Source organism: Myripristis murdjan, chromosome 5 (genome assembly GCF_902150065.1).
Source record: "Myripristis murdjan chromosome 5, fMyrMur1.1, whole genome shotgun sequence".
NCBI classification, from domain to species: domain Eukaryota; kingdom Metazoa; phylum Chordata; class Actinopteri; order Holocentriformes; family Holocentridae; genus Myripristis; species Myripristis murdjan.
This window is the reverse complement of record NC_043984.1, coordinates 23,346,729-23,418,817: the sequence shown is the minus strand read 5'-3', so window position 1 is coordinate 23,418,817 and position 72,089 is coordinate 23,346,729. Positions and strand designations below refer to the sequence as shown.

At 41.9% G+C, this 72,089-nt stretch overlaps 2 protein-coding genes across 5 annotated transcripts; one reads left to right on the top strand and one right to left on the bottom strand.

The window, feature by feature from the left end:
* The first annotated feature begins 14,103 nt into the window (after window positions 1–14,103).
* Window positions 14,104–54,663, top strand: LOC115359111 (histone deacetylase 7-like). Of its 4 annotated transcripts, none has more exons than XM_030051438.1 (25): window positions 14,104–14,416; window positions 31,685–31,869; window positions 33,905–33,992; window positions 34,503–34,620; window positions 34,985–35,064; window positions 36,097–36,213; window positions 37,320–37,426; window positions 38,692–38,790; window positions 39,049–39,217; window positions 39,991–40,238; window positions 40,641–40,886; window positions 41,807–42,014; window positions 42,244–42,377; window positions 42,574–42,694; window positions 42,897–42,946; window positions 44,474–44,581; window positions 44,823–44,878; window positions 45,949–46,036; window positions 46,660–46,779; window positions 48,953–49,050; window positions 51,837–51,955; window positions 52,270–52,403; window positions 52,486–52,570; window positions 54,095–54,242; window positions 54,385–54,663. In XM_030051438.1, the coding sequence occupies exons 1-25, from the start codon at window positions 14,398–14,400 to the stop codon at window positions 54,425–54,427; spliced, it is 2,988 nt and encodes a 995-aa protein (XP_029907298.1). In that variant the 5' UTR covers window positions 14,104–14,397; the 3' UTR covers window positions 54,428–54,663. The 4 variants fall into 4 exon arrangements, with proteins under 4 accessions (XP_029907298.1, XP_029907297.1, XP_029907300.1 ...); XM_030051437.1 differs by lacking the exon at window positions 14,104–14,416 and adding an exon at window positions 20,864–21,240; XM_030051439.1 differs by lacking the exon at window positions 14,104–14,416 and adding an exon at window positions 29,112–29,183.
* An 8,921-nt stretch (window positions 54,664–63,584) lies between these two features.
* Window positions 63,585–64,341, bottom strand: LOC115359133 (twist-related protein 2-like). Its single transcript, XM_030051478.1, has one exon. The coding sequence runs from the start codon at window positions 64,339–64,341 to the stop codon at window positions 63,769–63,771; it is 573 nt and encodes a 190-aa protein (XP_029907338.1). The 3' UTR covers window positions 63,585–63,768.
* Window positions 64,342–72,089: the final 7,748 nt, after the last annotated feature.

Below are 72,089 nucleotides of genomic sequence, written 5' to 3'. Positions count from 1 at the left end.
TCCTGTCCCTGTGTCACTGCTGCCTCTCGGTGGCCAGGGTCGCACTGGGACAGCTCCTTGGAGCGGCGCCATGTGTCTTCGTTAGGTTTTTGGGTGAGGCAGAGACTGTTAATGGGTCCCAGATAAAGAAAGGGAGCAGACGGGCTTCAGAGTGACCCGAGTGCACCAGCAGACAAGGGTGGTCCCCAGAGGCATTTATTTCTGTCCAGAGGGTATTAATACTGACGGGTGGTGCCCTCTTACTATCAGTCGCAGAGCCTGATACTGCTGCCCCAAACAGCTTGTGGGCATGCTGATAGACTGATACACAGGGGCCGTCCTGTGTGAAATGTAACTGTATGTTTTACCAAGAATTTCCCCTGGCATAATAAGAACTGTTGTATTTTTGCACCGCAGCTTGGGGTATGACTGTTCACTTGGCATGGAGCCTCCTGGAGCCGGGTGACGGTTGTGACTTTCCATAATAACAAGGGCGTGTTGTTTTCTGTGCGCATATATGTATGCGTGTATGTGTGTGAGAGACAGAGTGTGTGTGTGTGTGTGTGTGTGTGTGTGTTTTCTTTCAAGCTGAGCAGCCAACTCTAGTCATCATGCACTCACGGTAACACGACAAAGCAAAAAATGATGCAATTGGGTCACTAATATGAAGCTCATGCTATGCATTGCCTGTGTGTGTGTGTGTGTGTGTGTGTGTGTGTGTGAGACAGAGCCTATAGGGCAAAAGAGAGAGGATCCTTTTTTCCCTCCTTTTTTCTACATATTCTATGCCCACTTATCTAGATTGGATGTTGGATGCCCTTTATGCGAGTCATCCAAATATCATTAGGGCTAAACCCGCCATGTGGTTTTAGTTCAGAATGTGAGGAACGCATGCATAGCCCGTGGATGTTTCTCTACTCTCAGGCCCTCCATGGGGCAAAATAACATTCTCTCGACTCACAGAGCTGAAGGTGGAGGCAGAGGCAAAGTACAAAAAAAAAGAAAAATGAAAAAATCAATAAGCCTTGCACAGAGTGGTTACAAGCAAGTAACAAGTCTTACACAGAGTTTCATTCACATGTTGACTATTAATCTGACTGATTTGGTTGAAGTTAAACATTAAGTATGGAAACCATTTCAAACATACATTTATAAACAATTAGATTAAGAAAAAAATATTAAAATTATACTCTGAATCCTTTTTTTTCTCCATGCCTGCCTGTTTCATTCCTCTCTCCATGAGCTGGACATTGTTCCAATGAGAGGAAAGAAAAACATCTTGGGATTTTTTTTTTTTCTGTTGTTCTCGTGCCCTCCTTACTTTCCAGGCAAGAGGAAGAGGGCAGAGCTGGAAGAAGAGGTGTGTGTGTGTGTGTGTGTGTGTGTGTGTGTGTGTGTGCGTGTGTGTGTGTATGTGCGTGCATGTGCGCATAAGGAAGTGTTCTCCTTTGGAAAATAATGGCTGCGAAATCACATTAACGGCCAAACATTCAAGCATTTCCTCCATGTTTCCCAGGTCCCTATATTTATATTCTCTGTATGGCACAAAGCATGTCACTGACTGTGTTTATTCAATTTTTAGCTGCCTGAGTCATGTGGTTTTTATGCTGCCCCTGATTTCATTACAGGCCTACATGGGTTTTCGGTGGAAAGTCAGAAGAAGTGCTGATTTATTTCTAAGGTATGTCTGAGAAAACATTTCTCCTCTACTTACTCAATAAACAACTTTGATTTAAATTGCAGTTTCCTCTTATGGAGACATTTATGAACTCATAAATTAGTATTCCTCACATGTTCCCGCCACCCAAAACACACACAAACACACACTTTCTGCACTAGTTATTTCTCTTTGCTTTATTATTGATTTATGATTGCCGTTATTTCTTATTGCTATTACTTTAACATCTGTGTTTGCCTTTATATTGTTCTCGTCTGTGTAAAATGATACTCTTTGTAAGCTACAACTTAAATAGTAATTTATTATTCTTTTTTGTGCCACTGATACCGTTTTCCAGGAGCCTGTCAAGCTCAAGCTCTCATACGGCCAGCTGAGAGGCAAAGATCTGGTAATGAGGATTTTACTCTCTCTGGTGAATCGATCACATGCTTATTTATTTGCTGGCCTTCAAAATCAAATAACAAATGTGTTTGCCTCAGCAGTCGGTGTCTCACAACTGTCCAGTTCAGCTCTGCTGTGTGATTAGATGGTCACCGGTGTCTCGGAAACTCTGGCAAGGAAAAGTGTCACTCTCTCCTCCCTCAGCTGCCACTGTTGATGTGCCCTTGAGCAATGCACTTAAGTGCAGTGGCCAATATCATACGACTTGCACTGGGCTTGGGGAATTTGTAGAAATGACAAAGGTGCGCTCTTAAAAACTGCATATTCCTGGGATAATGGTGAGGAAAAAAGTCTACTGATAAATGTAGGATACTCTAAATTTGTTTTCAAATTCAGTATTTTTTTTTCAAAGTGGTTTTTTGCACATGATCAATGATTCTAGGTTTGAGAAAACATAATTTTACATCAAGGGCCAGTGCCAGTTCACCCCTTACCCCATCACTTAACCCTAACCCTCTGTTTTGCGTGTTCACACGTAGGGGTAGGGCATCCTGATCCCTGTGAGACAGAGGGAAAGGGCAATGTGCTAGGCCTATATGGCCCTAACACATGTTTTTTAGAGGCATACTGTAGGATAAATACAAAGAAGTGCCAGGAAAGAAGTATAAAACCATATCTTAGTTTACTGTAGATGCACTGCAAATAATGAAACAAGATTCCCTAATTTCTAGTGACGCACTGACACACAGGAGGTTGTTTTCTTTTCTTTGTGTTTTAATTTGAGGATAAGGGTGGAAATGGAAAAGCAAAACACACTTATCTGATGGAGATGCTCTCTGTGCTGTTGTTCCACCAGGTTGAGGGCAAAACTGGTGACTGGTGGCTAAAGATTAGTTGTTGGTCACTGTGTCGGTCAGAAGACAGAAGACATGTAAATCACTTAGTCAGGCTTGGAGAAACCAAAAGTAAGGCCTGCTTTGTGTTAAAATGTTCAATTTGGCATCACTGATTTGAGTTCCTTATCTAAACATGTTTTAAGAGTCTTTTGAGATTGTATGGTGTAGAAAACATCATGAAATTTCCAGAGTTGGTTCATTTCCCCTGAGATAAACTGGTCATTTTGCTGATAATTAAAAGTAACCTTGACATGTGAGAGTGGTGCAATCCAATCAGAACATGACTTCATTTTTTTATTTCCTCCGCCCCCAAATGACTAACTTTCAGCTGCACCTGTTATCCCTCTGTAGAGGTAACAAATGCTGAAGAGGAACAGTAACTATTATCTCACCGACCCAGTGCACTGATTTTGCTTTTCACGGACATAAATCCATCATTTTACCAATCTAATGTCACATCTGAAGAAGAAGGAGCAACGGCAACACAGGCGAGGGAGTTTGTCACATCTACCGTATGACTACAAGCATCGAAGCTGTAAGTTTTTAGCAGATAAGCTCTACAGCAGCGTTAGCTATTAAAATATTTGCCACCATATTTCAAGCTACAAGCGGAATATTTTCATTTTAGTTGCACAGCTCGTTGGTTTTACCAGAGTCAAGACAAGATTGTTAGCCTAAAAGAGAGACTGAAGCCCAAGTCACTGACTTTAAAGAAGTCTCAGATCTTGTTGGAAGATGATGATGAAGATAGTATACCGAAGAACAAGGAGCATAAACGCATAAAACATGAAATACAGATTTTAAAAAATAGTCTCACAGCAATAACAAGACAGTCAAGGATGTTTTTTGGGGGAGGAGAACCTGATAATATGCCACAAACACACTGAACACTTGTATTAGTGATACATTATACACTTTCCTATAAGAATGTGTAAATAAATTAGTTGAAACAATGTTGAAAATACAACAGCAGAAATTAAAGCTGCTGAGCATGGTCTTCAAATGTGTGTGTTTGTATAAGGTGAGTTCAAAAGTCAGTGTCTGATGCTTGCACAAGTACCTCTGTGGTTTCCTGAGCATCTAGGCTGAGATCACACATACACACTCACACACTCACATGCACACACATGCACACACACACACACACACACACACACATTGCTGTGAGCCGTACCACAGTGTTGAGGTAAAAGGCTTGGGGAATAGCCCCCAGTACAAAGTTAATAGTCATGTGTTTGTGTGTGTGTCAGCATGTGCATGCAAGTTATTTTCCTGTGCTGACCAAACCAGGTGGATTTGAGTGTGTGTGTGTGTGTGTGTGTGTGTGTGTGTGTGTGTGTGTGTGTGTGTGTGTGTGTGTGTGTGTGTGTGTGTGCATGTGTTTGTGTGTAATTGTGTAGGGTTGGTGTCAGATTGTGTGTTTATATAGATGTTCATGTATATTATGATGCATGTCAGGCACACTATTAAACATGTTGTTTCATATCATGCAGATGTGTGTATATGGACATGTACCACGTGTGTGTGTGTGTGTGTGTGTGTGTGTGTGTGTGTGTGTGTGTGTGTGTGTGTGTTGCATGAGGCGCTCTGTGGCTAGGCGCTGTGTGTTCAGACTTATGCAGCGGGGCATTTTCTAGGTAAAAACCACCGAACCTGTTTCTGATGACAGCTGGAGACTGGTGGGGGACACCTGTGGCCCTGCTCACCCACCCTCACCCTGTGGTCACCCTGACCTACATACAGCTGAGAAACAGACAGAACAAAATGCAAAATCTCAAGAGCATGAACAGAGAGGGGGACAGGCTGAAAGAAAATGTCAGAGGATCAGAAAGAATGATAAACTAGAATGTGAGAGGATAAGGGAGATGAAAATGAAAAGAGGTTTGCTGCAGAAAAGTCAGCCTCATGGATAAAACATCATCTTATGGGCCGATTTGTATTTTTAGAGATGTTTTAAAATTGTAGAGATACGCAGCACAGATGGAGCAAGCAGCACTCTGTGAATATTTTGACCTAATCTCTAATTTATTAATCATTTCAGTTGCATTTCAACCATGTCGCCCAAATCAACCCTATCAGTGGGTTCATCAAGCGATCACTGCCGCATGGCTATGCTTTTGCTGAATGATATTTAAGGGGAAAGTGAAGGGAAAAACAGAGTTTAAGGGGTTACCTAGAAATACAAAAAAGGCTGGACCAGTTTTTGTTTGCGGAACTCAAACCATCAAACATTTACATGTGAAAAACTGAACAACAGCAACAGCCTTTTTCCAAAAGAAATGGCACAGATACCTGACATAATCCACAGCCCTCTTGGGAGAGACGTTTTGTTGGGAACTATTTCCTGCAAAGGAACACTGGCAAACTGTATCTATCCATCTCTGTGAAATAATTCCCAACAAAACTCTTCGCCCCAAAGGCTGTGGATTTATGTCTGGTATCTGCATCACTGTCCTTAGAAAAAGCTGTTGCTGTTTTGAATTTTTACATGTAAATATGTAATGGTTTGAACTCCACAAACAAATACCCATCCAGCCTCACTGTACTGAGAATGTAAACCTCCCCAAATCACCTAGAACCTATCTGAATGGACTGCTGTTGGGCTAAGCGGGAAAATATATAGTTTTTGTATTTTGGGTGAAGTGTTCCTTTAACGAAACAAGGACTAAACATGTTGGATATTCCTGCCTGTGCATAAAACCACACTGGCCCCAAAACTACAGGGCAAAAACCACTTCTCCTTCTCCTTTTTCATCCGTTCTCATCCTCTTCCCAGCTGCATCCTCCTCTGTCTTCTAAGCTTAGGATCCCACACACAGTCAATCACAGTGTGGCTGCTGAAACAAGGAGTTCATGTATGCACACACATACACTCACACTGACTTACTACACAAGCACACACACACACACACACACACAAGTTGGTTTCCATCACTTCAGAGGACATTACATTGACTTACATTCATTTCCTGGAGACTTAACCTAACCACTACCTGCCTAACCCTAACCCTAACTTAACCCTAACCCTAACCTTAACCTAACCCTAAAGTTATCTTAGCTTTAAATCAAGTCTTCACCCTAAAATTAATGATTTATGGGGACTTATGGGGACTTGCTTTTTGTCCCCATAAGGGAGGCGAGTCCCCACAACGTGACTGTGGCCCCACAACATTAGCAATACCAGGTACACACACACACACACACACACATATTACATAGAAAGCATGACAAGTTATATTTGAGTTTGATGGTTTTATCTGTGAGTTTTGTTTATTGTAAGACAAGATCAGATTGAAGAAGACTCACTTGTATGTGTGTGTGTGTGTGTGTGTGTATGTGTGTGTGTGTGTGTGTGTGTGCCTATGTAGTAGTAGCTAGCTGGGTCATGTGGGGCGCCACCACGTGAGCATCATGTTTTAAATATTATGCGGACACTGAATTCACAGTGTCCTTCTGCTATGTTAAATTTCATAACATGTGAAAGTTATGCGAAGATCATTTAATTTAGTGGATTCAAATGAGAATCTTAAGTGTGCATTCTTGCTCTCCTGCATCCCTAAAGAGGAGCTAACTCTTCTTTGAGCTGGCTCAAAGGAGTGTGTATTTGAGCAGATAGGGATATAAGAGAGTGAAGTTGTCAATCTACAATCACCTGAGTGGACATTTTCCACAAATACACACATATATAATATACACATTCCTAAACCCGATTGGGAGACAGCCCTCATAAAGCTCTCTTATAGTCTTTGTTAAAGTTGAAAGCATGCGTGGTTACACACTGAACGTTTTATCTAGAATTTGTTTGCTTGCTGTCTTCATTATTGTGCTTCTCTAATTTCTTTTGCATTGAAATGACATGCAGTGACATGCTCTGGTCATAAAATCCACCATGATACTGTGACTGTTTGACAGAGCGTCTCAGAGGTGTAGTATTAGGGCAACAAATGTACAGACAGGACGCCGCGCTAACACAGGTGGCCAACAGTGTGGCAGTGTGTATGTGTGTGTGTCTGTGTGTGCATGTGGATTTTGTGGTGACAGGGTGCGCTGCATCTCCGTCGGTGCACAGGTGCGTCGCGCCATGTAGCCCCTTCACAACCTTGATCTCATCCACACACACACACACACACACACACCGACAAACACACTTAAAGATGCTGAGATAAGGTCCCACCTCCAACCTTACGCGACGGTGGTGTTTCAGCAGATACGGGGAGGAGGGGATTTCACAAGAATGAGGCTTCTGAGGCAAAAAGCTCTCTGAAGAAAGCGCACCATACACTCGTATTGTATGGAAAGCGAAGCATGTATCAAGAACTGTATTTATAACATTTAAATGAATTAGCAATTTAGCCTGCTTTTCCTGATTTTATTATGCTATCGCCTATTATCATGTGACTGCTTTTTGGCTGCTTCCATGTATTCACTCAGACTGCATGTCTATGCACTTGGTACCTTAGTGTTTTTGCTTATTTTTATTGTTTTGTTGCTGGTTTTGTAATTATGTCTGCTGCATTTTAAAGCTGGCTTCTGCTGCGGTTTAAGGCTTCTTTTTTAAACTGCCTGTCACTCACCTGACTACTCACATGTTTGCTGGCTGCTGGAACGTTTTGTGTTTGTTATTGTCTGCATATAAAGTTTTATTTGTTTTGTGTCTGTGTGTCTAGTGTGATTGTTCATGGTTATATCTCCAGTAAATGCAGCATTGATGCATTACATGAGTGACAGCATGGTTACCCTTTCTTGTGATTTTATCTCATGGTTGTTCTTTTTTTTTTCTTCCCCCTGTTATTTTTCTCTCCCTGCTGCGTGTAAAATGCAGCTTGTCTTTGAGTCGTCTCAGAGGTGAGGGTGGCACATCAAACCAGCTGCTGATGCTTTCTAGCACGAAAATACACTGACTGAGACAGACACACATGCAGAAACATTGAAACAAAGCAAGGCAATGCAAATGTGCATGGAGCTGTTTTTTTTTGTTTGTTTGTTTGTTTGTTTGTTTTTTAACAGTGCAGTACCTAAAATGCTCTACCCCTTACCAGACATTACAAGTTGTGAGGTGTAAAATTATACGCATAAGTCAGTGTATGTGGAGCAGAAATGTGTCAGAATACAAGTAATTTCCATGTCAGCAATGTCAAGTAATGTTTCAGAGCTTCCAGCATTAGCACATGATGATTTACTGACGTATAAAGTCACCTCCAAATATCCAGGACCCACCTAACCAGGGTGACTTCACGTTATTTCCATTACCTCCCATCCCCTCCCACATACACACACACACACACACACACACACACACACACACACACACACACAGAGAGAGAGAGTGACCTGTCGTCTGTCGTTCTTGCATTAGGCTTATTCATTCTCCCTCTCAGTCGTTCCCAAGCCTGTTTCTTAAAAAGAGGGCCCAGTTAATTGGAGGCACATCCACCCACCCAACAGTGAATCGGTTCTGCAACAGCTGAGCAAAACATCTGCTGGGCTTTCACTTCCAGCCAGGGAGTCCTGGGCTTGATTTAGACAAACATTTGACATAAACAGATAAATTTGTTGATTCAACTTCCAGAGCACGTCCACCCCTCCCTCGTGCCGTTACTCTTAACAGACACCGAGTTTGCCTTTCTGCATCATTTGTACTGTACGTCTTCAAGCCCGCCCGCCTTCTGCATGTGAATCCATGTCCGTAAACTCGTCCAAAAGTTTTAACGGACCCCCACCCTCCTATTTTCTCCCTCCCTCTTTTTCTCTATACAGCTGTTCCTTTGCCTCATGTTGCACATTCTTTCAATCTTTAGGGCTCTGGCTGTCAGGGACCCATTACTCTCCTTCCTGCTGTTTGTGTGTGTGTGTGTGTGTGTAGGTGTGTGTGTGTGTGTGTGTGTGTGTGTGTGTGTGTGTGTGTGTGGGTGGGTGGGTGTGTGAGGGAGAGAGAGGGAAAGCGAGAGAGGCAATGTAACAATTTGAGAGGGATCTAGAGCCTGAAAGACAGACTACAGCTGCATGCAGAGCCCTCTCTTTCTCTCCCTCTCTATCTATCACACACACACACAGACACACACACACACACACACACACACACACACACACACACATGCACAGTCCCCCAGCTGTTTGTCTCTTGCCAATTACTGCAGTCCCTGCTCCTCCTGTCCCCTGTTCCTCCCCCTGGTCCCATGAGCACCTTCCTGCTCATGCTATTTTTAGCTTTGACTCTGTGTTTGTGTGTAAGAGAGAGTGAGAGAGACAGGGAGAGAGAGAGAGAGAGAGAGAGAGAGAGGCCCTATCACGGCCCAATCACAGTAACCACTGTGTGACCGCTGCCCTCATATTTTCAGCCTTCTCCCTCACTCCCCTCTTCGCCCACTCCCTCCCCAAACTTCCCTTGTCCTCCTCCCCCTCTCTGTCTCTGGCCACAGGCTCAGGTAATATACTTGGGAATGCTAAACAAAAGAAAAGTGCAACACAAAAACAGGCATGGAAAGCGACCCGACAAACAACAATGCAATTAGCCAGTGTTTGGTCTGGCTGGAGCAGCCATGACCTCTCAGGAAACTCCCCCTTCCCGTGAGAGAGGGGTCGGCTCGTCGCTCGACTGATTGAAGGCTGAGAAGCACAACAGCCAACATTCTTGGCATGAGTGAGAACGTGTGTGACACAGCTCGAGGGTGTATTCCTACAAAAAAGGTCATCAGGGCCTGCATGTCATTCTGCGCGGTCATGACAGCATCTGTGCAGTTTAGGGTTTAGGAGGATACTGGGAACAAGATTTTTGGAGGCAAATCTGATGCTGATAAGATTGTGATGGTCTGTTTTCTCAGCAGAAATGACAAATCAGCCAATGGAGCCGTGAAATGCTGTTTACCTAGCAGGAGTTGTCTTGCAAATGCTGTGTGGTAATCATTAAGTAGAAAGGTCAGAATGGATAATGGGGGGATGGGGGTTACACCCAACACCCGATAAAAGACTCATCTCTCACATGCTGATAAAACATTTCCAGTGTTTTCCTCCTCTTGTGATCTACCTTGATGGCTCTGGCAGATAGACCCCCCCACCCCTCATACTGTGTCTGATCCTGAGGGTCTTTAAACACTCTGCCTCATGTTTCCAGATGATGCAGATCTCATTGTACTCCTCAAGGACGCCTTGCCTGCTTCCTATCAGTCTTGATTGCTTTTTGTTTTCCCCCATTTTCCCTTTGTGCTCCAAAAGGAACAGGTCAGCCATTTGTAATAGCGCGACCACAGTGCCCGACAACTATTGACACACTGCAGAATTTGTGTCCAGAAAACTACACAAGTGGCATCATTTACTGCAGATTGTTTCTTTTATGCATATCAAACCCCACATGCTCTCACAGTAGCTAATTTGAAATTCTTGGAAGTTGCATCTGAGAAGGTTGCATCAAAATGATGAAACATGGAGAAAGCTTTTCTCTCAATTCATGGTGTATTTTTGAGATGTTTCTGTTGATGCAATACATTCATCTAAACGAGTTTCTTTCAAGAAAATATCAAATCTCAACAGCCATCATTCTGTTGCTTGTTTTGTAACTTAGTAGGCTATATTTGAAGTTTGTACATCACAATCTTCTTCCCTCCAAACAGTTTGGCCCTCGAGTCATGATAACATGTTTATTTGAGGAGAAATTGAGACCAGGGAAAGCCTAACCATCAATCCTTCTTATTTGCCATGAGGACAAAGGGTTACAACCCACAAACATGGGTTGTCTTTGGTCAGTGTGTTTTCTCAAAGGATGGAGTTACATTCAAATCAACTAGCTGAACTGCAGCGGCTCGCGCAGCAGCACAGGAGCCAGACCACACAGCACTTAAGGTCAGGAGGGTTGCTGACCTTTATTGCTGCTCTTCTCATTCCTAAAATTGGAGTACTTGCTGTTTCGGTTGACAGAGGAAATCTCAGGGAATTCGCTTTATAGAAAACAAACAAATTCAAGAGAACAAGGCTAACATTAGTATTAGTGATGCTGGCTTCAGAGCAGCTGATTTGTTATGTCTGACCGTGACATTGTTATGTCGGCTGAAAGTTTAATGATAGGTCCACTCAAAGGTATATTGACATTTCAAGCTGATCTTTAGCCTGATTCCTGTATGTAAAGGTTTGAACATCGTCTGGGAGAGATGGAAAGGACACAATTGTGAAGTGGGCGGAGTTATTTTGGGTGGCCGGGGTTCTGGAAATAAAAATCCCATCAATTTTTCCCATTGAAGTGTTACGTGATGGTCCACTTGAGCATGTCCAACACTTGGACAGCCAATCCGTGAAGTTGAGTTTTGTAGCTTTGAGTCAACTTTACGCACAGTTTCTTCAATCATTTCAACAACTATTGTGCATTCTTTTGTTCCCGATTGCAACCACCGATCTGGAATGCAGTATAATATTAGATTAAATATATTTGAACATATTTCGTGGCTTTAGCTGACTTCTTCACCATCGTAACAATCAATGAAGCTCCAGGTTACTACTCAAGGGTACCGAACTGACAGAAAAAAAAACATTATTTCTTAAATGAAATTGAAACATTTAGAAGCAATGTCCATTATCATTTATTTATCCAGGAAAGTCGGTGTTCTGTGTTGAGGTTATAGTAAAAAGTAAAATTCTAAATGGGGGAAAAACAATTGGGGAAATACTTCCTGAACTTGCGGCTCTACCCACTTCACAACTCAGTGACCCTGGAGAAATTTCTGTTTCTGTGTACGTCATCTATCAGCGTTCCATTATAACTAACATTATACTAACATTATAACTTCAGGTCTCAGTCATTGATTTGAACATTACTTCAAAGAGAATGGCTTTGCAAATGGAACTGACTGTACTTTTTTAAATCAACCAGCGTGCTTGGCCTTGACTCCTTTCAGTTCCTGTCCAAGCTGACACGACTGCAAACACAAAACGAGCTTGTTCGCTGATCTCGCCAAAGAAAAGAGAGTATCTAAGGAGGGAAAACTGAATCTAATGTTGGCAATGAGCACAGTGCTGGCATGGCCGCTCTTCTAAGGCTTAATTATCCGCAGTGACAACAAACACACCAGTTCTCAGACGTCCTTGTTCGTTCATTCATTGTTATCATGACGTGACATTCATTCATTGTTATCATCATGCGGCACCCAAACTGTAAACTACCTCATGGTACAAGTGCTATACTGTTTTATTGACTCAGTGATTTTGCAGCAGTTCTGTCACTAGTGCACGGGTTGTAGGTCAGCTGCCGTATCAAATGCCGTTTCAAACTGAGTAAACCATTCAGATGTATGGGCAGTGCCAACTTTTGGTCAAAGAACAGGGTACAACTGTGAGTAATTCATTCTTTCAGTGTGTGCTTGCAGTTCTCTTAAGAAACCACTCCTTGCTTGGGGCGGTCACCCAAAGTGCCGCTGACTCCAAAACTGCTGTTTTTGTGAATGAAATCAACTGGAAGTGTCAGACAGCCAAAAAGATTTAAGTTGGGAATCGGTCTTCCCATCATTGTTACTTTCAAGTTGCCCTAAATCATCAAGAACAAACTTAAGATCTGACAATTTGGTACCTTGATGCTACAACTTCTGTCCCTAATTCTTATCACGGCACAGACAGTTAAGGAGAGACACTCCTCTACAGCTGGGTCCCATCAAACTGCATCACAAGCTAATGTCATTTTCAACAATTTAAGTCTGCTCTTAATTGTGCAGTATCTAATTTATAAAACGAGGCAACTGTAGAGTTCATTTAAACCATGAATCGTCACACCTCATTTCCACATTTTCACAAAACTCCAACAATCCTCTTATTTGATGTAAATGAATTCACATAGCACATAGCATGTCATGATTAGACAACATGTATTGCTCAGACAAAGAAGTGGATGGTGATACATATTCTCTGTCAACATATTTTTATGACTTTAAGACTCTAATTGTATTGCCAAAGCAAATCTGGCAAAAGTTTATATTTTCCAAGACTGTGAGAGAACCTCAAGGTACTGCGTTTTCTACACACATTAACCAAGAATTTTACCAAATTTACCTTGGAAAATACGGTATGTGCATTTACAACCTCACTAATGGCATGCACATTTATACAGAAATACATTGAAATTTGTCATTCTCCCACAATGATAGCATTCATGTACATAGATATCCATAGATCCTATTCAAATAATCTACTAATTACTATATTCTATACAGCACTGTGGAACTGTGCAGAATCTGTGCCATCCTGAATCACCAACCTCCTGGCTATTTTCTCCCTTGTTAATTTCACTTGGGCTGAAATCAAATTACCTGGTTGAAATATGTCGCCTTGTGTTAGTAATCACACTGAATGCTCCATTTGTGTGTTTACACACAAGTAAGTGGCTGACTGGGTCACGGAGTTCAAAAAAGCTCTGTGCTACATACTACTGCTATCTGTCTTTTGATAAGCACCACAAGTCAACTGCTGTCTGCGAACAACTGGTGGAAAAAGGGTTGCATACTGTAAGCCGACGGCATATCATGTTTGTTTGGTGTCTGTATGCCTTTACAACAAGGATATGTTGAGACAGAGGTTTATCTTGCAAGTACAGAGGAGAAAATGCACATGGGTATGCAACAGCTTTTCTGCTACTGAATGGACTGATGCCACCTCACGCCTCTACCTAAAATAATTTGAGTCCTACTGACTTCAACCACAAGTGTTCATGTCATTCGGTCTAAATGCTGCCCTTGCATCCTACAAACAGCAGCATGTGACAAAAACATGGTGTGAACATGGTGTGTAATGCCAAATCTGGTACACACCAAGTAAAAAACATAGAAAGCACAAATATTATCAAGTTGTATCTGTTTTTTTTTTTTTTTTTTTTTTTTTTTTTTCAGTTTCATGAGCGAGGAAAAGGTTTTGATATAAAGTGTCTTTTATGTTTGGTGCGCTGTTCTTATTTTGGTGCTATGTACTGTGTGCATCCTGATGTAACATTTCCTGCTATTGTCTGTCAGACACAAGCAGCTACACAATCTCTTGTGCTCTCTTTCTCTCGCTCTCTATGACACACACACACACACACACACAAACATGCACAGAATTCCCCCCCCCCTCTTCCTCTCCCCTTCTGGTGCAGGGGCAGCACTGACAAAGTTACAGGGGACTGATAGGGCAGAGCAACTGTGTCCTCTCTGAAAAAGAGAAAAAGAGGGAGTGAGCAAGAGACAGAGTGAAGAGAAAGGGGAAACAGGGGCAGAGAGTAAAGTGAGCGTGTTTAGTTCATGAGAGGAAGAAGGAGACATTAAAAAGTCAGAGGGAGCCCTTGTGTCAAGCAGTTGACTCTGTCTCCCTCCGTCAGTGCACACCCTAGCTCTAGCGCTGCAGCACCACTCCCCTGTCAAAGCAGGATCTATCTTCTGCCCAGCCTCTTAGCCTGCCCCATTCCTGTCTCTGTGACTGACCTGACTGCTGTGGGATCACGGACGGACCTCATACTGGATGTCAACACCCAAAACCGGTAGGGAACAGCAGGCTTACAACCTAATATCTCTATCTGCAGAAGACTTTGTTACTGTCTTTTCAATGACTCTATTACAGGAGAATATGTCACGTCCCTTACTCACTTTCTGCTAAGAGGGTATACTCTGATGAGAGGAGACTGGCTCTTGTGACAGTTGTGCAGATGTGGATGAATAGTTTCCTCAGTGCTGCCTTGAGTTCAGATGTTGGTTCAGTCGTTGGTTTGGTTCGTCTTAACCCTCAATATGTGCTGTTACTACCAGCAGATGTTCCACTTAGGTTGGCTTCAACTGTGGGAAGCTTTGGTTTCCTCTGGCTTCAGTGTAGCAGCTGCCCTTTACGTTGTTGTCAGTGCAAACACTTTAAAATAGACCAATAAAGTCAACAAGCATGCTTGGTAGAGCATTGTTGTCAGCAAAGGGAGAAAAAAAGTGAAATGATTGTACTTCACTTTTTCGGGTTTTATTTGGTTTTGGAGGTGTCGTTTTCTCAGGACGGGGAAGGGGAGAAAATTGGAAACAGACCCACCCACCCCGGAGATTTAGCCTGTCCACGAAAAGTATCAGTGTGCAAAGAATGAGGAGGCACAAAACAACAGTCCCTCATCGCCAGTTCTGGGGGAGACGAGCACAGAGAGTGAACTTAAAGAGGCAAGGTGGGTGATTTTCCTAAAAGTCAGATTAGCAGCCTTGTGCCACTCTTCCCACAGAGGTTGTTTAGAAAGGCTGGGAAGAGGATTGGCTGATACAATGAGAGAAAACCGGGCTGCTGTCATAACATGGCAACATTTCAAATGAGGAAAATACAAGCAAGGAGCATAATTTAACATAAAGCAAAAAAAACAAACAAACAAAAAAAAAAACACTTGACTTTTTAGATATATTTTTCTTTTGTCCTCTTTCACTCAGATACAGTTTTTGACACTGGTTGCATGTTTATCAATTTTTTGGTGACCCAATCACCTTTGCTATATGTTTCTGAATCACTTTTTATTTTCTATGTTGTACAACATTACCACCCTGGCACTGCATCATTTGCCAGCTGAGTGTAAAAACTAGGTTATAAGAAAGTAAACATAAAGTTAGAAGCATAAAGAGGACATTTAGTTCCTTCCGTCCTTGTTTAACTCGACTTTGATCACCATACATAAATCCAGCTGCATAAGATAAAATGCCGGCCTCAGCCTTTGCTTGCTCTCTCGCCCAAAACACTACACTTTCCCTCTATTTTTACTCTCCCAAGGGTGTTCCATTTTTAGAGACTTGTCTACGTGGTTAGTTGGGCTGTAAATCAGACTTTTACTCTTCTGTGTCCCCTGTGACAATAATGGTGCATAATGATGACATTCATGGTCTATTTTCCCCTGCCTCTGAGGTGACAAACACAAATTACAGTTTTAGGGAGTTCCACATTTGGTTTGAACTCAGAGAACTAGAGCTGAAAATATAAAATAAGAGCCTTGGAGAGATGTCACCCCATCTAAACTGAACAGTGCTGCTGAGCAGATGCAAATGCTCCGACAAAATCTCTCATGTAAAGAAAGCCTTGAACTACCAAATAATCCAATAAACATCATTTTTAATGTTCAATATAGTATCAGCTGGAAAGTAAAATAAATCATCTGAAAGAATTTGGCAACTGATTTTTGGAGCTAAAGCCTCTACTGGACAAAAAAAAATTGGCTAGAAGGAAGAGCTGGACCTTGACTGTTTTTTCCCCACACATTTATAGTGAGAGCATATTGAAAACTGGCTCAATATGTAATTCAAATTTGGAAGAAACAAAGAAACGCCCTGTGTAAAAATGAGAAATCAGTCTGGGCAGTCAGACCGTTTTAATGACTTAATGAACTTGACAATCTGTATTTCTGTCGCTGTGATGAATCATCAGACTCTGGGCCTGTTTAGTTTGTGAAGGTCAAGGGTCATGAGGTTAAGAGGCCACAGCCAGCTGGAAGTGGCCCAAAGGGACATGACTCTCTCCCTCTCTCCAGGTCACGGTCCGATACTTCATCTCTGTGAGGCGGTCACGTCACGGGGGTGTAAATCTTGCTGAGTGGGTGCCGACTGCGCATAGGGGATCGGTAGCAGTGTTGCATGTTTGAATTTCAAAGCCGTAATGCTTGTCTTGCAAACAACGTTTAAGCTTACAGTCCAACACTTAAACATTAAGCCTGAAGATACATCAATTACTTGTCATATCAGTCAATCCATCAAACCAGTGAAACTAGTGCTGTTTGAGGAGGTGAATCCAAATCCAAAGTGAATCCAAACAAACTAGTATGTGCATATGATTCTCAACCACCACATGGCCTTGGATTTGAAATGTTTCGATATAATTTTTCGAAAAAAGAAATTATTCAATGGCAGCACTGTAACTTTGGATATCATTTTACAGTGGGCTAAAAGTACGGCAACACAGAATGGATCACCTTTCCTTCAAACAGTGGACTGTTATTCAAGACAGCACAGGAAGCTTCCTGAAATCAAGTGGGCACTGTGAACGGATGAGGAAGGAACTCGAGGTTAAGCGGTTGATATTCAGTAGATCATGCTAACGACTGGCCTACATGAGGTTCAGCTCCATGCTCTTCACTAAAACAAGCAGTTGTTTGTGTTTAGATGCTTACAAAAGGTACAGTGATTCATTTGGCTACCACCCCCTTGTGGAAGAGCAAACCCACTGCAAGATTGTAATCCTAGAGTTCATGTAACAGTAGCAGCTTCTTTTAATTTTACTGCCATCGGGAAGCCTGACTGGATAGGGACAGACGAGAGAGAGATTTAGGATTTAAATAATTTTGGGTGTCTGGCACAGAGGTGGAACCAATTATTTGCAGGAATTTGTTGGGGCACATTTTTTGTCCTCTCCTTTCTCCATGAAAAAGTCATGAAAAAGTCACACTGGTTATTTTTCCTCTCATTTTTTTCTGGCCTCTCTATAGTTTGATTAATGTTATTGCATGGCTTTTGACCATGAATGTCAGCTTTCAACGGCTCCTCACAGCTCCATAACAGAATCGTTTGGTTTGTCGCCTTGTGCATTTTAAAAAGGCATGTTGCTAACCTTTTCAAAGGGGTACACACTGTACTGAACACCATGTTGTGACCTTTTCCCACACACGCACACACAAGAGAGTGAGGGCGTCGTAAAGCTACACTTTCCAGCATCTCTGTCAGTTTCCAGAGAAACTAGGCGAGCGTCTAGCGCTATCTCTCCTCTCTGTGGGCTGACTTATAGCCTCAGCTGGGAATGGAAAGGCTTTAGAGGCTACCCACAGTCACAAACAACTGCTAACAACTTCTCAGTTCAAAGATGCCACACAGTTGCTCGTGAGGCTTAGCAGGGCCTACTTTCAGAGATGTAGTGGTCTTGATTGTACAGAGCTCAGGGAGTGAGAATTGAAAAAAAAAAAAAAAAAAACCTAAACATTTCCACAACCACTTTTTCACATTAGGAATGGAACTATTTATTTATTTATTTATTTTATTTGGAGGCAACAAGGCAATTCATGTGGTGTGGTGGTCTGTTCCTTTAGATTCAAAGTCCAGTTGAATTTCTTTTCACCGTCATACATTCTAGCCAGATCAGATTTCAATATGTCATCTCTGACTTTACCACATGAACATCCTAACATGTTACCATTTTACCTGACTGCAGACACAGAAACTCTGTGTGTGTGTCTGTGTGTGTGTGTGTGTGTGTGTGTGTGTCTGTGTGTGTGTGCAGGAAACCCTAACTTCCACCCTTACTAAGAAATCAGTCACAGAGATAATGAAAGATATTCCAGAAATCACAAGAATGTAGTGTAGCTGTTCCTTCATTCTCTTCCAACATCACTCACGGTATCTTCATCAAATTGTCAATATTGTCAAATTGTCAAAATAATTTGTTCACATCTGGATCATTAAAACATCACATGCCATGAGGATTACAACTGTATTGGACACAGCTATGATGAACCACTGGGCACTTATCAGTGTCTGTGTTTGTGTGTGTAAGTGTGTCCATGTGGCATGGACGCACGCCCGTGTTTTGGGGTTTTGGTTTATAGTGCATCTTCATCATTCACGCTCTTTCCTTTTCCACTCTCTTATCACTTTCTCATTCTCCCTATATCCTTTTCCCTGCCTCTCTCCTTTTTTCTTTCATTCTTTTTGGCAATCTGCCCTGTGAAACTGCTGCTCGCTCCATCACTGTATTGCCTGACTGCATTCCTCTCATTCCTATTGGCTTCCTGTGACTAGAAGAGAAGTGAGCACAAAACTCTACCTTGGAGTCAAGATACTGTATGCATGCCATATCCTATATATGTCTTCTGTGTAGCAACCTACTGTGCCTCTTTTGCTCTGTGCCTGGTGACAAGAAATCAGGGATGTGTTTTCTAGTCACCCAACCATTCACACACTGTAAGGAGGCCACGTTTGATAAGGGACCCGACAACTCTCCCTCTGTCACTGATCCAGTCACAAACATACACACACACACACACACACACACACGTGTACCGTGGTCCACAGCTTTGGCACTGCCCTTATGGCAGAGCATCCAGTGGTGCAGAGATAGTGTGAGGGGGCAAGATAAGAGGGGAGGGCTCTGATGAGATGAGCAGCAGACAAACAAACACCGGTGCCAACTTCATCCAATCCCTCAAACAAAAACAGAGACTGACATCTAATGATAATTTAGTAATGCATTCAGTCGTTGCTCTGGGTTTGATTTTAGATTGGGTGTAGAATTAATGTCTTTGGTATTTGCTGCTGTCATAACATGATTGTGAAAAACTACTCCCAGCTTGGTATTTAAAAAAAGCACAGGATGTACTATTTCCCACTTACATTTCACTCTAAGCCATTTAGCTCTTTGAATGTGTTTATACAAACAATAATATAGAGTGAAAAATGTACTAAGGCATTAAACGATCAACTTTCTATTTAACAGCGGCATCCAAGTACAACATTGCTCAGGAATCTGAAGAATTTAATCGTTTAATGGATTTACCCAAAGTAAAACATAAAGCCAAACATGGAAAGGGACAAGTTATGACAACTCCAATTATTGCTCTTGAGTGGATTTTTGAGTGCTTTGAAAGAATGTATGTTTAGCTGAGAATCAGTTTCTGCTTTATTTTTACATATACAAGTAATTTCAAAATCATCTGTCATTGCATTACTTAAAGCACAGTATGTGGAGCTAGAAAGAAACATTGATAGAATCAAAAAGGGACAAAGCCCAAACCCTTGGTTGACAGTGGGTGATAGAATTCTTTGCAAAGGCCATACTAAGTAAGAAAATAAATTAATTATGGGAGATATGCTTTTGTAAGATGGGGGAACTCTTTGTGATCTACACTAAAATAATCTGAGAGAGCCAGTCTAACAGTCCTATGTGAGTGAAATACTCAGCACTTCAGTTGCAAATAGAAGAACCTCTGTCTCAGGCATGCATTGTTTATAACGGAAGATCTGCCATGAAACTCAATTTGCTTGCACGTATCTCAAATTATAATTCAGCCCACAGTCAATCCCGTGACTGGGGGATGGACTCTCAACTCCTGCCAAGAGCACTAGGGGAAAAGAAATACTGTTGTTGAAATTAGGCTGAGTGTTGCTGATAGCAGTTTCTTTTAAACTTAGCTATATTTTCCCCCTTGGATACACAATTTAACTCAGCAATGGCAGACCTATTGACTCACACGCAGGACCAGCCTGGGTCTGATCAAATAAAACTCAGGCTCAGCTCCTAAGCCTCTGTTAAAATTCAGTTTGTACTAAACTGATATAATTTTATCCTTAAGGGCCCGGTGATACAGTCACTTGCAGACAGACGGTGGATTTGGCTTTGTGCAGGATAAGGAAAAATCCGGTCATGTGCAACTTCTTGCAGACAGTGAGAGAGTCAGTGAGAATGACCAGCACTTTGCAGTGTGTGTGTGTGTGTATGTGTGTCTGTGAATGTGCATATATGGAAGTGTATACATCTAGATGTATCCTAATGAAAAATGACTACAATAAACTTTAGTATGTGCTATTCAGTACTGAGTTTACAGTGATCTTATCACAGTTGAGGCTTTTAGGAACTTTTGCAGTGACATTCATCTTTTATCATATTCGTTTTAGATCATTGTTGCTCTTTCTCATAAAGATAAAGTAGGCTGTTGTAATATATCGTTGGAGTTTAAAGATCACTGTTTACATTTTTATCCTCAATGGACATAATTCATAAAGCAGGGACAACCCCGCCCACCTTAACTCCCTACACACGCGCACACACACACACACACACACACACACACACACACACACACACACACACACACACACACACACACAGAGAGAGAGCATCGTTACCCATCCGAGTTCAGCAGATGGAGCCCTCACACAGATGGCACATCAGCGTGAGGGATGAAAGTGAGACTGCTCGGAGGTTTTATGTGCAGTTTCACCAGAGAATGTGAGCAGAGAGTCAAGATGGTCAGATAGAGGCGGCCGTGATGATACGGTCGGTGACTTTTTTGCTTAAGGTTACGTTTTAAAGTTTCAGGTGCGCGCTTGCGGTCTCACCTGTGCCAGTGGCGCGCGCTGACCGATGGATTCGCTCGGTTGTTTCGGTTGCTTTTTGAAACCAAGTGCGTCAACTTACCCGACTGACGCAAAAACAACTGTGGTAGTGAAAAAAGCAGCCAAGATGTCGAGGATAGACTGTGTCACCACGGAGTTACCCCGCTGCCGATAAGTCCGCCACAGCCTCAACTTCGCCTGTCGATGAGAAAGTCAACTCTGAAACAAGACTGCCTGGATTTTAAAACTGCTCGTTTTAAAGGTAGGCGATGTTTACTGTGTGAGCCATGCTGGGAAGTAAGCTGTCAGTTGTTAAAAACTTCTTAGTTCCCTTAATTGCATCAGATTGATTTTAGAAAGGGGATATCATTTTCTGCATTGTCTAGCCTACTTTCGTTTCTTGCCTTTCGTCTATTTCTACCTGGAAAACAAGTGCATGTCGGTGAACGAGGTTAATGCTTCAAGCGGCTCAAATGTTTTGGCTTCACTTCGAAGAATAAAGTTACTGGTCCTTATTTTTCTTATCTCCCTACGCATGGATATGTATTTATCTAAACAGACTGCAGTTTCTGTGCATTTGGCATCAATGTAAACTCAAATCAATCAATCAATCGTATACACATACTTACATACACTCACCTGTACAGGTATATAGCTATATACACCTGTACAATCTAATGTAATTCAGTGCAACAGCTCTGCCATAGAATCTATCTTTGAAGAAAATGTATAATGTTCAGTTTTTGTTGACATTGTGGAGCATGTGTGCATTTAATTATGTGTTTATTTTTATTATTAAGGTTGTTGTTTGCAGAGGTCTTGTACTGGACTACATTATATTGAGACGTGTTTCTATTTTTTTTTTTTTTTTTTTTTTTTTGGTCCTCCCTATTTATATGCATGCGTGGGGCAGAATAGGAGAAACACCTCTCAATAAAATGCAGTCAGTACAACAGCAGTACTAACTATGTACTCAATCCCAAACATAGAACTTAAATAACACCTCTATTACTGTGACAAGAAGAAAACTTGAGCTGTATAGGCGTCATAAAAGGAAACTTTGTGGTGAAAAAGTTGCATTGGATTGTATTAGATTGTGCAGGTCAACACGCGCACACATATGTACAGAGAGAGAGAGAGATGGATATGTATGTGTATTGGTATACTGTAAGTAAAACCATTGCATAAATTGGGCTAAATCATTCCCGTAGAGTGACAGTCTATAGGTCTTGGCCTGAGGTAGTGTCAGGTGCTGCAGTTTTGTAGTCCAACTCATTCAGGCCTCTTGACCTAATACTCTGGTAATTATTGTAATTGGACATGAAATGCTATTTAGAGGTAGACAGCTATAGCAAATAATTGTGTAATTATGGTATTAAGGCCCATTGTGGCCATGAGTGCCAGTGTAGAATTTCCCGCTGGCTGCATTAGTGCCCATAACGTCACTGAAAAGTTTGAGTCATTCACTGGGCAACAAATGTTTTGGTTGTTTGATGTGCGATTGGGTGGGCAGCTGTGTGTGTACTCTATTAGTACAGGAGTCGTAAAGTTGTTACATCCCACCCATGCTCCATCCTCTGGAAAATGAAAACACGTACACTCAACAAACACATGCACACACATACACTTAAACACACACACACACACACACACACACACACACACACACGCACACACACACGGCAGCCATACGTGGAATAATGTTCTCATGTGTCCAGGTTCCCTCTCTAGACGGGATGAGGTCATAGCCTTAGTGCTGTTTTGAGGATACAGTTACATTAGTTTCATGTGGGCCATGCCAAAGGAATCGACACCACTTCTAGTCTCTCCCCCCTTTGTGTTGCCTTTTAGATCTCTCCCTCACTCCTTCATTCCCTGCTCTTTCCTTTCGTCATCTCGGATAACCAGCTCACTTCATTTACTGCTTTGACTTTGTTAATGTGCTCCTGCGTGTGCACGTGTTTGTGTACGTAGCACAGAGATGCTGCACATAGGCCTACATGCATTGTATATGTTTACAAAAGTGCATCAGTGAATAAAGACAATAATAACCCGCTCTGCAAGCCTGCGTGAGCGGTATCACCTTTCCCGAACTGTTGATCACAAAAGGCCTCATCACAGGCTGACTCCACATGTTGTGACAGCCTATCTGATCAGCTTTGTCACAGTTATAAACACTGAACAGGCCTCATGACCGGGTGAAACTGTACCTCCTCCACTGTCTGTATCACTGCATTAGTCACTATGCCACAGTATTACCCACTTACACTGGAGGTACATGGTGTGGAGTCATATCCATCTAGTATGAAACTCACAGCTGTCCAACACAGAGCTCTGAAAACATAAAAAGCAATCCAAAATGGATGCAGAGTAATCCAATAACTAGCACACTCTCCACTGGTTGTGGTCAGTGGAAGACCATTATGAGTGACAAGGGCTTACAGTCTGCAATCTTTGGTTGATGTTGACCACAGTCGCCTGGTTCCTCCTACAGCTGCTATCAGTAGCCGGTCGTTTCCAAGCACAGCTGTATTTCCTCGCTAAAGGAATAAATAAATGGTTTGACTACGACTTGCAAATGATCTAATTCGCGTGAGGCATCAGATAGGTTTGATGCTGTGTAGTTAATAGGAGTTTGAACAGGGTTGTTTGGTTTGTTAGCTCAAAGAAAAAAAGCAAAATCTTAAGCACCTACCTGCACTAGACTGATGTCTTTTTTATTTTGTTTTTGCCTGTTTTATATCTTGTTGAGTAGCACTAATAGAGTGGCCAGTCCAATCAGCAGTGACCCCTAAACAGACTGACAAGTATACACTTGAAGTAATGAGCAACAAAAACAAAGTCGTATAATTACTTATCAGGCCATCATCAAGTATCCATTTTGGGATATACTTTCACGCTACAAGCTAGTTGTGAAAGTGAATATCAACCTCTTCCCAGGCTAGATAACCTTTAAAAGTCCCCAGTGTTTTCCCAGTGTGAGCCACAGCAGTGTGCTGACAATAGGGACAGTGTTCTGGACAGGCCAGAGCCCGAGATCACATTTCCTGTTCCTGATTTGAGATCAACTCAGCTGACTACTGATACACTCTCCTCAAAACACAGCAACGGGACCATCACTCAGCTAGTGTATCATGGGAGTGTGTCTCTGTGTGAGAGAGACAGAGAGAGAGAGAGAGAGAGTGCAAGAGAGAGAGAGAGAGAGAGAGTATACGGGGAGATAAAGAAAATTCTAAGACAGACTGTAACTTTATCAAAACCAACACTAAAAGCCCGCTAATATCAGAAGACAGTAACCTTATTCTTACTGACTTCAGGGTGTATTTGAAACAAAGACGCCCTTCTGTGTACTTAGCCTTCTAACCCTGTGTGCAATAACAGACTGTGATACCCAGCACAGGATTGTAGACACAGGGGCGACTTATGGAAGTGAGTATAACTTGTTCTCTCAGTCAACCCATTTTCAACCTTGCATCTTTCTGTATTTCATGTCGTGATTGAGTAAGATATCATGTATCGTGTGTGTGTGTGTACTGATGTCCATAATATGTGAAGCAACATCTGGTAATGTCAGGGTCACAAAATAGAAGTGGATGTGTGTGGGTGGAGATGAGGTGCACAGGCCATAGGGCTGGTTTGCTTAGAGGATCCGTCATTGTTTCTTTTGAAGTACATAAAGGAAGTAGGCTAAGTTTCTTTTGAACTACATTAAGGAAGTAAAAAATGATGTTCCTGTTAGGTCAAATGGTGGCTCATCTCTCGAAGTTTGCATAATTGAGTGAAGCATTTAAGTGCTAATTTGGGTGTGTACATGCATATGCGCACAACATTGTACTGGCCTTTTGTTTTACGTATTGCATTTTATCTCTCTTTCATACCTATTAATTTATGTATCTGCATGAATTACTTTAACACAAACGATATACATTAATCAACCTGAGGGTAAATTTGCCAGTGTTAGGTTCTAATAGTCAATAACAGTTTGTGATGAGCCCCTGCCAGGTCATCGTGGCTTCAGCCTTCATTCCTCCAGAAGTGACAAACTGCATCTGTCTTTGGGCGAGACGACATCGCAGTCTTATGCCGAGCTCATGACAGCACACCAGGCCAAATTTAGCTCTGTTTTCAAAGCTACTATTTTCCACTACTTTTTTCATCCATTTAAAAAAAATGACCTTTGTAAACCCACAGGAGAAAAAAAAACCCATTCCAACAATTGTCGGTCTGTTTTGGCCGTGAGAAATCAAGCTCAGTTATCACGCTGAAGAGCACGCTAGCTTGTGACTCGTTCTCACACGTCCCTACAGTGAGCTGGCAACCCCTCACCTTTTTCCTGTGCCGCCCCAGGGAGGCAAAGTCAAGAGAGATCTAAGACGTCTCTGGCCCCTGACCTTTTGGTGGAAAGGCCAGAAAAGTCACACTCTTATGCAGTGGCAAGAACAGTACAATATCCTTAATAATAGGATTTAACCCCTTGTAGACTATTGTCGCAAATTCACCTCAAACCACTTCCAGTCTTAATGCAGCCGAGGTGGTGTGTGTATCCCACTGATGCTGTTGATGCATATTTCACACACACCAAGAATTGTATTGGAAGCACTCTACCACGAATAATTTAGCATCTGCTTGAAGGCAAAAACACAAACAAATTATTTTTGCAGATAATTGTAAATAAATTCAGGCAATAAGGTGTAAAGAAGAAAGAAAGAAAGAAAGAAAGAAAGAAAGAAAGAAAGAAAGAAAGAAAGAAAGAAAAGACAGACAGACAGAAAAAGAGAGAGAGACCAATGAGCCGAATCGTATAACATGTCTGTTTCTGTTTCTTTTCTGTTGGTACTTTTGTGCTGGAGATAGTGACAGCGAGCTCACTCTCACACTCAAAGCCACAAGTGTGGGCAATTGGCAATGCTATTAATACTCTTACAAGCACATAGACACGCCACACGTTCATCAAAACACAAGTGGCTGGATGCTATTAATACGCCAGGAAACACAGGCACACATACAGTGCAAACACAAACTCAGTGTTCTCAAACATATGTGCACTTGCCCGAATATGCACAATAACACAAGTGTTTACCAACAGGTGACACTAAAAATAAACTGGCCTGCCTCCACATACTGAAACTTGCACAAAGAACCGCTGTGTTCCCGTAAAGAGACAAATGGGCACTATTAATACACTGGCACCAACGCGCCGTGCATAGATACACTTGCACATGCATGGTCAACCGTCACACATGCAGATTCTACTTATGCAAAAACAAAGACCTGCTGTGTACACTCAAAAGAAACAACTGCAAACTATTAATATCCTGGCTCACATAGGATGGACACACGCACGTGTACGCACACACACACGCATATATACATACACATATGGATGCACACACAAGGAGATTGATACTCCAGCTGCTCGGAAGCAGAGGGACAGAATGTCCCCGACAGCTGTGGATTCCTCTAGACGTAAGGACCGAGGAGGCCTGGATGGGGAGAGGGGCAGAGGGAGAGAAGGGGGGACAGATAAAGGGCAGGGGAGCCGGTGGAGGTGGTTGGCATGGTGGTGCCACTGAAACTGAAGTTGTCAATGTGTCAGTAAGTGAGCTGAGTCTGTTGTGAGTTTATTTTCACGCAACAGCGCTTTTACACTCAGACCAAGCAGCTTCTTATTGACCATAGACAGTAAGCAGAAGTGTGAGGCCTCATGACTTGGAACTGGGCATGTCACAGGGTTTCTTATGCTGCCTGGAAAATTTTGTAAAAAGACAGAATTTGATTTGATCATTTCCAGGCCTGGAAGAAGTATGGAAATTTGAAGAGGAATTCATTTCCAGGCTGTTAGTTCAATGTAAACTTTTCTAAAATATGTCATTTATGAAATCGCAACAAGTAAGTCTTAATGCATTGTTCGTTTTGAAGAAGCCGTGTTTTACGTTGGGCGAGTGGGTGAGATAACATGTCAGATGCTTCCTTTCGACTGCCTCGGGCTGAAGCAATTTTCGATGATTCGATGACGATTTTACAACGTAATAACAAAATGTAATAGTTGAAGTTTTAGGCGCCTGGAAAATTTACAGGCCTGGTAAACATTTAATTGAAAAAAATATATATATAGTGAAAAGTCTGGAAATATAAATCTGGAAAAGTATGGAAAAGGTATGGAACTTTGAAATAGAAAATGTGTAGAAACCCTGATATCAGAGGAATTGACATTTTGGTCCTGAGCCAATTCAGAAAAAAAAAATCCACATTTTCAAAATATGCTTTTAGTATCTGTATCAATTCAACTTGATCCCTCACTGTGTAAACTGTGTGTGACACTGTGTGTTTTTTATTCTAATGTAGCCTCACAGCCTGTAATGTTGAAATGCTTAAAAGTTGGACTCATACTTACGGAGGACTGCAAATCAAAGTGAGAGCACATTATCGTCAGAACATTTCATACAGTTCCTCTAATTTGAAATTCAAATTTTGTTGGAGTGCTTTGTTTTCTACTTGAAAGCTACAGCGCAGTGTTGCACCTGTAACTCAGTGCGACCTATATGTTTAAATGCTTGTAAGGCAGAGCTTCTTTTTACTTGTTTGTTATACAAAGTTTTTAAATAAAATAGTGTGTGCTGAATAGGATTTCTGTTTTAGCCGTGGTATTGTATGGCATTGTACCCTGTCCATCTCTCTCCCCCCGTCTGCTTTGTCACACATCTAGCCACACATGAACTTCCAGCCTGCCAGCAGTGTTTTTGTATACAAATAGTAACCAGCACTTAACCTAATGTGTGACTTCCAGACTTACTCCAGCTGCTGGAGAGTTCACTGCAGCCCAACAATAAACAAAATACGAAGTGGATATAAATACGGCTAAAGACATCTGCAACTCTCAGGCTACAAAAATGAGCCAGTGAAGCCATTCAACCAAAATAGCTGCTTCTGCTTGCCTAAATGAACCAAGAGGATGTTATGGTGCAGACTAACTTTAGAAACAGGAAGTCACTGTTTCTGTGTGTGTATGTGTGTGTGTGTGTGTGTCAGCGGATTGGGCTAGCAGTGCTTTGGTGTGCACAGCAGCCCCACAAAAAGAGGATGATGGTTGTGAAATGAGTATGCTATTACAGAAACCAGAAGTTTGTCTCCTGACTATTTTTAGCACCACAGCGCTCGAATGAGAGACAGAGAAAAGCGCACATGTACAGATCTTATCAAGATGCATTTCTCTCTATTTTTGAAATGTGCTAGATTTTATCTTATCAAGTACATTCAAATTCAGTCTACACAAATACATTTAGGAACATCTACGGCAAAAAGAAAGGCTTACAGAACACCAAAAACAAAGTCTGGGTAACACCTGTGCTGTCGTTGCAGTGATTATTCGTTGTGCCATGTTAAAACAAGTGTGTATATGACCTGTGTTAGTAACCTCGGGGTAAGATGATAGGAAGCAATCAGAGCAGCCTGAGGATCCCTGTGAGGTCAGGGTGCAAGAAACCCTAACTGTCTTGCTGGCTCTCTGAATGCATAATGCAGTGAGTGAGCTGGCTTTGTGTGTGTGTGTGTGATTTAGTTATCCTCTTAGTCCGTGATCCTTTAAGAAAAAAACAACTGGGCTGGAGGAGTGCTGATAGGCAAAACATATTTGATCTGAAGTGCGGCTGCACAGACTTCAGATACAACGTGTTCTACGCTATGTTTGTCAGGGTAAAAATACATCGCAGGTGGTTCTTTTCTGTTTAGAGGAGAAATAAGACTGACTTCCTGATCATTTCCTTTCTCTCAGGGGAGCTGACTTGTTTGGTAATCGTCTGTGCTTGTGTGTGTGTGTATGTGTGTGTGTGCGTGTGTGAGGGTGTGAGAGAGAGAGAGAGTGTACATGAATTGGGCCACACCACCACCACCACCCTCCCCAACCACCATCCTACTCCTCTGATGATTGTCTGATTTCCTTTGAAAACACACAGACATTCTTCTGGTAATACACACCGTTCTGCTGCAACTGGTACTTCCTGTTGCTGTCGAATGTGAAGCTTATACAAATACACACGGTCAAGCACCAACAGCTTTGACACTGTCCCTTACTGACACACAAACACGAACAAGCTGGAGGCACAGACGACTGAAATACCTCTGAGTCTTGGTGTCTGGGAGGTTGAGTGTTGCTCGACATGTACTTGCTTCCTTGAGTTACAGCCTGCAGGAGTCTTACCTGGCAAGGTAGGACTGCTGTGACAGCAGGAGATGAGAGAAAGACAAATGTTTAGAAAGAAAGAATGAGGGCTATAAATTGGTGACTGTTGGCTCTCATCCCTTGTGTCTGTCTCTCTTTGTCTTTGCCTAATTTTATGTTAAAACTGTTAAAAAACAGTTGTGTGTCAAAATTTTAATGGTTGTAGAGTATACTGTATGCATTTTGAATTCTGAAGTACTTCATTTCAGAGTGCCAAATTAAATAATCAGGATACAGATACTGTATAGGATGGAAAATGCACCCTATATTATTTATTTTCCTTATTTCATCAGGACTAACAATCATGGTTGGTGATCAGCATTTTCAGTTTAGTGATAGTTTTGAAAGAATACAGTATGTGTCTGTGTCACTCTTTTAATCACTCAGTCTCAATCACATACACACACACACACACACACACAGGTACTCTCCATGAACAAAGCGTGCTGTTATGTAATGCTTATTAGGTTATCAGGCAGGGTGACGGACCTGAAAAAACAAATCACAACAGCCAGCTTACACAATATGATAATATCCCTAATAAAAATAGTTCTTTCATTAAGTTCCTGCCTGTTGTGTCATGTTTTCGCTGCTCTTAGTCTGGCTTGACCTACAGTAACTAGAGGGTGGGAGTGTTTTCCTTCTTCATAGGAATTTTGTGAACCAAAAAACACCTTCTCACATATCTCTCTCTCTTTCTGAGTCAGTCTTGCTGCTGAGGATGCGAGCCAAATAATGCCATCTGGCTCTGTACGACTTATGGCTCTGGCATGGAGTTCAGTCAGACTCGATCCGTGCAGCCTACATTTAAAGCGGAGATTTGCCTCAGGCTGTTTTATTGCAGTACTTGCATGTTTCTGAAACTTTTGGAAGTGTTTAGGTGTGAATGTCTTGTGAAATAGTTGTGGGCTTGATTCAAACCATAATTGCAGTTGCTGTTAATTTGACTTGGGACCGGTAGCCATTAAATAATAAGTTGTCTAGATAAATATCAGGTATCTACTTGACTTGTCTGGTTTGATTATGTAATCTCTTACTCATTATTTCCAAGATAAGTCCAATGAGAACAATGGCAGCTCAAATGTGTGTTTGTCTTAGTGACATAATGTGAGAATAACTTTGTTGTCACTGCAGAAGGGATTGCAGTGTTATACAATGCTGTCCACACAGTCGGTAATGTAGTTAAACAGGGTATACCAGTAAAGACATGGCCGCTTGCCGGAATCATGTGAGTAATGTTGAGTAATATTTTTGGTGGCAATCATTCAGCCATACCGGTTCAGTAAATTTCCATAACCTCCCCTCCATCCCTCTTCCCCAGAGGGAGCAGGGTGTCTCCTTCCATACAGTATCTGTCTATTCTTTTCCTCACAAGACTATTTGAACCCATGTTTATTGGTTTCAGGTGTCTGTCACGTCGACACGTGAGATGGTATCAAGTTATCTGTGAGCTTGCTTGTGTTTTTGTCTTGTTGATATAAGTCATCAGCTGTCACCTAAATAACTTCAGGTTATGTTTCTCTATCCGTGGGCATGTGTGGTATCAGCGACAAGGAAGGATATTAGTGTGCCATGTGTGACACACTTGAATTTGAAAGCTAAAGTTCCACCAGCACACCTACAGTGGTTCAAAATAGATCAAAACCTTTTCTCATTCCACTGCACCTATAAAAAGACATCTGTCTTTGGTTATGACTCTGAAGTTTGGTTCAACTGTCTCACTGTTTGGTGCTAAATTTAGAGTTATCATCATCATCATCATCATCATCATCATTATCATCATCATCATCATTATTATTATTATTATTATTATTATTCTTTCACAAACAGATGTCAGATTCCTGTATCTGACCCAAATGCCTGGACCTCACAGTGTTCAAATCCACCTCCCTCCCCTTTGATTCCTTCATTCTTTCATTCTTTCATTCTTTCGTGGCTGCCCCTTCCCCCCGTTGCTTTTTTGAATGCAGTTTTGGACGGTGCCCAGCACACTTGAGGCAGGAAGACTTGAATGAAATGAAATATGACTGGTGAAAACACAGAGTTCAAGTACAGGTATACATGTGGGCATAAACTTATGCCAAACAAACTTAATGCACTCTTTATCATGTTGGCATTACCACAAATAGTGAGTGACGTTTCAATTGTTCAAGGACTTATTCAGCGAGTATCTGTTTAAAACATACTTCCTTGGGTAATCCACTGCGGTATGAACTGGACATGCTGTCCTAAGTCATGTATACTATTTCACAATGTACGGTATTCTCCAAGTCCTGTGGAATTTATGCTAGTTAGACTGAAGATCACGGGGTTTCCTATTTAGGGTGATTTCTCATCTCATATCAGAAATAATCCATCCCTGACAAGTTCAGCGGTGTGCCAAATCCACAACCTAAACACTCTACACACTACATGAAACAAGCTGCATTCCAGAAAAAATTACCATCCAACAAAATGATTTGTCTCTGTTCTCTCTGTCTGTCTGTAGTGGATGTGATAGTCTCCGATCAGGTTTTGTCACTGATCAGTCGAAATCAGCCCATGGACCTGAGGGTCAGCCAGAGGTTGGAGCGTCCAGTCCTCGACTCGGCCATGCTGCCACCCCATCCTCCTCTCTTTGTGGGGCCCTTCTCTTCTCAAACTTGCTCCCAGTTTTCCCAGCAGCACTTACCGGTGAGGACAAACTTAATAGTGTTTCAGTATGAAGCACGCATAATAAATAAAAAACCAGTGCAGGAGGGGGTAGCTTCAGTAAAACCATGCATATTCAGCAATGGTGTGGATGTGCAGCAGGAAGAGGCAGGGGTGTTAAGCTGTTCAGAGTAAACAAACCCCCTATTGTCAGTTCCTGTTTGTGCTCAGTGTGCACAACAATAGCACTAACAGCAGCATCTTATTCTTGTGTGCCCAAGAATTGCACAATTTCCAGATGGCTACTGCTTTACATGAATGCAATAATGCAGCTATTGCCAGTTTTTCAATTTAGACAATAGTGTGATTAAGCCATTTACATGATTGCATAAGTTGACAGCTCCCCATAATAATCATTTAGTGTTTAGTTTGATTATCCACAATTTTCCAAACATTAGATTTTTTTTTCTAAAACAAACAAACAAAAAATTCTACCACATCATGTAGTTGTCACAGCCTCTGGCACCCCTCATAAATGTCAATACAGACTCAGGGGTTGCTAATGTAATAATAAATTACCTTCCTTCAGGTGTTACTTTTGGGAGACCTGTTGTTGCACTTAAACAAGGAGTTATGTGAACATCTGGGCCCAGAGTGCCGCCAGCATGTCACCATCATATACTCCTCATTATTTGTACTGTCACTTGAAAGCTTTGTAGAATGGTCAATCGAGCCATTTGTCACAAACGTATAGATGTTTGTATACATATAGTCTAATGGCTCTAGGTGCCTGGAAAATGTGCATTGCATCCTTCAAAAGGTTGCAAATAGAGCGCTCAAGCCTGTCCTGCTGCTTTCAGATACTATTAAGATCTAATCGGCTGTATGTAGACATCCTATAAGCAGTTGTCAATGACCGATATTGGTAAGAATCACCTGTTATAGCAGACTTCAGCCTCCTCAAACATGTTGAGCTAGACATGCATAACTTGGGCACAGCTTAAAAATATGACTACTACCTACACTGTGGAACCTGTGCCAGCAAATTTGCATCAGCCAGTTGTAGGCTGCAGTGCCCTGTGTAGACACCATTCACATCAGACAATTTTTTTTCTGTGCTGTGAAAGGGGGGTTGAGGTGTATACATGTCCTAACAATTCTTAGAATTGAATGGGATCGCTGGGTCCTCCATTTTATGCCATCTGTGATATGATGGAAAAGTTCAGCACTGATTGAGCACTAAGTCAGGATCTCTCAATAATGACAGCCTCTTGAACAGGAAGAAAAGAAAAATTTCTGATTGAGAATTCCCTAATCTGCTTGTGACAATGTTCAGTGTTTGCATGTAGCATAATTAACAGCCACCATAGTGAAAATCAGTGTGACCCAAATAGAAACCTGTTTAACAGTATGATCCCCATTATGCAATGAAAGCAACCCTGTCAAAGGTTTTGTCTTCACTAGATTTCCTGCAGTGATGCATACTGCAAAGTGTTTTGTGAACTGATTGCAAAAACTAAGTTCTATGATCAAACCGACAAATCATTAATATTTTCACGATAATTTTATAGAATATATCTATCTGTGTATTAACTGGTCAGCTTGGCTTTAATGTGCTGTATGCACGGGTTCATGAACAGTAAAGGCTCCTTTTCTTTCATTGTGAGGGTTTGCATGCTCTCTAACAATTAGTGAATCAGAAAATTCTCTTGCACCGGTCAGACGCTTTAGCTTACCAAAGCTTAAGCAGCATCCATTAAAATGTTCAGCAGTCAGGTCAGGTAAATCAGGTCATCTAAAACAGACCACCTTTATTTTATTTTGACTGGTGCTCACCATAGATCTACGAGGTGGTGGCATCTTTTAGCCTGAAGATGAACCCCTATTAAATCAAAGTTGCCAATGCATGGTCTCATGCAAAGCTTGTGACCATATTCAATTATATAAGGATGTTTGTTTCTTTGTTAGAGTCTGTGGTGATAAGCTTTGCTTCCTTTTTGTTTGTGTGCCTCACATATGCACAACCCATGTAGACTGGAGTATTCAATGTCTGTATCTCTTCTTTTCCCCTTTTCAGTATAACATTGACAAAAGGCAAATAGAGATGGAGCAGGAGAACAGAGAAGAGCTGCGACAGCTGATGCACAAGAGTAGGAATGAACAAAGTGAGTATTTTGTGCATTCTGCCATTATGTAACGTGGGGGTTTTGTAGGTTCCCTGAAAGACCAAATTTTATGATATGTTCATGTAAGACATAGTGCACCGTATGTTTGAATGACAATTGAGGGGATTTCCAGCTGTACTGTGGTGTACACTCAGATTCCAAGCAAATCTTTATTCATATCAGACCTTCATCAAACAAAGAGGCTTGTTTCAGAAAATGCTGTTTTTGTTTTCACCATGTATAGGAAATGAAGACCACATACCGTAGAAGCAAGTGATAAATATTTTGGATTGTGCGTCAGACGTTTGTCTTGTCATCTTCCTAATACCTAAAATACCTGCTTCTCTTTTGAGGAGGAAGTTGTAGTAATGAAATTTCGCTTGTAAAAAAATAAATAAATAATTTAAAAAAGGCATCACAAGCAATGTGAATTATTTTGACATCATCAATCCACTATTGACTGAAATGTGCAAGATCCATGTCACTTGATTGGACTTGATTTACTGACAGGTGCTGTAGCCAGTCCCATCGTAAGGCAGAAACTGCGGCAACGGTTGATTGAGAAGAGGCAGGCTGCCCTTGAAAGGAGCACTACCGGCCACAGCAGTGTAACTCACAGAGGCCCCAGGTGAGAGAGTGAGACATTCAGAGCACAACAGAAAAAGTGGAACATGGACTGTAACACAGTCAGATTTCTGCAAAAGGTGTATGACTCTCCTGATGTTTTATTGTGGCAATACTGCAGAGCTCCACAAGGCAAAAACTTGAATAATACCAGGTCCCATTTTGCTATTTTATTGAGTCAATGTTGACCATCACAAAGAATGGATCAAGCAAGTGAAACTGTCTCCATTCCCTTTGAGCCAAAAAGTGACCATTGTGTATCCATTTACTGCTTTTAATATTTAATGTCAAAGAATAGGTTTATGGAATACATTAACAGAGCTAGTCTCCCTCTGTCCTCTATTAATCATGTTATATTCATTGCCAAGGGAACCGGATCCCGATATGCCCCCAAAGTCTCAGCCAACACCCTGTGACCAGCGCAAGGACCTCGCCCTCCGTAGGACAGGTAAGATACTTTTACTGTGATGGAGTTCCCCTTGTGAGGTAGAGGCATATATGTGCAGGTTTCTGGTGATTTTCCATTTCAGTTGTACTGTGGGATACTCAGTGTAATTTTAGTTACATAGACTCATCCGACTGCATAACTCACTGGGTTGTCCTGTTTAGCATGATTCTCTCCTATATATAAGCAAACCTTCATTAAGTTACTTACCCTGGACTAGAAAGAGAGACAGAATGAATGTACTGTGGAGTGTTCTTTCAGGCATGACAGAGGAAAGTCATCAAGTACCAGGGCTGCAGGGCAAGAAAGAGACCCAAGAGTCATAAAAACAGTGAGAGTGAGATACAAAGGCCAGAGCAGTTACATAACATTAACTAAGGTATGTGTAAAATGAACTGCGTGAGAGTCCACAGTAGATAGAGTAGGGGTGGTTTCTGTCTACTGTACATTTCACCACGTACACTACCCATTCAGAAATGTTGACTGTAAAAATGTTTCCCTAGCAGCCCTAAGTACCAACACACACACACACACACACACACACCCTTTGGTGCATTTTTTTTTTTTTTTTTGGCTTGGTGACAACAGCACACTGTCTTTTATCTGCTCTGAGCCAGCTGCTGATTGGTTGTTTTGTTTGGTGTCATTGTAACCTGACCAAAGTAAACATGGCACTTTTTCATGCTGTTGAGTAGGGCTGCGAATTTGTTGGGTTTGGCTGTGCCACAGATTGTTTTAACAGGGTTTTGTTATGCAAAATAAACTGAGTTTATCATTGTAGCTCATTCATAACTAAGTCTTGCTGATAGATGTGATGTATGTGACGTCAGCCAGATTTTCTTAAATCAAAGTTTTTATCATGTTATTATCATGTTCTGCATGCTTTTGAACTATGGAAGCATCTCCAGACAGGCAGGAATATTATTGCGTCTGTGTGTGTGTTTGCCTGCTTGCATTGTTGCATCTATGTGTGTGTACAAGCACAGCTGTGCATGTTCATGCATTCACTCATGTGTATTTTGGTTGTGTGTGTAGTCTCTGAGCCCACTCTGAAGTGGAAGTTAAAGAAGCACATCAGTACTAGGCAAAGTCCTCTGCAGCGCAAGACCAGTGCCCCTGCTACCATCAAGCACAGGACAAAAGAAACTCTGGGTAGAGTACCCATATTAGCAGGACAGTGAGCCAGTGGCGTCGCCAGACCTATTTTAGGGGGCTTAAGCCTCCTCAAAATTTTACTTTAGAACCATTTAATGATTTTTATGTTTGTTTGTTTTCTTTTCTTTTCTTTGTGACTTGAAACAAAATGCACTATTGAGATTCCAAAATTTTAACACACATGTCCACCCTTCACCCGTAATTTTCCTTTAAGTTCTAAAAATTAAGAGCTTAGTCTAATTTTATAATAATAATAATAATAATAATAATAATAATAAAAAGGAAGCAGCAAAGGGAGTGTGGTTAGAGGGTTGAAAGAGCAGGTTTGATCAAGCTGAGTGATGTGATATGACATAATAGTAACATGTATTATTCCTGGAAATTTTTAGTTGCAAAGGTGCACAACATAGTATTTTATGGTAATTCCTCTTTGAATCATAGAAATGCAGATAGGAAGCCAGGGACCAGATGGGTGGAGAGGGAAAAGGATCCAAAACTTTAAACAATTTAAAGTTTGTGACAGTATAGCCGAATAATTTGTTGATTTTAGGCCTATCGCTACTCTCAAAAATGATGGGAAACCATCTTCTTTCGGTGCATTTTTCCTGCAGGGTCATGCCCTTCGACCCCCCCGAATAGAGGCTTAGCCCCCCTGAACATAGACCTTTGGTGACGCCCCTGCATTTCGCTGCTGTCCTTTTTACACTGCTGTCTCACCTGTTTTATGTTTATGTTGCTTGGATGTGTCCAGTACTCGAGTTGAGGGGGGACGAGGGTGGATGGCATCCCCCCTGAAATAAAAACGGTCAAAATCACTCCCCCTGTAAAACTGCCACCCTTACTTTTCATCAAGTGAAAAAAATTGACCATCCCCCCTAAATTTTTTTTACAACTCGACTACTGGATGTGTCTTTTTTATTTGTGCTTTACCATGCAAAATGTGTTAAAGATATGTGAAGATTTTATGTCATTTTAACACATCTACAGTAGTAATTTACCAGTATTATTTGTGGGATGTCACATCCTGTGTTGCATGAATACGTCTCCTCTGGGAGTTTTGTGTGTCATGAGCTGATTCGGTGTCTTTCTATCCTGTCACCCAGACTCTTCTCCCAGCAGCAGTAGCACCCCGGCATCAGGGTGCAGCTCACCCAACGACATTCAGTCAGACAACGGGCCCCCCTCACTGACTGCTGGACTGGCCCACGAGGTGAGTCGTTCTGTTGCATGTGCATTTGAGAAATTGCTGCTGTCATCCAGAGTGACATATGAGCAAGTAGGGGTTCAGTGTCTTGCTCGTTCTAGTACACACAGAGATATGATGTATTCCACAACGATAACAAGAAAACAAGAGCCCTCATTGGTCTCATCTCTTCCATTATGAATTTATACATAAAATGCTTACTATGAAGTTTGAATTCAAGTTTATTTATAACCCTGAGTCACAAAGGGCCTTACAGGGTGATAGTTTATCTAAAACAAAACACTAACCATGACAACCAAACCTTCTGCTTGCATGCTTTGCAAAAGCAAGTGTGAATTCAGTTCACAGAATGCAGAAGGTTTATTTTAGGTTCATTTTGGGTTTTTTTCCTGTGGTTGTTGAAGTGTATCGTTTTTTGTCTTGGTTGTATTGTTAGAGATGTTGGTAAAAGATTGGTATTGTGAGTGAAGTCTGAGATAGAAACAGATAGTTGTGGCACTGTTATCCACTGGACTACAGATACTTCAGACCTAAGAATAGGAGCTCCTCATTCTTATTCTCATGACCTTATAAGCATTTACCTAACTCTGTAGTATTTATAATTAATTATCAACAGCTAATGTGTACACAAGGCCTCAACACCAGCATCAAAATTTCAATTAGGCTCCTCAAATCCTCAGGAGTAGCACCTAGCCCTCTGCAGGACTGTGACCTTCAGTAAGACTAAATTAGTCCTACCTATACTAAATGTGCTTATTGATAAATACATGATCAAACATAAAAACCTATATTACCATGATTATTTCAACTTCAGTGTTGTTTTATTGATTTTATTTAGGTCTTTAAAGGACACGGAGAAGGAGAGACAGCTGAAGGTTAACTGGTTGTTTTATGCATCACAGTGCTGTGGTGTTGCCCAGTGTTTTAAAGAGGGAGATTCAGGGAGGCCAGATGGGTGCCAAAGGCCATGTTACTTGATCAGTAAAACATCAGTCCATTTTCCATTACATGACTGTCCTCAGTTGTTTCAAAAGGACTGTGGGTAGATGTGTTTTTTGCTTGTTTTGTTTGCTTCCAATACATAAGTGTAACCTGTGTGAATGTTGATAAAACCACATGACATTCATACTCATTGTATAATATTATAAAAAGATTGAAATGGTCTCTGTTATATCACAAATCACATGTTTTTATGTTTTGTGCTCAAAAAGAATAATTCATTAAAGCATTATGCATATTGCGCATATTTCCTGCATATCTCACTAACTCAGGCACAAAGACTGCTGCTGCAGCATGATCGCAGTTTGGCCTTCACCTTGCCTCCCAGCTCCACTGCCATGCCCAGCATCACTGTTGGCCTTCCTGCACAGGTTGGCAATGATACCTAACCATGCACCCACTGAAAATCCAAGACGTTGCAGTAATATGTTCTAACAAATTACTCACAAAGTATAAATAAATTGTCATGTACCCTTTTCCAACATAAACAAGCATGTGTAGGTCTTTCTTATGATCATTTTCATTCACCTGCTGTCATCTCTTCCTTGCTTTCTGATGTGTCTATCACATGATCTCCTCTCCTCTCTCTTTTTCTTCTCCTCTTCTCTTGCTCACCCCTGTCTCCTCAGACTGACAGACCTCCAGTTAGCCAGCGAGTACCCAGGACTCTGCCAGTATCTGCGCTGCCTCAGGTCTACCTGCCTCTGGACGGTAGCAGCCAAGCCCTGACCCAGCACTTGCAGCCCATCCTTATAGTGGAACCGCACACTGGACTGGTGCACACACAACTCCTCAGTGGTGAGAAGTGTATCTAGTGGTGTACACAAGGATCAGGCAGAGCTCCATGCATGCACATGTGCATATATGCATACAGATATGTGGAATCCCGCACATTAACAAGACATGGTTATTTTAACACAGGAAACAACAGGCATATTGCAAGCACTCCTCTGCACTTCACTATAGCAATCCTTTTGCCTGATTATAAACATCACAATAGTGCCCTCTACTGCCACTTGTCAAGATGTTGGACTATGACAATACAGGAACATACTGTAAATGCATGCAACAGTAGTCATGAGAGTGGAATGTGATAACATCTTGGTATACTACATTAGAAATAAAGTATTTTCTACAAAAGTCTCATTTTCTAATTTAGCAATTTGAAAGTGGAGTGCAGCTATGATATATTTATTTCTTGTGTGATTCATTATCCCCTCTCTTCCCTTTCTATTTCTGTCTCAGATATGAATGAATGATTTAGATTGTTATAATACCACTATTATCTTTACTGTCCTCCCTTGGCTTCCACTGATCCCTTTTGCCCATTCCTCATCCTCTGCCTCACTCCCCTCTCTGCTTCTGCTCATCGCTCTTTCTCTTCCCATCTTACTCTCCGCTCTTCTGCTCCTATTTTTATCTCTCCTTCATACTTTTCTCATTCCTTATGAAGCCCATTTCATTTTTCTCTCACCCCTTTCACACACATTGTATCCCTCTTCTTCCTCACCTTTTCTCTTTTCATTTTTTTCCTGTCTTACCCAGTTTTTTTTTTCTCCTCTTACCTCCAGTTCACGGCTTGAGTCCTGTTCACCTGCAGCAGCAGCAACAACCACGTCTCTCTTCCGCTGCCAGAGGGGAAAGCCCGGTCATCCCATCCTCACACAAACCCCTCAGACAAACCCATTCAGAGCCTCTGCCCTACAGCCACTCATCTCTGGCCTCCCGTGTTGGACAGTACCCAACTACCCAGCACCACCTACTCCAGCAATACCATAACAACCTGGAGAGGCTCAAGCTGAGCACACACATGGACAAGGTGAGAAAAGCCAGGGGTGGGTACACAAAACAACAGACACTATATGTTTGCAATGCTCTGCTAATACTCAGCAGTGTGTTGATTTGTCAGGCTCTGTTCATTTAATTTGTTTTCCAGTGTATACAGAAACCTAAAGTAGAGAGCACTATAAATACAAAAAGACACCAGAAAACATGTCAAAAGATGTCATGGCAACTCAGTAGCACATACATGATACCGTGTAGCCATGATGTCCTGGGCTACAATACACCCCTTGACCTTTATCAAATCTAATCAAATGTCATCTCTCTCCCTCCAAGTCATTCCTGTCCATCTCTACTGTCAACTGAGAAATAAAGGCAAAAATGCACCAAAATGTTGTAAAAAGTAGATATTTGTAATCATCTGTTTGTCCTGTGTCAGCTGATGAACAAGTCCATCGAGAAGCCCCGACTGACTGAGATCCCAACTGAGGAAATGGACCTGGAGGAGATTGGTTCAGGGTCGGGGTCTGGGCCGGGGTCCATGTGTGGCTCAGAGCCGGGCTCATTGTCTGAGGAGAGTTACCACCGGAGACAAAGCGGCGCCAGCACAGACTCAGTTTATGACACAGAGTCCACTACCTCCTCACGGGAGAGCTTGGTCGAACATTCACACTCACTCAGTCAGGTACTAGTATAAAAACACACTCACACACACACACACACACACACACACACACACACACACAGCTCTCCAAGGATGTGATCCAGTTAGGTCTAAAGAAGGTCTAGAGTTTAACTTAGTTCAAGAAAGACAGTGAAATGTTACATGTTCTTTGCAGATTTTCAGCATCACTTGTTGTGTCCCACCACCCTGGTGCATGGCATCCGGGAGAAACGTCATCATGGCGGCTTTTTGTATCTGTCTTTCTTTGTGTTTACACATTCTTGTGGGAAACAAACAAAAAAATAATAACAAACAATGCATCTTCATACTTAGAATGCATGTTCCCCATATAGAATACATGATCTCATTTTATTTCATTTTCACATTAGTTACTAATGTAACTTCTAATGTAATCAGCCATGTAATGTTACTAATGTAACTTCCTAACACTTATGCAAAGAGTTGGTAGTTAGTATTCACTGATATATGCTAATAAATGTATTACATATCATAATGCATGTTCATATTAGCATCACTGATTAGTTTCACATATCACTGTGATAATGGCAGGACATAACCACCATGCTAAAGCCTGCTCCGAGCCTCTCTCTCATGTTGACAGTGATACCTGCTAGTGAAGTGCAACTGTGTGTGAACTGTGTGTTTAAACTGTGTGTTCTTGCCATCAGGGGGCATCATAGCTCTATTTACACAAGCTGATAAGTCTGCAGTGGGAGTTATCATAGTAGCATGTTTGGGAATGTTGATCAGTTGCTTGTTTTAGACAAGCAGTATCAAATTGACCACATAATGACCGGTTACAAGATCCATACAGGGGTAGTGGAGATAAGAATGTTTGCAAATTTAATCCATTTTGTCCCACCCATATATTACTGCTAATACTACTTTCATGGTTCTTCACTCCCTGTTCTCTCCCTCAGACACACTGGGAACCACAAAGGCAGGCGCTCCACAGACCAGGCATCCAGCTGGACTTCCTGGGTGTGCCCGGCGCCCACCGCCCTCTGTCCCGGGCCCGGTCCTCTCCTGCCTCCACCTCCCTGCCCCCTCCACCTCTACCCACCACGGGTTCCCTGCCACTGCCCAGCCCTGCTGCAGAGACACCCGTCAAGCTACGCTTTACCACCGGTAAGAGACACAGGAAGTCATTTGAGTAGTAAATGTGAAAAGCAGCACTTTAGATTGCAGAATGTAGAATCAGTACACTATTTTGTAAACTAATTGGTGTGTGGTGTAGTTTAAAAAAACAATACATTTTAGTAACAACTCATATGAGACTTCATCATGAATTAATGACTGATATTCTGTATTGTGCGTGTGTGTGTGTGTGTGTGTGTGTGTGTGTGTGTGTGTGTAGGTCTGGTCCACGATGCTCAGATGCAGAAGCACCAGTGTACCTGTGGGGACAACAGCCGTCACCCTGAGCATGCTGGGAGGATCCAGAGCATCTGGTCCAGACTCCAAGAACGAGGCCTCAAGACCCAGTGTGAGGTATGACACACACACTTACACACCCACACACACACACACACACACACATGCACACTCAAATTATCATGCAGACACATGAACAATGACAGTGCATACCCCTCGAATCAATATTTTTTGTATGCATGTTTGTGTGTGTGTGTGTGTCTCTGTGTGTGTGTGTGTGTGTGTGTGTGTGTGTGTGTGTGTGTGTGTGTAGCGTATTCGTAGTAGGAAGGCCACTCTTGAGGAGCTGCAGTCAGTCCACTCAGAGAAACATGTACTTTTTTACGGCACCAACACACTCAACCGCCTCAAACTGGACAACCAGAAACTGACTGGTGAGACACACACACACACACACACACACACGTACACATAAACACACACACACACGTGAACACACAGCTACCTGCACAAGACCACCAACCACCAACACAACCATCTCTTGCTCTCTTGTACACACAGTCTGTATACACACAAAAATGCTATATATGATCATTACAACGTATAATAATGAAGATACTATATTTTTTCTCGCAGCAATCTTATCTCAACAAATGTTTGTGATGCTGCCATGTGGAGGACTTGGGGTGAGCGTTAAAGGCACACACACACACACACACACACACACACACACACACGTGCACACACATCCACGCACACATCACACACCCCAATAAAACACAAGAAAAAGTCATGTGGGAATCTTTCCACTTATCTAATCACATTACCGAACAGCAAACATTACATGGCTGATTATGCGTCATTACACAATTAAGCTAATAGGGCGATAAATTGCTGATGCTGTTGTTTTTGGCTGAGATTAGCTTGAAAGCCAATCAGAAATCAAAGGCTATTCAAGGGTGAAAGATCGGAGTAAAAAAAAAAAAAAAAAAAAAAAAAAAAGAGGAACAAGGCAAGGCAGCCGGCAAGGCATCTGTATTTATATAGCACATTTCATACACAGAGGCATTTCAAAGTACAAGGGGAGAGAGTGAGTTGGCAGCATGAAGGGGTGCCTCGGGAAATGTGGTTGACTGAGAAGGAATTTACCTAGAGGGAATGGGTGCAGGGAGAACAGGGGGAACGTACAGTAGACACAGAAGAAGAAGGAGAGAAAGAAAGGTTGGAGAGCAGAATGGAGGAAATGAAACGAAGGAAGAAGGAAATAGTGACACTGCAGAGGACAGCCAGAAAAGGAGTAAGTGGAGAGGATAATGAGAGGACATAAACCTTTGTATGACTTTGATAAGGAGAAGGACAGATAATGAGACCCCTGAGAGCAGGTTGAGGGAAGAAAAGACGAGAGATGAGAGGAGGAGAAGGAAAAGAAGAGATTGGGAAAGGAAGGGGAGAGTGGGTAGACAAAAAAGGGGGCAGGGTGTCTGTTGATAAGACGACTGATCTTCCTGGATTTCCGGCCCTTGGCTGCTCTGGTGAAGTGGGCTGATTGGAACAAGATGGCAGAGTCGGTGATAAAAGAAATTCCTGTGATTTCATTGTTCCGCTTAGCCAAACCACCAGAAATGTGAGTTTTGAAACATGGAATAACATAGAAATGCAGGGCGGGGTTTTTTTTATTCCCGGAATGGATGGGATGAAGAGATAGAGGATGTGAAAAAAGAGAGTTTCTCAACATTTGTCATTGTCTACAGGAGTCACAGGTGGACAAATCTATGGGCATGGATTCATAATCCAAATCTGACTGCATGCATTCGTAATTCATGGGCATGGATTTGTAATATGGCGACATGGATTATGAATTTGAGAGCACTGTTTTTAAATCATGTGCACAGATTTCTAAACCGAGAGCACAGATATGCACATGGCTCTTTTTTCTTTTTCCAGCTGATCCCGGGGGGCTCCATAGATTCCCTACCTTAACAGAAGAATTGAATTCCTAATCTATAGGACCTTTAAAATAATCACCACAATGATAATTATTGGACATTTTCACATTTAAACTACTTGTTAAACCGCTCCATATGAACCCTGCCACGTCTTCCTCTGACTTGTATAACTTTGATATAAAAACCAGCAATTTCAAGTTTCAGCTTGTGACTTTATGATGCCGTAATCACTGCCTGATTGTTGTTTGGTGATTGTGTTTCTGATAGGTAGACACAGATACTATCTGGAACGAGATGCACACATCGACAGCATCCCGAATGGCTGCAGGCTGCGTCACAGACCTGGCGCTTAAAGTGGCACAAGGAGAGTTGAAGGTGTGTCTTTGTTGTCAGTTACCTTATCATCTGTGCTATGTAGTCTCTCAGGAATGTGTGAGCGCAACAGGTGCTGAGGTAAACACCATTATATATTCTTTGGCATATACTCCACTGGGTATTTCAGCTGGCAGTTTATATGGATAAACTATGCATAAGCAATTTCAAGATGTTTTTTTTTTTTTTTTTTTTTTTTTTCTGAAAGTAGCAAGGTGTTAAATTTTTGTTCCTCTCCCCCCAGAACGGCTTTGCAGTGGTGAGGCCCCCTGGACACCATGCAACTCGCTCCTCCCCTCTGTAAGTACAGCAGCATGTACACACACATGCACACATGAGCACACATACCAAGAGCCAGGAGGTCTCTCCAAAAAAAAGTTTCAGAGGTTTTTTTACAGATCAAATACATCTCCAGAGAAAGAGAGCGAGTCTGTCTCTCCGTCTTAATGCATTTATGTCTGCGTTTGTGTGATGTGTTCTACCTGCCTATTGCCCGAGGCAGACTACCTCCTCTGCTCTGTTTCTTTAAAGCTTTCAAGACACAAGACAAAGAACCTTAAAAGAGTTTTGATGTGTGTGCGTGTGTGTGTGCGTTTCTGTGTGTGCACAGCGCGCACGTGTGTCAGTCTTTGATAGGAGGCATTAGCCAGCTAACCACATTCAGCTGGGACTGTGTGTGTGCTCAGCAGTGCTTGTCACTGGTTATTTATGGAATGATAATGACTTTTCTTGATGAGGGGAGTTTGGACAGCATATATGATATACCATCCACACACACTCACAATTTTACGACCCGTGCTGACACTGACACTTTCAACATTGCTCAATTGTTTTTCATACATCAACGCTCCCCCCCACTCGCACACCTTCACCATAGACAGCGAGTCTTGGGTGAAGCGCTGCGCCAAGTTGTGAGTTCATTTTCTCTGAAATCATCTCAATTATCCTGCCAGCAATTCACACTATGCTGTTGTCTGGAATGTAGAGTGTATTTTTATGATAAGATCGGCTAGTTTCTTTGTCTGTCACAAAAAATGTGTGGGTGCTGCATTTCTCAGGAGTGCAGGGTTTTTGACTCAGCATAAATTTTTGTTTGTCAGCAGTGGAGGATGAAATACACAACAACTTGAGATGCAATCAATTTATCTTATTTACTTAAATATTCATAGTACTTCAGTGGGGCAGGAGCTTCCCCAGTCGTATCCATTATAGTCAGTGCTGTGATTGTCTGGACTGTACAGCCACCATATAACTCAGTATTAGGGAAATGCCTTTGAGGTTCATAAGGTCCATATGGTGATTCTGTGATATCACTAAGATGTCCTGATAAACAGATGTGTTGGCCCATGTTTCTGCCTGTTTGTCCACAGGGGCTTCTGCTTCTTCAACTCTGTAGCCATCGCTGCCAAGCAGCTCCAACAGAAACTCAACGTCAGCAAGATCCTCATCGTGGATTGGGTAAGAAGCCACCGCATGACCATCATTAGTGGTCCCCATATGGATAGGAATAAACGTATACACACACACAAATGTATTTCACGTACCGGGCACAAACATGGCTCCAGAAGCAGGCCAGCCCTACACAGTAGCACTCCTATTTATCATTTAGAGACACTGCTGTCCTGGGTTGCCATGTGTGATTTAAACAGGCACGTATGAGTACACACTCAGCACACACAGACACACATGCAAATGTGATGCATGTGAATGGGTTTGCGTCATGTCTGTGTCTTAACAAACACCTTGCTCTCTGACGTATTACTGCATCAAACACTACTTGGTACCTACTCTGCCAAAAAGATTTAAGGTAAAAATGTGTTTGCCATTGACAGGCAGAAGACTTGACAGGCTCAGCTGTCTGCACTTTGGGCCACACAAATATATGACTTGTAATAAGAGCTTGAGCAGCCCATTGAAATAGATTACATGTTTCTTTTCTGTGCACACATAACCCCAACTAAAATGTTAGGGTTATTAAAATGCATCCCAAATAATGTTTGAATCCTTCAAGCTGTAGTTATAGGCAACTTCCTGCTCCAGTATCTTGCAACCACCTAACTTGTCATCCAATCAATGTCCAGGATGTTCACCATGGTAACGGCACCCAGGAGGCTTTCTACAAAGACCCCAGTGTTCTGTACATCTCTCTACATCGCTATGATAATGGCAACTTCTTCCCTGGTAGTGGAGATCCCACTGAGGTAGGTAGAATGCACCTGAACTTACGATAATCGCATGTCCATCACATGAACACACCCTGCCTCCAGCGCACAGCAATGCTGTGTTTGCATGCTTTTGTTTGTGTTGTCATGGTGTCCGTCTGTCTGTGCGTAAACACATTCTTGTGAACCCAGTAACTCACGAACACCTTTTAGAGCATTTTGCTGTATAATGTCACATATTATGGAGGAAATCTCCAACACTATTATGAGTCGTTAATGCTTTAAAATATTTTTAAAACATTTTATTAATGCCACCTATGTGCTTTATGAAGACAAGTATTAAATTTTTGCTTATTAATATAACTAATTGTATTTAATATATGATGGTGATTATGCTTGCACATTACACAGCTGACTGCCTCTTCTTTAGCATTTATTTGTGGGAGTTAGAAGACAATTTGTAACAATAATTCAAATTATAATGAATTATAATATAATAGTAGGGTTTTCTTCATTTTCTCTGGTCTTGCTTGTATGTAGAACTAGACCTTATTGGTCGGGCATGGCATCGAAACCAAAGTATCAACAATTTATCCAACTTTCTGTTTTGTTCAACATTCACATGAATTGCACATGATCCAGTGAGCACAACCTGAGCACACCGTGATGCAAGTTTATTTCTCCAATTCAGTTCAGTTTATTGTAGAAACTGAACTGAATTTAAGTGCTTTGGCTGTTATAACTTTATAGCAGGATGTTTACGGTACAATTGCATGCTGATGTTTGCATACAGGAAATTCAGCTGCCTATGAATTCCGCCTGCGGTCTCTCCAGAAACCAAGTGTGATGAATATCCCCAGTCAGATGAATTGACCCCAACCCACGGTGGCATTCACCGCCCATTCAATCCCGCACATTCCCTCCTCCCATTCTCCCATCCTCCCCCACAATAATGAGGATAAAATAGCCGATGTTTTCCCATAAAATCTCCTGATGAGGGACGGTACATAAAATGCTGTGATGGCTTGGATGTGGCTTTGTCTTAAGTGGCCCCTCGACCTCCATTGAGCTGTGCGGTAAACCTCTGGAGTCTCACTGTCCCCCGTGTAGGTATATAACACGCCATGGGGTAGGGGTGTGATGTCATAGCCATAACAGAGAGTGCTGAGTACCACACAGAAACCAGCGGAGGTTTAATCCAGTCCAGCAACTCATGAAACATGAAAGAGTAAGAGGACAGAGAGGGGCGCGAGAGACTTGGAGTAAGAGCGAGGAATTGTGTGTGTTTGTGTGTGTCCGCGTGCATGTGCGTGTGCACACGGGTACATTACCAGTTGGCAGAGGACAGAAAGCCTCATGTGTTTTTCGTTTGCCCTGTGAACATCCCGTCCACTGAGAGAAGAGTGGAGTCAGACGCTCTGCGATGCACATCAGCATTCTTGCTCTTTCAAACACCCTCTCGCACCCATACACATACACACACACACACACACACTAAGGAAATTACTGTGCCTTGTTGCCAAGAGACTGTCAGTCAGCCTCCTCATTCTCTCCTCAACCTGACACATTGACTGATGGGGAAGGGCTTAGAAAACAGCTAAATAGCTGCTAGCAGCACTACAAAGACAGAGGCAGGAATCCTTAGACCTTCCTTCCAAGTTCTGGGTCAAACAGGAGAGGTCCCTTGGTTCTGCTTGGCATTTTGTGAAACCACTCAAATCTGAATATCAGCAGTTGCCAAATGAAGAATAAGTCCCAATATAGCTGTAAAGCTTGGGAATCGCATTTGGGTGTAGCTCTGTTGTGGCCCTCAATGATTTATAAGGCCATTTGACAAATTGTATCAAAAATCAAAATGGAGGGACAGGGGTGTTGAATTAATAGCCATCCGTCTTTAATTTAGGAATCGTAATCACTCCCTTGTGTTGCTGAAAAGAGATGCAGTCGTTTTCCCTCAATTGCTGCCATGCAACTTTTGCAACAGTGGTGCTCGTTTTTGTGAACAGTTGACACAAATCTGTCATTGTCATGCAGTTTCATAAAGCTCAGCAGAGCTCAGTGTGACACTGTAGAAAGCTGAGCCATAACGGCATATATAATAATATTGTAAAGTGTATGTTTTAAACCAGTAACATGAATGGGAATCAAAGTTTGTTCTTTCGTGCCCCCTCTCTCTCTTTCTCTCCATCTCTCTCTCTCTCTTTCCATCCAGGTGGGTGCTGGTGCAGGCGAGGGCTTCAATGTGAATGTAGCATGGACAGGGGGTTTGAACCCTCCCATGGGCGATGCAGAGTACTTGGCAGCATTCAGGTAACAAGTGAAAATGAATTATAATTCTCATTCAGCCATAGGTCAGGGCCACAAGCCACAGTCACATTAACTTCAGACATTATTACACTCATCACACTGCACAAATCTTCTTGACAATTCAGTATGTAGAATTATATTAAGGCATTACATCGGTAATGATATCCCATGAATTCTTAATGTTAATGTAAAGTCACCCCTTTGCTCTCACCACACACCTTTCCGTTTCATTCAAGCCACTTCCCTGAATGAATATGGTGTGGCTTTATTCTGCGGTGTAATGAACTCTGAGTGTTTCTGTCAGTAACACTGGCTCGCCACCAGATGATTAAACAGTATGTGAGGTCTGCATGGTGCTGCATACAGCACGCACAGTGGGTGGGCCCCTCGTCAAAGGAAGGATGCTAATGGGCTAACCCGTACGGTTAAAAACCCATAGAGCCAGCAGGCAGGTCAGAAACACTAAGTCCAGTGTTTACTGGAGCTCTGGATGCTAATTAAGGTACAACTGGTTCTTTCCTGCGCAGGCGTCTGGTTTTGGTGTTGCTCATCAGGTTTGGGCAGTGGCAAGTGTTTTCATGTGTAAAATGTCCTCAGTTAACCACAGTATAGTACTTTACTGTGTAAAACTTGCCCTCTGTCAAAGTTCCCTGGATTGGTTAAATTTCAGCATGGCACGCAGTTAAAATTTGTAAGGAGCATAAATTCTATCATGCAGCACATGAAGGGTTTGTGTAAAAACACACACTCTCCGCTATGGCTTGAATGATAATTTTTCAGTCGACTGTGCTGTCATGCTGTGGATCAAGTGGTGCGAATAGATGCATAACATTCTATACAGACTAAATTTAATGCATCATGAATTCATGTTTATGCAATAAGTATCTCGTCTGGTGCCAGCTCTGTAATTCAATTTAAATACATGATTTAGAAAACAGGGTGTTCCAGACTCTCTCTCCCTCTCTCTCTCTCTCTCTCTCTCTCTCTCTCTCTCTCTCTCTCTCTCTCTCCCTCTCTCTCTCTTTGGGATGGAACGGAAAGCGAGCCAGAGTGTGGTTGTTGATGATGTGTGTCTCTGTTTTTGGGTGTGTATTAGTGACAGGGGAAATATTGTGGTCAAGAGTGGTGGGACTGTAGTGCAATCAAGAGGGGGCTCAATTGAGTTGAGATTAAGTGTTATGACGTAGTGTGTGTGTGTGTGTGTGTGTGTGTGTGTGTGTGTGTGTGTGTGTGTGTGTGTGTTTGTGCCCGCGCGATGGGAGGATTACTAAGGGGGTCAAAATTGAATGTCATTATAATCAACGGTAGCAAAGCACACACGTGTACTGCATAACAGCCAGTTGTACAAGGAGGGTATGCGCATATGCAAGTGCATGTAGGGTTTTTTGTTCTATGCATGCATGTGTTTGTGCATGCACATGATTTCCTGTGCGTTTCTGGATGGGGGGGGCAAATGCTTATGGTTCAAACGGAGTGAGGAGGGATTTGGGGGTGGGAGGGTGGCGGGAGGAGGGAGGGTAGAGGAAAGGAGAGGAGAGGAGGAGAGGAGAGAAGAGGAGAGGGTAGGGGAGGGAAGGAGGGGAGGGGAGGGAGGCAGGGGGTGCATTGTTAGGGAATCCAAAGGCGGCGTAATTAAGCCCAATGGATCCCAGATGGCTGGCTGTCAGTGACGTGAGAAGAGGGACGAGCTCCTAATAGGAACCAGACGGCTCACAAACGCCTTTGAACTGCCGCCCTGAGAGAGAGAGGCAGAGAGAGAGAGGAATCAAACGCGGCATGGGCCGTGCACGCTCGCTAAATAACTGGCAGCAGGAGACGAGAGGAAGTGAGGAGAGAAGCGAGGCAAGTGGTCTTAGAAGAGTTGAGTTGCGGGTGTCACAGTCCAGATATGTCTAGAGCCCCGTGTTTATCTGCTGGTGTCACTCATCTAGGCACCACAGTAACCTGCCGCCTGCCACCTGCCTCAGCTTGTGTGATTTTACTGCCTTGGAAGTGTTTGCGCCAGCTACATTTCAGCTATTGTCGATCTAGGGGAGGTTTTCAGAGCAGGCATGCTCTATTTTGAGCAGTGCTCTGCTTCACATTTAAACAGTTACACACATTCACACCTGGGAGCCGCACCAGTACAACCACAGTCTTCCACTGTTGGCCACTGACCGAAAGCGCATCAGGCACAGTGATCAAGTGCTTGACGTGAAGATTTGCAGTAAAAAAAGTCCAGAGAAAATGCTACACGGTGTGAGTGTAAAAAGAGATGTCATGAGAGTCATTTCATGTTATGATTTTTGTTGCATTTCAAATTAACCACACTAACATTACAGTAATTTCAGTTTTGCTTTGCTGCAGGACAATATAATTTGTTTTACTCTACTGGCAAAGTTGAACCGTAAACTGAATATGGTAAAAAAAAAATAAAAAAATAGATGGTGATATTTTTAAAGCTGCTTTGATCCTGGTGTCAGTTTTGAAACCCATCAATCAGTTCCCACCACTGTTACTGCCGAGGAAGGCAAATCTGCAGTTCATTGCTCTGGGGAACCTGTTGAATTTCTCCACGAACTTTCAATTATGTCCCGGTCCAATGCGCTCATGAACCGGCACTCGTAACATTTTCCCGCAAATCCACCTACACCTATAGAAAAGTATTATCGGATTTGTTCAGTTCTCCTTCGTTTTCTTCTATATCTAGGCTTCACCACTTCAAAACCCCAAACATTACTGATGAGGAAGTGGGAATATCAAAGTGTGTGTGTGGTCTACAGCGTGTTGTTTTCTCCCTTCCTCCTCAGAGCGGTGGTGATGCCCATCGCCCATGAGTTTGCTCCTGACATCGTGCTGGTGTCGGCTGGCTTTGATGCTGTCGAGGGACATTCAGCACTGCTGGGAGGCTACAAAGTCACAGCCAAGTGTAAGGCTCAATAGCCCTCCTAAGCAACTTCTCATGCAATTACGCACTGCACATCATAATGACATCATACACACACATGCATGTGAGTTAGTGTCTTGATATCCACTCCCAACGCCCACAAAGACAAAAGTGTATCATGTATTTAGTTTTTAAGGCTCTAATGGGTATTCTTAATCTTCAAACCATGTTAGCATGTTAATCATTTTCCATAATGTTGATGAGTTAGTAGCTTAACAGTCATCATCTGATACAACCTGTGCATGTGTGTGTGTTTGTGCTTTTGTGTGTATGTGTGTGTGTGTGTGTCCCGCCAGGTTTTGGTTTCCTGACCCGTCAGCTGATGTCCCTGGCCGGGGGTCGGGTGGTCCTGGCACTGGAGGGGGGCCACGACCTCACCGCCATCTGTGACGCCTCTGAAGCCTGCGTCAGCGCCTTGCTGGGCATGGGGGTGAGAAGGATGTCCCTGAGTGTGTGTTTGTGTTTAGGGGTGTATGCCATCTTCTCAACACTGCGTCTCGTTTGTGTCCCAGGTGGAGCCGCTGTCCCAGTCTGTCTTGGACCAGAAGCCGTGTGTTAACGCGGTGCGGTCCCTGCAGGAAGTCATCAAGGCTCACGGTGAGAAGCGAACGCCCCACACCTCAGCACTGCACAGTCATTCAGCAGGATGAAATGATTTGCTACTTTATAGGGTTTTGGATGCATCAACAAAACAGCGAGCAGAATAAGGGATAACATTGTTTTCTCATGCTACTCATTTAGTAAACAAGACATGTGAGAGGTTTGAGAGGTTTTCACTGTAGGAACTGTCTCGCCCCCAGTATGTTTGTATCACTTTTCCTATCTTGCTGTCCTCAAGGTCAGTCGTAAGCTATGTTTCAGTAAAACTGTCATGCTGATTTCGCAAAAATATCCACAAGAAAAACTGAATTTCAGGAATTTTGTTCGTGATAGTTAAAGGAATGGCCTTATTTCATGGATTCATATGAAGATGAGAACAGAAGTGATGCTCACACAAAGGAGCCGCAATGGGGGAAATATTTCTGTGAAGTTGTGGTGACAGACATGGATTTTATAGACATTTCAGGATTTCCCAAGCCACTTTTGACCTGTTGTGCAATGACACTGTAACATAGATTGGACCAATACTGCAAAGCCTGTTATTATTTATTAAACAAATGCATGTCATTGTCTATTTACTGCATAATTTGTTTACTGAGATTGAAAAAAAAATCTGAGCATAAAACATATGTAGTACAAAGGAAATTTTTAGCCAGTTTTGCTATTTCCAGTCCATGTTTCCAATTTTGATGGTTCATAATTTGCACAGAATACCGTGGACTCTTTACAGACTCTCTCTGTCCTATGTGTTGCTCTTGGCAATCTTCTTGTCCAGCATTTCATCTCTGTTTCCATCATTTGTCCCCCTCTATCTCCTCACCACTACTGCTCTCCGGCCACCTATCTTCCCTTCCATCCCTGTCTCCCATCTTTCCCTCCAGCCCTCCCACACACATTCATGCACACACACACGCACACACACGGCCGCCCTGGCTCCAATTATCTTCAAACACTTCTCTGGCACACGACCTTCGCAACATCCCCTCCTGATTGCACACAAATGTTATCCCAACTAAATTAGATTAATTAAAAATATTTGCAAAGCCACAAGAATGTTAAGCCCATAATTTAGGCCTGGAGTGAAATATATGTGAGTTGCAATCTCCCAACACGCACGAGAACACACACACACGGAGATGGACACATTCACAATGCGGCACACCTAAACACACGGTGATTGATTTGTAGGACATGCGTGTGTCGGGACACATTTAGTCCTGAAAATCATAACTTTAAGAATAGATTTCATTTGACTGCGTGTTGAATTTATCAGCATGGATATTTAGAGCATTGGCTTTGATATACGTTTGACAGGACAGCTATAGTAGATACAGATATAGATAGTGCTTTTTATTAATGCAATGTGGAGGACACAGTAAAGGCAGTTTTTCTCAAGGAACCATGTATTTAAGGAAATATTATTAACTGGACCCGTTAATCTCTCTCTCTCTCTCTCTTTCTTTCTCTTTCTTTCCTCCTTCCTCCTCTCTCACTCATTTCCCGTCCTGTTCCTCCCTCCAGGTGAGTACTGGCAGAGCGTGAAGTCCTCAGCTGCCACAGTGGATCTGTCCTATCTGCAGGCCCAGAGGTTGAGGCTGCGGCGAGACTCTGACAGCGACGCCGTCAGCGCCCTGGCCTCACTCTCTATGGACGTCCTCGCCTCAGACAGGTAACAAACACAACTGTATATCAGCCACTGTGCAAATACACCAGTCACAAATTATATTCAGATATACACTATCATGGTTATGTGCATCTGTTGATTTAATGTGTATATAGATTAACACTTTCTTTTCACTTCTTTTTACAAGAAAACAGCAAGATGAACTCATGGAGAAAGGTGATTCCTTGTAGAGAAAAAAAAAATCCCGACAAATACTTTTGACCAAGTACCAGCACACTCAAACACAAACTCTCACACACATGCACACAAGCTTACACACACACACACACACAAAGCTATGCAATTTGACCATCACTGGAAGCAGATGTCCTCCTCAGTTCAACCGCTGTATTCAACGCCTCACACAAAACTCAGCCACCTCCATCTGCGTAACTACTGGCCTCCGTCCGACCGCTCACCTGCCTCCGCAAACACACTGACCACACGTCCTTCACACGCTTTGAGGAGGACCAAAAACTCAGTTCAGTGATGCCCCTGAACGGGGCATCACTTAATGAACTGAGAAGAGGGTGAAAGGAAAGATAAGCAGAAGCAGATTTTATGAAGGACCACTGGGAGTGAGCAGCTTGACGCAGCATGAAGACACATGACAAAGCGCAGCTCTGCGACTTGGAGCTTTCACGTCGGAGATGACTCCCACAAGACTGGTTGGAGACCACTCAGACTGTCGTAACCTTGCGGCGGGTCAAAGGTCACCTCGGCTTACTGGAGCCAATTACTCAGAACGGAAGAAGTAGTCCCGTTAGGACGTGCCTGTGAAGGAGAACAGATACTGTATGTCCCCTGCACTTAAAACACGTCCCACTGTGATGATGTCAATGAAGGAAAAGATCTGAGTTTCTCTGATTGTTTTGCACTGTACATTCTGTAATGTGAACTTGAGGAAGCTTCATTCACAAGCTGGAGGAGACACACGGCCGTGATGGAGCTTCTTCTGGGTTGGCAATATTGTCAAATATTTTTTTCAGCTTATTTTAATATGCATATCTTTGACCTATGATATACTTTATTGTGAATGTCAACACAAAATGTAATGACAACACATACTTGTTTTTGATTTTTTTTAAAGAATCCAGCAAGAGTGGAGCTGCAGTGAAGCCTATGATACATATGTTTCATATTGTTTTGTATGTCCTCAGATTTTCTTTCTTTCTTTTTTGTGTGTGTGTCCTGGGTGAGTGCATGCAGCAAAACTCCAGACTGCTATTTCATTCCCCGTTAGACAAAAGAAGACAAAGCAGTCTTAACTAAGTGCATCTTAATTGTGTATAGATAAATGATAGCAGTGACATTAGTCAAAATGAAGAGCTCATACCTCGAAGCCACTGCAGTACTAGAAGCTGTAGGTAAGGAGAGACGACAACAGAAAGGCTCCTAAAGGAGATTTTTTGTTTGTTTGTTTTTTTTACACATAATGCAGTATGTCTCTTACAGTATGCAACCACACAGAAATGATTGTATAAATGAGGATGCAGATCAGCCAATCGCAGAGCATGAGGAATTCCTCGCAGTGAGGTTGATTTTGGGAGGTGGGGCGGGAGATGTGTCCACTGACCACTGTGGCGTAAAAACTGCTTTGCCATTGGTCCTCTGCATCGATCAGGCCTGTGACAATCACACAAAAACAAGTGCACTTATAAAGCCCTCAGGAACGTGGGGTTAGACACATGACTTAGGTCTTAAAATCCTAACTTGGATGTTGCTTGTTAAGGGGACCAGTGTTTCAACCTGTGGAAGAGCATTCCTGCTGTATTTTTTAAATCTCTTTTACATTTTTTTTTTTTTTATTCTAATGTTACAAAGACACGTGAGCTAGCCTTTGTTCACATTATTGATCTTGTGCCGTTCTGTTTACTGTCAGTGTCAGGGATGTTTTGTTCCCCAGACCGAAACGAAGACATTTTAACAGTTAGCATGGAGTTACAATATTGAGATAGTTGAATATCCACACAGTGCAATTGGACACAGGTTAAGCGCAACCAAAGCTTATGAGAACAATGTGCCGTCCATGGGCTGGCATGGCTTAAATAACTTCAAAGACTTTCAAGAGCTTGTGAATGTTTCTTTTTCTATCCAAACAGTTGAATATTACCAAAAGCACAGGATGGATACATAAACAAGTCTATTTTTCCAAAAACTAACATGACTTATATTTATAAATTCAAATTCCATCCCTTTGAAGTGTCCTTTGCATGTGTTACACAATTTTGACGGTGCTATAGAGAGGGTTTTATATATATATATATATATATATATATATATATATATATATATATATATAATTTTGATATACCTTTTCTTTCTTTATTTCTTTCTTTACGTTGCAAGAAATGTAAAAAAAAAAATATGTTATGTTAATGTCACAACAATGTGAAAGCAAACAAACCCAGTTATAGTTCCGTACTATATAAAACATTAGACGAGTGTAGCCGTGCATTTGTTCTTTGTGGAAGTTGTTTTATTCATGACAGTGACCTCATATCATTTGTCTTAATGTAAGTGTCTTATGTTTTGCATTTGTGTTCTCAGAAATGAACCCTGTGCAGAGAGACCAAATTACAAACATTGTCCCATGTGCCTTTAAATACCTTGCTGACCAACCTGTGTGAAGGTAGCTTTAACAAACTGGATCTTAATTAAAACTGCAGGCCAAGAAAAAGCCCCATCTCATTTCCTCATAACTGGCCTTTTCTTTGTTTCTGTACAGTGTAAATAGTGACTTTGTTTTGTTTATGTCCGACTCTGGTCTTTTCTACTTTTTTTGTCTTAAAAAAAAAATCTTAATAAAGGTAAATTATATTCACTTAGTTTTTTCATGTGAATGAGATGATTCATTGATTTGTGATCGTCACATTATTCAGGGCACGAATTATTTTGTTAATGATCTGTTATTTTTCTTTTTAGCAAGGTGGGCTCGGCTCTTGTCCATACCTGAACACCTGAATACCTGAATTTTTAGTTTCCTGGCAATGTCAAAATACTGCACTTATGTAGCAACAAAACATTTTATTGTCCACAGGAGCTGACATAATAAAGATTATCAAAAGCAGATGCCAAACAATACAAAAGAAACATCATCCAACCAGCAATTAGACTATGGTTACAAATGAATCCTCTATGCTGTAGCAATAATCACTTCATTGTAAATTTGACACATTTTACAAGGCATTTTGTCACAGCATAAATTTTGCAAAAATATATATATTTTTAAAAACAATGCAGAAACCAGACATACATTGGTCTGATTTTCTTGCATTCTAAAATACAACTTTCTACAACATTCACTAATGGCACAACTGAACTTACAGCAATACAATGGTGATGATGTCTTAAGCAGGTAAAATGTATAAATCCATTCAGTGGTTTTCTAAGTTTCCAACATTGAAAAAAAAAAAAAAATCTAAAAATAAACACAAGAGGAGTACTATGATCTAAGATCAGTGGTTTGTGATTTACATAGAAAGATTTTTTTCCCATGGACATTTTTTCATTGTGTAAAGCCAAGTGTAATGAATATGCAGAGTTTGCATAATACAGTGTGCATACACCAATTTCACACTTTAAACTTTAAACCCCCCCAAAATACACAGAAAGCTGTACAGCTGCTACAGAACAAAAGTAGAAGATTTGCATATAATTCCTCATGCTCTTCCCGTCCCACAAGATGGGGGTGTGAGAGCCAGAGCGATTAGCTTATTAGCATCTTAGCTGTAAACATTCATTGGCTGTGACCGCCCTCTAACCATCTCTGTGCCATTTCATTAGTCATCTCAATGTTCGTCTGGCAGTGAGTCGTCCTCTTAGAAATGCTGTAAAAAAAAAAAAAAAAAAAAAAAAATCGGGTGGACGGTTATCACAGAGTTACCCAAGGCACTCAAACCAGCAGCCATTTTGTTTCATTGTCTCCGCAGGCCAGCTGTTAGGTTTTCTTGTTTTCGTCATTCAGAATGTTTATTGCTTGACTATCATGTCTCCAAACATGTTCAGTGTTTCAGAAACACAAAGTGAAACGAGTTAGAGTCAAGCTTCAGGGGAACGCGTCAGTGTCACATGTTGAGGACATGTGTCCGGTCCAGTTTGAGAGGAGGACAGAGGGGATTTTTTTTTTTAAGATGAGAAGGGCTGCTTCTCTGCTGAGAGGTTGCCGCTGAGTCAGGAATAGATTTCTTCTTCAAGGAGGCAGAGAATTGTCCTTTTTTCAGTTTTCTAAAGAGAGGAGAAATACACAGAGGAGCAGTTAACGCTGATATCTAACACTGTTCCCTCATAATATAGGAACATTTCACACATCATTATGTTTTCACCAGCAGTGCTGCTTTGAAAACATCTCATGGCAACTAACTTGGAGTGAAAATACTGTTTTTCAGTGAAAATATTCCAATTACAGTCTCCAAAGTGTTTGTTGGTGGTAGAAAGTGTACAACAAACAAACAACGGAACACTTCTGCTTAGGGCAAGTCAAAAAATACCCACAACTCCCTAACTTCAGCTTCCTCTCTTGTTTTAACAAGCAAACATTTCATCTGGAGCATTCTCAATTCTCCCTAATTACAGTGTGCCTTTCCATGCTTCGAGAAAAGTAGAGAAAGAAAGAAAGAGAGAGAGAGAGAGAGAGAGAGAGAGAGAGAGATCCAGTGAGAAGTAAGGTCAACAAAATGTTTTGTGGGTGTCGTCTCATCAAGATTTTAGTTATGCTGTAAAAGTGCAAATTGACAGACATAACTTGTTTTGTGCCATGTAGCGTACACGACACTTCCTCAGTTGTGACCATGATGTGACAAAGTGTTGGCAACTTGTCCCATTCCACTGCATGGGTTTGTTCATTTAATTACATTTACACTGAAAATCTGAAAATCTTTAATATTACTATAATAATGCACATTTGCACATTTGATCATGCAATAATTCAGCATGAAAGAAATCCAAGATTTTGATTGTTCTTTTTTTGTTTGTTTGTTTGTTCTTTTAGTTACACTTTAATAATTCATAATCCACATATTGGATTAATGTTTCATAAATCCTGATGCATTTTTGGAGCAAACACTATTTTAATCACGCAGCCTTGCCTTTCGTCCAACACTCCTGCCTACGTGTCAAACCAGAATTTATTCCTTCATGGCTCTCTATCACTCCAACTGTCTGAGTAAGCCCAACCCAGTACACACACACACACACACACACACACACACACACACACACACACAACCATACACACACATAACCATACACAAGCAGATGCACATGCACACTGACATTCATGCACGCACACAACCAGCACCTGCACTCGCTGCGGGTTTAAGTTTGTCCCTCTAAAAATAAAGATGAGTATCAGAAGCCCACAACTTCTGGTTGGGGTTGATTTGCAAGGCTTTTAAAATGCAGATGGGCGGCAGAGGCCTTTGCATCTGGTCCCAGATCAGTCCAGAGTTAAAGCCAGAGGTTTAATATGCAGAGCAGAGCATCCAGCAGCTGGTCAATCCAAACTGTAACACACACGCACAAACACACAGGCACATGCACACAGCAGAGTCGGGGGTTCCAGCAGAGGAAAGAGCAGCAACAGGCATTTTGATTGGAGTATAAACAGAATGGAGTGTATTGTTATTGCCAACTCAAACAGAACAGCCCTCTCGCTCTCGTTCTATAAATCCCACACCGGGCCAGACACCCACGCACCCTAAAAACATGTCTAGGGAAATGAGCATGTGCACTGTGCATACATGCTCATTTTTTTGTATTCCACATATACATATGTATATACATATCCAATGAATCAGTGCTCAATGTACAAAATATGAAAACTTTCCCATGGTAACTCTTTACCAATCACAAAGGAGAACAATTAGATGAAGAGAAGTTAGACAGGGATTTTTATGATTTAAGACAACTGAGATTCTCAAGGTCAAGGTCAAGGTTACTTTATTGTCCCCCATGAGAGGAAATTGTTTTGAATAAAAGGAAATTGCTGCAAAATCGACAGACGTAACCCGACAGCGCACATTTACATCTACATGAACAGCCTGATTAAGATAATAAATCCTGTTTCTCTTAAAACACATAGTCACTCTCTCAAAATCCATTACCACTCTCTCAACACATGCCCATGTTTCTGGATCGAATTATGCAAAAGTAATTGCAACTCCATAACACAAAGATGGCCCTCATATTTTGTATATTCATATTGTATATTTTTTTAGGAATAAGAACGCACAACCAGAAAGGTGCAGATTGTCTGCTCATTGTTGTTTTGACACTGTATTTTCACATGAATGGGAAAAATGCACACACACACGCAACCAACAACAACAACAAAAAAAAAACACATACAAAGATAAGTACTCATGAATGCATATTATTTGAGCACACACACCATACACCCAAGGCACAAACACACATACACGTACTCGCACATTCACACACTTCTTCCAACTTTGAAGATTTTGTTCTTTCCAGCCCTGGTCATTTCCTGATTGGATACTGAGGAAAGTTGCAGGCTCTGTGTGTTTCTAGCACTTTTTCTGCACCGGGCCCTTATGGCCCAGGAGATAGCAGAGTGGTAGGTAATAACTACCACGTTGCGTTCAAGGACACTCCACTCCACATGCAGCGGCCTTGGCTTTCCATCCACAGCACTGGAGCCTTCAAAGTCCGCTGCAGAGGCCACTGTGGATTTAATAGCAGCGCAGAGTGGAACACCTGGAGTGTGCACATGGCCAGCGGCTGAGTGTGTGTATGTGTGTGTGTGTGTGTGTGTGTATAGACGTATGCATCTGGAGTGTGTAGTGTTCAAGTGTATGCGGACACATTGTTAATGTTTAGTATATTAAACTACAGTATTTCCTTCTGTTGCATGTCCATTTGTTGATAGATGCGTGTTACATCATAGTACTCATGTAAATGGTGATTTAGTGATTTTAGCACAGCCTGTATACAATGTGTAGTGTGTGTGTGTGTGTGTGTGTATACGTGTGTGTGCGAGTGTGAGTGTGTGTGAATGCACATCATGTATCTGTGTATTATGTATATCTGCTCACAAGTGTGTGTACATGTATGTCAGTGTATGTTTGAAAATTTGTGTTTGTGTGTGTTCATCTTAATCAATCATCTGATTTCCTGCAGCATGTTGCTCTTCTCTCTTTCACACACACACACACACACACACACACACACACATTCACCTCTTTCGTCTAATTAAATGCTTATCATGCAGGTTGTCATCTGCGCTCAGATGCCGCTCCCCACCACTTTTCAAACATTCAACTAATTTTTGAAAGACCAGAAAACAGGAGATGAGACAGAGAGATATACTATCAGTGAAACATCTGCACGTGTATTCCTGTTTACTTTTGTACAGATGTGTGCGCATGCACATGCACACTCACACCCACACACAAGTGCATGTGCATGCTGTTACACAGGTAATTAAAGCTTACTGCAACCAAGTACATACACACACACACACACACACACACACACACACACACAGGCACACAAGTGCACATGTTCGCTGACATACACACGCACAACACCCTGTGCCCCCCTGGCACACACACCTTCCTAATGCCTCACAACTGTTTCCAATCTAAAGGTTCCTGCTTGTCTGGGCCCCGGCGGGGCCTGATTGCACGACACTGGATACAAGATCCTGAGGAGAAAGGGCAAGGCTGCAGGGGAGAGAGAGAGAGAGAGAGAGAAAGAGAGAGAGAGGGGTGTTTCCTCTTTCTTTCCCTCACTTTCCCTTTCTGTTATCTTCCTGTCGTCTACCTGTCGGACCCTTGTGTGTGTTTAAACAGTTGGAAAAGTAATAGGCTGTATCTGAAGTGGCTGGAGGAAAACAGTTGTCTACCAAACACTGGACTTGTGCTGTTCAGCTTGATTACAATAATGTTAAATACACTGTTACACTGTTAATGTTATGCAAACCTCAAAACATACCTTATATAATCTTAAATTAATATACCAAATATCCATGTTAACAATTACATATAGAATCAGTTGTACATAACAACTGACATAGGAATTAATTAACAGCTAAACAAATTTTGACATGTCAAAAAATTATGTAAAAACATTAAACCTGAGCAGTCAAATATCAGCCATACAAAATTAGTTTGTTCTATAATTTTTAGAATAATTGGAGGTAGTACATTGCAATTTTGTTCCAACTTCATTCAGGTCAGAAGCCAAAATAGATATTTCATATTTAAGTTTTCAAATTAAACCACAGTTTCTATTCTCATAGTTTATCTACTCACAGAGAGACTTGAGCACATACTTTTTTTCTAAAACATGTATTGCATAATTTATAAATATATATTTTTTTGTATATTGACACACAGACTCAACGTCAAAAGATGACAGTTTCGTTAATGCCGCGATTCAACACATAAACAAAAAGTCAAATAAGTGTCCCTGCTGCTTGCTGAGTAGCGTAATAATCAATATCTGTGTCGTATGTGAATGGGAGCCATCTGAGCATGTGTTGTAATCATGCACGTTTTAACTGTTTACCTCAAGGTTTTGATTCTCATTTATAAATTTACTATTTTCATGCACATGCAGTTACCATCTTTCTGCAGAAATTTGGAGTCGCTTACAAGAGCATATCAAATTTGTTTCGAAAGCTTAATTCTGTATACATCTACTATGACGTATTCAAGAGCAAGGCCTTGAAATATATTTTCCACACAATAAGCCATCTAATCAAAATTGAAAAAATAAATAAATAAATAAATAAATACAGTAATGACAATAACTTGTTACTCGTTTTACCTTCTTTACTGAAAATGTGATTCCTTTGTATTGGTGATGTGTACACATTTGTATATGTTTTATATATTTTTATTTTTAAGTATATGCATATATATACAGTATGTTGGATGTGTGTTTTTCCTATTTATTTCATGTGTGTTCACTTCATTAACACTATTTCTTCAGGCAGCTGCAAAGCTACCGATAATACAAGAGTGTATTTTCACTGTTTTGAACCTGGGAAGAAATCCTATGAAACAAAAATTGTGTTTATCAGTGCCCTTTTTTGATAACTCGTGGAAAACAAAGGTGTGTATGGATGTATTTATGTTTGTATCTCTCTGTGTGTGTGTGTGTGTGTGTGTGTTTATGTGTTTATGTTGCATTGTGTTCATACCTGAAGCGCTGCACTGGAGCGGCTTGTTGCATTGGACTAAATTCTATAGCGCAGATAAGAAAAAGCACTGGAATGGGAAAAGCGGAGGGGAGCAAGGGCAGCTTTTTTAGTTATAGTAGCACAGATACAACTGCAGATGTTAATGCTGGAAAATAAAATACGGCCTGGTGTAGCAAAGGTCACAGACAGGGAGGTCTCAGGGAGAGTAGCATGAATAATTTTTGGAAACATTTAGGCTGAAATGTATAAGATGAGACCAAGGGAGAAGACTTATTAGTATTCAGGGATTAAGGAATAGATGCACGCAGAGGCAGTGGGTAGAGGTGAGGACAGGAGTGGGTTAGGAGAGAGGTTAAAGGGGTCCTAGTGGCTGGTGGACATGGCCCAGGCACCCTCCATCCGCCAGACAGAGAAGGCGTAGCTCAGTCTTTCATGGGCCAGGTAGTTGCAGCTGGCCAGCTTGGCATCCATCTCGTCACTCTGGAGCACCTGGTAGAGGAAGTCGATGTAGCGTGAAGCCAGCTTCAGGATCTGAATCTTGCTGAGCTTGTCCGAAGGTAGCGTGGGGATGATCTTGCGTAGAGAGGCGAAGGCGTCGTTCAGAGACTGAGTACGTTGGCGCTCTCGCACGTTGGCGATGACACGCTGAGTGTGCAGGTCCTCAAAGGGCTGCTCCGCGCCGGGGCCTAGCGAAGAGGGAGCCAACGAGACCACAGACGAAGGGCTTTTCTTCAACCTCTTCGGCCCAGATGGGAGCAGGCTGTTGGGGCTGCCAGTGCTACTCTCCTCGGACCGGCCAAGGCTGTCCTTCTTGGGATAAGGGGAACGTTTTCGGCTTCCTGGTTGGAGGTTCTTCTTACCTCCCCTCTCCAGTTCCTCCTCGCTGGCCCCCAGCCCTCCTTCAGGGGAGTTGGTGCAGGACACTTCCTCTCTCATTCTAGCGTCCCACGCAAGACCTTCTTACTTTCCCCTTTCCTTTTTTTTATCTCCTTTTCCCCTCGTTGACACTTGCAATGTCTACAACACTGCACTTGACAAGCTACTCTGAAATGTGTTCTCCGTGTCCAAAGAAAGCAAGAAGAAGAGATAGTTGGCTCAACTTACGGCTGCTGGAGCTCCATTGGACTGGATGTCAGTCAGACTCTCCTGTTTCCCGGTTACCTTGTTAAATTTCTCACCTTCACATTCCCATCTCAACCTGGCAGTCAGAACAACAACAAACCATCTGACAGGCAGGTCCACCTCAGCTCATTTTATACCCGGCTGCTAACCCAGGGTCTGCGGGCGGTTCCTATTGGCTTAGCAGAATTCCAGTGGGCGTGGTTTGGTCTGAGCCAGGCAGTGAAGCAGGAAGTGTGCGTTAGCTGGGTGGATGGTGAGGGAAGGGGGTAAGTGGCTCTCTCAGCCAATAAGAAGCGCCGTGTCTAATGTTGCAGGAGATGTCTGAGGCTTTATGGGTTCCAGATTTGTGCCGCAGCTCGCCTGGCGTTAGTCCGCACCCTCATGTCTGCAATCTCGTTGATCAATTTATTATTAGGTCGGAAATAAATATAACACTTTCTTCAGTCAAGAGTCCTTAAGGTAAACTTTAAGCAGCAATGTTTAATATTTGCTTATGCTCCTCTCTGTGGACACACATTCTTAAACAAATGGAAATCGGCATGGAAAAAATATTTTACAAATATGTTGCATGAAAGTCATAAATCATATGTGTTGATGCAGCTCAAAAAACTGTTTATTTTTTTCTTAAATAAGAAAGAACAAGTGGGAGTTCACCCGAACATTTGTCTGCCTTGATCCTTATCATGTTGATAACCAGATACTATAAAAACAAACGTGTTAACATGGGTCACTCCGTAGTCCCAGTCAGTCAAAATAGTGTGGATTAACAGAATGAAGGAGGATTTATAGGTTCAACAATACACTTTATGATGTAAAATTTATGTTTACAAATGGCACAATTAGAACTTTTACCATGACAAATCATGAAAACCCACAGGGATTTTTCATGAAGCTTTTCAGCCACAGTAGCTTTAAGTGGATCTGGGAGAAAATGTGAGGTTATGCAAGCACAGATTCTGGAGACAATTTCGTAAGATGAACGGTTCCTGACATATTACTGTCTCATAACACCAACTGATGCACTTGATAAATATGAATATGAATATGACTAATTAGTAGAACACCTTAAAAAACACTCATTAGTTTAGACATAACACCTTTTTGCATTAAAGTGCAGAGACTCTCAAACAATTCAAACATGACGGCTGACATCAGTTGTCCTCATCATCGATGTTGGATCTCCATGGAAACACCATGGAACCCAGACGGGACCCTGTATAACCCTTGACCTCCGTGCCCCAGTGACCTCATCCTGCTAAGGTGAGAGAGCAGCTAATTGTGACATCCATGCCCTCTGGCGACACTGACACATGTTCCCGCTCTGCATGGCAGACCCAGGGGAAGACACATGTGGGCCTGCAGCCACTCAACACCACTGGCAAACACATTTTTGACACTAATGACACAGCAGATTCACTTGAAGCAATGGCAATGCATAGCTTGGATGACTTATATTTATACATCACTGGAACTATGTACCCAAATCTGTGTTTAGACAAGACGTTGCTCATTTAACCACTAATGTGGCTGCTGGTAAATAAAATGACAATGGTGGCCAACAATATGAGCATTACCCTTGAATGAATCTTCCAATTTTATAGAAAACCAGTTTCCCAACCATGCATCCACTCACACCTTCATGCATCGTGATTTGAATGAATCACGCATGCATCATTACAGAGAAATCTGTTGTGGGTGGTTTTCCGTTGCACTAAGTTGCAGAAAAATGTACTTTCTGATGACAGCAGATTTAATAATAGCTTTTATATTTAAGTACTTCCATCTTTTTAAAAAATCACTACATCTCTAATTTCTAAAATGAATTTATTTTAAATTAGGGAGCAACATAAAGATAGAGTGAAGAAATTTCACCAGAAGATGGTTTTTCAGCTTCACTTTATATCGTTCATGATAGTGTTGTGACAGCTTTTTAGACAATGATATGGGTGTGATTGCCTCGGCATTTGAAGGAACTGAAAGGAAGCTATGTAAAGAGAGCGGTTCAGAAGATTTTGATGAGCCCCGTGATTGCGCTGGTTTAGATTTCATTTAGAGAGGCAAGTTCAATGGAAAGTAGCTCGATCCCAGTCGGATTCAATCAAGTCAGAAGAAAAAACTCATCTGGCCATCAAAGTGGGGCCGTGGACAGAGACAGCAAATTATATGAAGCCGTATTTACATAACAGCCCATGTCAGTTCCGGGATTAACTGGTATTAGAACTGGGTTTGTTGGACGCATTGGTGAGGACAGTGTATCTCTGCAGAGGGACAGGAAAGCTATTGTTGCTGGGGCTAACCTTGGGAGCTGTTGCTTACCTTAGAGAAGCATGCCTCCATGCCACCATCATGGAAAAAATGAGCTAACAAACCAAGCAGGCTAACAGGAATGGCGTGGCACAAGCCTTTCATAGAAGAACAGAGGGAAAAAGAGAGCGGGAGAGAGAAGAATGGGGAGAAGAATAAGAAAGGGAAAAGAAAAGGAGAAGAAAGGAGAGGGAGAAAGGGAAAAAAGTGAGGCTGTCCAAACAGAACCAGATGCAGGAGTGTGGAGGCTCGTTTGATCTCTGTCCTCATAGGCTGATTGATGTTGCACATTTCATTTCCTTGTCAGAGTCTTGACATAATGTTTCACTAAAGACTCCGGCCCTGTTCTCCTCTTCTTTTTTATTTCTGAGGGGGTCATAATTAACCCTTCCGAGAGCTGAAAATAGATTATATATACATATATCAATATATATAAAAGCCTACATACACAGAGGGGGTTTAGATATCAAAGAAGCTCAGACGGTTGTATTGTCCAGTTCTCTGCCTCTGCCATATGGTTTGGTCCGAACTGATCCACGCTGAAATACTGCCCAGAAAATGGACCTGTTGAAACTTTTGAAGTTCTCCAGAAAAAGGAAAACAATTTCTTTAAGATCGTAATGCAGTCAATTCAATTATCGTCACACCGCCAAAAGGTTTATGGACTGCGCTGGCGGATCAGTGACACATTCAGTTGGTAGGACGATGATGGTGCGACCAATCATCTCAGCAGTCTGTTTTTAGAAGGCCGTACTGGTTTGACAAAAGGAACCAATCATTAAATTCCTTCTCACCTTAACCCCGGGAGTCTCTGCACCCTCCTGGCTGCTGTCACCGATGTGTGCACACAGTACACCCCCCTCCCTGCCCTCCCCCTCCTTCCATACCCATCCCTCCATGGCTCCATCCCTCCTGAGGAGCCTAGTGGGACAAAGGCAGACATCTGGGACCCATTTCCCCCCTGGAGAAGCCCTTCCTGTGGGGTATCCACTTAGAGGGGTTCGGGTGGGGTGGTGTAGGGGAGGGGGTGAAGGTGCATGGGGGTGGGGGATGGTGGAGGGGGAGACAGGCGGGGGAGATGGTGGGCAAAGTTTGCAAACTAAAAGTAAGGGTGAGTGGTCTTCGGTGATGGGAAATTCTAAGGACACAGTCAGTGTAACCTGAGTGACAAAAGGGAAAAGGGAAGTTTGATATGTGAAAATGTCGTCTTAACCCACATTTTCTAGTTGATGACTGACAGAAATAGGTCTGGGTCTTATTCAAATTATTAGAGACTCCACAAGTGAGAAACCAAAAAGGAGTTTGTAGGACTAGGCAAAGCTATCTACCACTAAAAACAGATACGTATAGATACCTTCACGTATTTGTTGTTCAAATATAAAAACTCAGTCTTGTGCTCTGCCCCCTTTGCTGCGTGCAAACCTGTGTTATTCTTGTTTAGCTGTGACTTATCTTCCTGTATTAGACTGTAATTTATCATAATATTTAGTGCTCAAGCTTCCCTCAAATGTCCCTGCTTTCATGTGTAATTTAGCCAATATCCTGTGCTGGCTCTGATTACAGTGTTTAAGTGCTGGGGTCCATCCATGGCACATTACAAACAGTCCCGGTGGAGTTCACAGCTAAGCTGGGGATACAGCATGCTGCGCTGGCCTAGGCAAGGAAGTGCGCTGAGCAGTAGGTTGGGCTGCCCTATAAACTGTGCCACTAACTTCAAGGTTGTGGAAGAAGCACTGCATGGTTGGTTACAAGCAGCCATCCAGAGAGCGTCATGTGTAGTGAAGTCAAATTATCTTATGAAGTTTGTCACAGTACTTCATGGAGCAACAAAGGAGATAAATACTCGTAAAAACAAGAAGTAACAAACAGGCTGAGAGTGTGTATCGCTGAAGAATTTACCATATCTGTCTGTGTGTGAGTGTCGGTGGAAGTGGAAGTGTGTGTGTGTGTGTGTGTGTGTGTGTGAGAGAGAGAGCGTGTGTGTGTATGTGTGTATGTGTGTGTGTGTGTGTGTGTGTGTGTGTGTGTGTGTCTGTATGGATGCTTCTCTGTTGTATTCTGTCCATATTTCTGCATGTGGTCATCACATGGTCTGTGAATGTGCATGTGTAGGATATGTGAACATAGGAGCAACACAAAAGTACTTTAGGATAATATTTTTAAACAGATAAAGAAAGAAAAGATGTTTGAATCATGATTAAAAAAAAATAAATAAAAAATAAAATAAAAAAAAAACCCTGCGCTCTCCATGTAAAACCCAGAATCTTATCTTGGTTAACCTCAATAACTCTAACCCCACTCAGTCCTGCACATTGACAGAAATGTGTTTCAACACAATTAACTCTAATCTAGCAGAGCTATATTTAGCATAGTCATCACATGAAACTCCTTCCTTTTCACAGCTGAGTCAGCTCTCCAAATGTTAAGGTTAACTTTCTCTGGAAACACCATTAACACGCACCGTGAGTCAGCAGATAGGCTGACCATGTGGCCACGAGGGCTGGAAAATCCTGTTTCAGCTTGAACTTCAAAAATTTGTTTATAAAACCGCAACACAAGCATTGCTTACAGGAATACCTTTGACGATACATCTGCGCCGAAAGTGATGTGAACCAAGCACAGAAATCATGAGCGTCAACATGTATAACATGCAAAACATGCATATTAAACCCCTAGCCATAAAAGTACATGGATTGCAGGGAAAACACAACAATCATCACATGCCTTCTAAAAGGTGCTATTCAATCAATATTTAATACTGTAAATGCTGATCACATCCTTTCTTTTCAAATATTCCCTTTGCCCTCACACTTCAAATCCATGATAAACACTCACTGAAAACGGCTTCTCAGTGTGAACACACTTAACTGAGCCAGCAATTATTTGTTCAGGTCCAATTTCTGATGGTGACAAAACACCACCTACTCATCCCCCTATGAAAAGGCTCCAAACCATGAATCAGTTTGCATTAATGCTGGTGAGAATAATTTCTTTACTTTTCTGTTACAAAGTCAAATAATGCTGTCTACCGTTCTCACCCTTCAACTACTGGTGATGAGAAGCAGTGCAAACCCGCGATCCCTGCAGCGCTGTATAACCTTATGAAGTAAGAGTTTGTTTGAACCGGTGAAATCTGTCAGGTTAGGTGCTATCACACAGTCAGTGCTGTCAAATGTAGAGTGAAGCACGGTCTGCAAGGTGGAGGACTGCTGCGTTCCTACAACAGAGCTATTGCATTAGAAACATCAGCAGAGCTCTGCAGCCAGCTTCAAAGGAATACGCCTTCACATTGAATCAATCCTTTCTTCCATTAGATTAGATGACCTTACCAAAGTTACATTGCGCTAACGTTTCTTTATGGTTTCTCTAATCCCTTGCTCTGGTTCTGGTTCCCCCTGTGAAGCCACTTCAAACAGCCTCTGCCATGGCATATCCCTTTGTGCTCTAAAACAGCAAATATGTGTCTCCCTAAAATGTTTCAGATGCGGGCTAGCTGTGGTCCCAGGGGCAGAGCAGCGCACACAAAAACACAAGAGAGAGAGCAACAAAAACAATGTCTGAAACTGAAGGTAGGACATCTACGGTACTTCTGCCAACAGAAAGGGTTAATAAGCAGGTCTGTCTGGGCCTGAAGGAGAGAGGATGTCTGCAGGACCCGAGTGTGACTGAGAGATGAGTGATGGGAGAGGATGATCGAGAGAGAGAGAGAGAGAGAGAGAGAGAGAGAGAGAGAGAGAGAGAGAGAGAGAGAGAGAGAGAGAGACGGAAAAAGAAAAAGTAAATAGTGTGAGAGAGATACTGCAGCAGTAAATCAGTGTGGCAATGAGAAGAAAGGGGAGGGGGATTGCAAAGGTCTAGAAACATATGTTTCAGTTTGTAAATAAAACAGTAAATTGCTATGGATATTGCTTAAATATCTGTGGGCTTTGTACTCCGCTTTGCGGAAGTTCCTCGGAAATCATTCTGAAACTGCCTTCTTAAAATGCCAAAGCGGCTTCTTAATGTCAAAGAGGCCATCTGGTTCTCTACTAATTCAAGATGTTTGCTTTTCATTCAGGTTTTTTGTGTATCTTCTTTTTTAGATTGAATGGTTTACTTTAGTGTTATTAATACCAATGTTCACATTTCTCAGCTGTATTCTTAGTCATCAGGTTTCACAGATAAAAGCCAAACCTGTGAATCCCTTTTCTAACTGGTGACAAATGTAAAATCCCAATACTCAACATAATGAATGTTGCTACATGTAATATGCATACAGCACCCAAGAAAGAGAGGTTTAATCTGCTGCAGCAACTCACATAATATGGAAACTTCAGCACATAAAGAGAGTTTGAGGTTAGACAGGTGGATGACATAAAGACATGTGTCTACATCCCCTACAAATAGATTCAGATTCTTTCACACTGTCAATTAAATACATAAAATTGAATAAAATAATAAAATAATGATTCATGTTTCTACTAATAATAATGATGTATCACATATATAGGACAATAGTTTTCCCCACAGTGTAATTAAGCTGCTTGTTACAGAGTTAGAATCAGGGATGTGAAAAATATTGCAGTTTAGCGGCCACAGGATGTTTAAGATTTTTGTGATATTTTAATGTATGATCCATTTTTTCCAGCCGCACCCCCACTGCCAGACTGCCAGCCCGGACACAAGACAACTTCCTTCCTTGATTTGGGTAAAAAGGAGTCCCATAATTGAATAAAACGAGACCCCTCCCCCTCTTTACATACCACACAAAAACACACACACACGTTTTACAGCCTAGTGTATAAACTTAATAGGACGCATTTGGTTCCAAAGCCCCCAGCTCGCTCTGTGGAAAGTAACCCGGATTGTTTTTCAGTTTCTTAATGCTGGAGTTTATAACGGCTAGATAAAAAATGTTACCATGGTGATTTAACCACAACATTGCAATTACCTTTATGCAATGAGACTCTAGAGGCTTGCAAACAAACCAGCGTAATGCAATTAAGATATAAGTACCACCAAAAATGTCTTTAAAAAAGAGGTAGGATGGGGTAAAGCAAAAAAAAGTAAAATAACAATAGTAGCTCCTTAAAGATCAAAGTTAATGATACTTCCCCTGAATAACTAGTGCCAGCTTCACTTTCCTTAGTCCTTACTAAACTGATATTTTTCCATAGCATTTACAAAATTAACTGGAGAGTGATGCAATATTTTTCTAACCATTGATAGTGTCCTCTGAATGAATTGAAATAGAAATTGGCTCTAATGCAGCAAACACC

What these genes read in the sequence shown, in the direction of transcription:
- LOC115359133 (XM_030051478.1), bottom strand. Translation starts at nt 64,341, where the DNA reads ATGAGAGAGGAAGTGTCCTGCACCAACTCCCCTGAAGGAGGGCTGGGG.
- LOC115359111 (XM_030051437.1), top strand. Translation starts at nt 21,183, where the DNA reads ATGAGAAAGTCAACTCTGAAACAAGACTGCCTGGATTTTAAAACTGCT. An exon ending in CTGCTGGACTGGCCCACGAG is followed by an intron (nt 37,427 to 38,691) that starts GTGAGTCGTTCT and finishes TCACTAACTCAG; the next exon opens with GCACAAAGACTGCTGCTGCA. An exon ending in AGATCCTCATCGTGGATTGG is followed by an intron (nt 46,037 to 46,659) that starts GTAAGAAGCCAC and finishes ATCAATGTCCAG; the next exon opens with GATGTTCACCATGGTAACGG.